This window comes from Pocillopora verrucosa, chromosome 5 (assembly GCF_036669915.1).
Source record: "Pocillopora verrucosa isolate sample1 chromosome 5, ASM3666991v2, whole genome shotgun sequence".
Lineage (NCBI taxonomy): Eukaryota > Metazoa > Cnidaria > Anthozoa > Scleractinia > Pocilloporidae > Pocillopora > Pocillopora verrucosa.
Genome location: NC_089316.1, coordinates 9576193 through 9643381, shown reverse-complemented (window position 1 = coordinate 9643381; position 67189 = coordinate 9576193). Strand labels below are relative to the sequence as shown.

General features: G+C 37.9%; 2 protein-coding genes and 1 long non-coding RNA gene across 6 annotated transcripts; 1 reads left to right on the top strand and 2 right to left on the bottom strand.

Moving 5' to 3' along the window:
* Positions 1-6929: 6929 nt before the first annotated feature.
* LOC136280954 (uncharacterized) lies at positions 6930-34707 on the bottom strand. The gene is made up of 15 exons (XM_066166931.1): positions 34569-34707; positions 29890-29950; positions 29475-29564; positions 29120-29373; positions 20912-21011; positions 19015-19479; positions 17293-17750; positions 16381-17089; positions 15738-15849; positions 14543-14792; positions 13268-14056; positions 11583-12816; positions 10387-10643; positions 9274-9535; positions 6930-8488 (listed from the first exon to the last, which is right to left on the bottom strand). The coding sequence occupies exons 2-15, from the start codon at positions 29948-29950 to the stop codon at positions 8484-8486; spliced, it is 5046 nt and encodes a 1681-aa protein (XP_066023028.1). The 5' UTR covers positions 34569-34707; the 3' UTR covers positions 6930-8483.
* Positions 34708-41397: 6690 nt separating this feature from the next.
* On the bottom strand, positions 41398-62260 carry LOC131772107 (uncharacterized). Of its 4 annotated transcripts, none has more exons than XR_010717495.1 (16): positions 62143-62260; positions 58198-58258; positions 57782-57862; positions 57402-57682; positions 56744-56843; positions 54640-55104; positions 53046-53503; positions 52134-52842; positions 51492-51603; positions 50291-50540; positions 49017-49805; positions 47332-48565; positions 46136-46392; positions 45024-45285; positions 43017-44262; positions 41398-41410 (listed from the first exon to the last, which is right to left on the bottom strand). XR_010717495.1 is itself a non-coding variant. In XM_066166928.1 (15 exons), the coding sequence occupies exons 2-15, from the start codon at positions 58256-58258 to the stop codon at positions 44258-44260; spliced, it is 5064 nt and encodes a 1687-aa protein (XP_066023025.1). In that variant the 5' UTR covers positions 62143-62260; the 3' UTR covers positions 42636-44257. The 4 variants fall into 4 exon arrangements, 2 of the variants coding, with proteins under 2 accessions (XP_066023025.1, XP_066023026.1); XR_010717494.1 differs by lacking the exon at positions 41398-41410 and adding an exon at positions 42452-42512; XM_066166928.1 differs by lacking the exon at positions 41398-41410 and having other exon boundaries at positions 42636-44262.
* Positions 62261-63718: 1458 nt separating this feature from the next.
* On the top strand, positions 63719-64809 carry LOC136280955 (uncharacterized). Its single transcript, XR_010717496.1, has 3 exons — positions 63719-63831; positions 63964-64007; positions 64252-64809. It is a non-coding gene; the product is annotated as an uncharacterized lncRNA (long non-coding RNA).
* Positions 64810-67189: the final 2380 nt, after the last annotated feature.

Here is a 67189-nt window from a genome sequence, read left to right as displayed (position 1 = left end):
CCGATTTTATTATCACTCGTATGATTACAGACCGAATTGGACTACACTCAGTCCTATTACTATTACTTATTATGCACACAACGAATTTAGTCTGACTTGCGTAGCGCGCGAGATTTCAACTGCTCTCCCACTATGAAAGATAAATCTGAGAGCGGTGAAGTCGTGATTCGATAGTCCGTCGAGCGAGAAAGTGAAATTTTCCCCCTTCAACTTTCTCGCTGCTGTTTTCTCCACTCAAATATTCTTTACGCTGTCTGCTTGAAAAATCATGATCGGACAGAGTAGACAGGGACTGCTCGTAGTTTATGACTGCATGGCGAACGCCTCGCTTTCTTAGCTAAATGTATGCTCTCATCGTTAGCGAAGTACGTATCTGGATAAATAGTTAAATATATCTTTGACCAGTTTAAAACAAGATAAAAGCAAACAGAGGCGACATCATAGTTGTAAGCTACCTCCTTCTAAGCTTTAATATTGTTCGCCTTTATGCACGGTCGAACCTACCCGTCCTCCACACTATCGTCATTTGCACCGAATTTGTCTTTCCTTCAGTCTTTCCGAGCTCATAAATTTTCCTCTCGTATGCTAATCGGAAACTTCGACAAATCCCTCATGTGTTCTGAAGCTGTTACGCCGTTGTTCAAAAATGGCCATGTATGGTCATTTTTCGCTTGTATAACAAAGCCTATTTTTATCAATGTTGAGCCACTTTTCTTGATTCTGCGTCACTCGCGAACAAAACAGTTTGTTACAAAAAGGATACTTGACAGACGTTATTGCAGATGGTGGTTGTAAGACCTGCAACTTAGGTAACAAACAACAAGAAAATAAATTTCGTCTTTATTTCAGGGGGCTGGCGGGTGGAAAGAGGAAACTCTTAGAGCTCGGAGCAAATCTTCGAAGCACGGACAAGAGCCAACACTAGGGACCTGTTTAAAGGTTCTCTGATACTAAAGAACTTTCCCCTTCAAGACAACTTCACAAAACGTTAATATGAAATTGTGAGTTAAACAAAAACACAAAAAAAAGCAGAAAACATGCAGACTCCATTTCATACATCTTTTTATTGGGTCTATTGCAAATAACATATAAACTTTCTTAGTATTCGTTCCATTAGTCATTCAGCTATAGAGCCAACAGCCCTCTGTCCGGGTTTAATTTTAGGCCCAGACTTCGCCTCGCTTTGTTTTTTTCAGAGCTAAGTACCAGGCAGGAATTAATGTGGATTGGTAAGAATTGTACTTCATCCCGAAAATCTCTTTGAAGACGCAAAACTTAAGTTTTAGATGAAACGTACATTCTTAAGGACGTAGGTCATTCATTTATATAAGCTTTGTCACGATAAATTGCTATCGAGTTTTCGTGGTTTGACAAGAATTTTGATATAAAACATTAAACTTTATTTTCGAAATTTCAATAAATATTTTGCCGAAAAAGAAACAATAAAGTATAAAGACGGCCCCCCTCTCCCCCCATATTCGAAATATTTACTAACTATTGGCCACGTTTGCCACTAAATACGTTATGATACTGAATAATCCTAACTTACCTCTTACCCCATTGGGAATAATCAGTAGTAATTGCTGTTACAGTGGAGCGCCCCAGTCCTCTAATCCTGTTTTCAATGTGCATAAAGGTTTTACCCTGATTACTTGGGATATAGTTATTAAAGCCACATCAATTGAGCTTTTAGATGATGAAAAATGTTCCTCGTTAAAATGCATGTATTGCATTTTTTTTGGTGCAGTTATTGTTATATATATTATAGTATTTATCACCGAGAGGAAATAAATTCTCGAGATATCCACTTACACTTAAGTAGCGTTCATAACCATAGGATCGTATCGTAACTAAGGGAATAAAGTTTATATCGAAAATTTTAGGAAGAAATAGTTAAAGAGCGTCTTTTTAGACAAGTGTTAAACCTGGAATCAAATAAACACCACATCCCGTGGAATATATGTCAACATCGCTACAGTTTCCTTTCTAGCGCCACTTACAGTAAAATGTCTATCCAATTGTGTCTGATTAGAATCTCAGAAATTATAGATTAAAGTAATTAGAGACCCCCCCCTCTCTCCCTGACTATAAGTATTTTTTTCCACATTCTTTTTTTCTATTTAAAATATTAAAGTTCTATGTTAACTTAAAACTATGTATATGATTGCTTGATTGGCTATTGGCTTCTGAAGTTGTCTCGCCGCAGAAATTAAGGTGACCTTGCCAGGCAAAACAACTTTTGCCATTATAAGATCTCGGCTGACCTACCAGAGACCAGATTGCTAAACCTTCCCGTCGGTCTGCAATTTTGTTTTATAACTTGCCTAGCTCTTCTGACAGAGACTGGTATGTTAAAGAGGACGGCGGCTGAGCACTTTTCCTTATTCGACGTTTGAAACTAAGCATCCAGACTAGGTCCAGGTCATTCAATATCATTTCACTTTTATGCACATATAGGTGTTTGCAAACGTGAATTGAGCTCGTATTTGAAGCATTTGACCTAATGGCTTGTGATAAACTAGGGAAATTAAGTGAATGAAACAAAAACGAAATTTTTGCTCTGACGAAAAGCCAACGCCCGAAACGTTAGCTTCAAAGCTTTCTACGGTGGCCAGTTTACATTATCAACTCAGTTGATAAAACCTAATTATCTTGTTATACTCTCCCACCGACGCAGCACCACAGTTTCTTTAGAAAGTAACCTCCTATTTATCTTTCTTAGTTTCATTTGAGTTTTATTCAGGACTTTGACAGCCGACAGCTTAATACAAGATGACCGGTAAGTAGAGGCCCGACTTTACCAGCGGCTATCACTTAATAAGCCTGTAATCGAGCTCACCGACCCCGACGAGCCTAAATTCAGTTCGAAATACGGTGATTATTTTAGAAATTGATCTAAATGAATAATAGCACCAGAACAGCTGAAAATGAATGCCACTGTTGTTGATCGCTTTTGAAAGTCGACCTATTTATTGAGTCTGGTACAAGAATACTACGTTCATCCCCTAAATCACTCCTTACTATTCCTACCTTGAACTCTGTGACATACCGTCAACTTACGTTTTCTTTCCATGCACCTCCATTATGGAATAATCTCCTAAATTCTCCTAGAAGTGTTGTTTCGGCTTCGTCTTTCAAAGCTGCCTTACAAACATTTTTATGTTGGAATTTTGTTCTCAAACTATGAGAATTGTTTCATATGTTTTATGTCTCTAGTGTTTTAGCTATTTTGAGTTGAATATTTATTTTGTAGTTGTGAGCGCATTGAGACTTGCAATGCGCACACTATAACATTGTTAGTATTATTATTAGCATCGTTGAAAGTAACGTGAACTTGTCAATTTGGCAGCCCGTACGTTGAGCCGATGAATCCCTCTTCGTGCCTTAAGAACTTATGTTTCTGTAATTGCAACAAAATGCTATTTTATCAAAATGTTTGAAGTTCAAATTAGTTAAGGTTTGAGTTGATATTTCTGAAATTACTGCATTACTGAACTTTGAGCTGAGAATCTGTCCTAAGAGTAGCGTATTACTTCGTTTTCTAATTAAACGGATCAGACCGAGCAACACGGTTTCGATTATTTTGAACCTGCTTTTTGAAGTCGGAAAACTCATTTAAATTACAAATATTTTCAAATTTAAAATTCATATTTGCGCTTAGTCTTGCACGTGGAAAGAGCTTTCGAACCACAAGAAATCTTTAGCGTCTTCTTTAGCTTCAATGGAATCAAGAAACACGTCATTTCATCTCCATTACCTAGGATATTATCTGTTCTGTCCAGATCTGCAAGTGTGTCTTATGCTGGATCAAGTGATTCAGATACCATGCCGTTGATTTGTGATCTTCATTTTGTCAAGACATTTATTCAGGTTTGTAATCTAGAGAAAGTTACATTTGGACAGAAATGAAGTGTGCATCTTTCTCGCTGTGGTCCTTGTAAAGTTAATTTACAGGGTCAAATGTATAAAGGAAGAGCGTTATGCACATAGCACAGTGCAGTGCAAACCCTCAGTGGCAGCCGCCACGACAGTTCTTCTTCAGCGTGACCTTAATGGAAATGCGAGAAATTCGCACTTTATTGTAGGTGTAGCTATCACTTATTTGCTTATATCTCTTTTCATTCCTGTACATATTTTTTTTAATGAATGAGTTGTCAGGGATCACCACTGCGCAAGCATGGCAAGGTGCTAGAATTAGATATATAGCGAAAGTTTGTTTCGAGGTCCGAAAAAAAGACCTTAGAGAGAGAGAGGACGCTTTTCGCCGCTGTTTTATCAGAAGTGGGTCAAGATAATTTTGATAAGAAGGGAGTATAAGTTTTTGTTGGGATAACCACGAAATATATTATAAAATATACCGATAAACTTCTCTCCTTACGCAAGGGTTATTGGTCTCGAAATGTCACAAGATTAGCTCTAAATCATTAGGAAATAACATTCTTGCAACTTGAAATGTTTGCCCGGTCAACTCATTCATTAGCTTTCATAAATAAAGAGTGTTCACCAAAAGTGTGTTTTAAGCACACTCTGTCTTTCGTTTACCCTCTAAGCTCGTCAGAGAAGGTGAAGGTAATTGTGGAAACGTTATATCGTAGACTCTGGTTTCTGGTTACCAGAGGATTGGATCGGAAGGCAGTACTTGCTTTTATTTATGTTGTAAAGAAACCTAGCAACATGCCTATTAGTCACCTGCTATGTGCCGAAAAGAGTTGCTATACTCCTTCTAACTTAATTTAAACAACAGAAACCAGACTTAACTCTAGCAGCTGTCAAGAAAATCCTGGATGAAGAGACAGGCTTTAATTTAGAATCTTTTGCTTCTACCCTTGCCATGTTGAATGTAAAGCGGGCACTGCATTACACTGGTAGGCTTTACGACGAATTTGTTTTTTTTGAGAGGTGTCTTTTTATTTCCATTCAACGTTAAAATTCTCCCTCTTTCTTCCTCTCTCTCTCTCTCTCCATCTCTCTCTCTCTACATGCGTTGATTTCTGCTAATGTAAGGCACACTTGAAGTAGTTATTCATGGTTCTTGTTGTATTTCCCTTTTTCCCTCTCGCAGTGTCAAGCATAGGATGGAAATCAAGGAATGCAAGAGAGGGAAGAACAAAGAATATGCGATAAGGTTGCTTTTCTAGTTTTGTAACAGATGAACTCATTAAAGTTTGTAAATCTCGTCAACGCCGAAAACTAACCAAAGTTTAAAAATAAAGAAACCTGCTGATGAATCACACCAGTTTCTCTACGATCTCTTTTCTCTTTGGTCACCGTCTAATTAAGAAAATTATGAGTGATTTAATGCAAGTCACCTTAATTGCTACTTTTTTATGTCCGTGTCAAAATACCTTATCACTGTTGGCAATATTTTGACCATCTTCCTGTCTTTCCAAATTTTAGGAAGTACTATCTGACAAGGAAATTAATTTGAAACTCTAAAATAGCTCATTTGAAACACTGGTATCATCAAACGCAGAAGATCTCCGTAATAAATAAACAAGTATAAATAAATGAATAATTGTTTGTTATTCTCTTAGGAAGAGAGCGTGACAAAAAGAACGCAAAGGTAATAAAAGAATGTAACTCACTGACGAAGGAAAAATTAATGAGGGAAAACTATGATTGAAGGTATGCAAAATGGGTTAAAAGCAAGATGAAAACTACGTGCACGCTGAGTTACTTGTTATTGACTGAGTGACCAGCCACACCGTGCGTCGAGCCGCAGTTGTCCTAAGACGTACAACTGAAAAAAAGTAAAACAAAAAGTAGGTAAGCTACATTTGAACGGTTGTGGAGAAGATGTTCATTCGTCTTGTCTCGAGCGTTGGACAAAAGTAAAAAGTTAACAGTCCCCAGAAGGAATCGAATGTGAAACCTTTTGATTTCGCGCTCCGATGCCTTACCACTGGGCCACAGAGACCCCACGCTGAGTTACGCCATTATAAGGACCTTGGTTGACACGCGTCTAGCATAAAGCAAAGATAAACAATGTCGAAAGCTTCATATGACAATAAGAATGAGACGAGACGGAAAAACATTTTTAAATCATTTTGCCTTGCTCAAAATTTATCATCTTTCTTATTTGAAATGTTATTAGAAGTTGTTAGTGAACTCCAGAAAGAGCGATATGCCGCCATAACTTATGGCAAGTTCAAGAAAACTGCAATGCCCCAGTTGCCTTGTCTAAGACGGCGAATTTTGTTACATTAACCTATGTAACATGCGTCATTTTAATTTCTGAGGTTTGTTTCACAGTGGTGGCCGAAGATTGCCACCATATGTATGTCGCGATGGAACTTGGAACACGTGAGAACACATCATGATCGCAATCGCTCCGACATCATGATTTATAAAAGTTTTTGACAGAGACGAAAACTGCATTGCAGGAGTGTCAGCCATGTTTGAAAGTCTGTTACTGTAAATAAGCTTATGACAATCTTACTGCGTGAAAACCTTACAAAAAGTCGGTAAGTCCATTTCTTAGATAAGACGAAGAGATTTTCAAAAATCCAGTAGAGCTCCAGAATTTTTAGCCCCGAAAGAAATATTACCTAACACTGACGAGTATAGGTTGAATAACTGCTCAAAAGTAAAGGACACTCTCATGTAACATTTCCACAGAAGTTTATGATTCAAACATTGCTCATCAAGATGATAAACGTTTTAACACAAGCACATTCCAAGTCGGATACTTATTACCCGGAAAGGAGTTAAGGACACCGCTTCATCAAATAGTTTAGACAAGCTCCAAGGAAAATTTGATTCATCTTCGAAGATATAACCAAACACTCCGGTTTTAGTTTTACTTCAGTTTCAGCCAGTTTGAACTGAGTACTCCCGACAATTTCCTTCTATAGGCGTGTCATGGTCGAGAAAGGAAAATACAATGTTGGAGAAAATAGATGACAAAAGGCAAATCTTTCTATGTCCGAATCTTTTTATTTTACTGTATTTCATGGTCTATTTATATTTTTTAACATACAGTAGAGAACACAACTGTGATACTCTACAAATACTCGATTTTAGTGCTTGCTTTTACACATGTATATGAAGACAAAGGTCGATTGAATTTTTATTTGATAAGGGATGAGTTAACGATCGGAAATTTTCATTCAAATCCTCTAATGCATCTAACTAAAAGCCTATGTTGGATACTTAGCAGCTTTCTACATGGTCTCGAACTCGGTTGTCAAACATCTCCGATTTCAAGAAAAGGGATTTTGCAGGGAAGATCTGATATGGGTGGCAGATCCTTGCTAAACTGACAATGTATAGCACCTAAATGGTAACCACTGGTCCACAAAGCTACTGGAATCGCATTTAAAAATGCCTCTAAATGGCAAACGACATCAGCAAATTTGAAAAGGAATCGCTTTGTAAGAAAACAGATTTAGTAAATAATAACAAGCCGTTAACAGGGTATTATGGCAGTAGACTTAAACATCATACTCATGATAGCATTGTCTCCCATAATTCTTTCAAGGTGAGGAGTTCGAAAGTTTGCCCATGGCGCTGGGGTTATTTTCCAAGGCTGATAGCAAAAGTGATCGACAACACCATGGTACTACGTCCCACGACTTCCGTAATTCGTACTTTAATCTTGTTAATTTAAGTTCTACATTCTAGTTTAACTTAAACTCTAATTTAAAAGGGGAGCCTCACCTATAAGCCTTCATGGCTTCTTGAGACTTCCTCGCTTTTTTCCTTTTCCTATTTTATATTTCCCATGTATTATCTATGCAAATTAGCTTTGTTCTCCTTTTAATATGTAATAAAGGTAAATTTTAAATTAAAAAATTAATAAATTCCGTGAATCACTCCAAGCACTACGATGTAGAGCAAACTATCAAGTAAAGCTTGTAAAATTCAATACACAACGGCGGTACCATCGCACAATGGCACCGACAAGACATAAGAATATCCTGGATGAGATATGTTCCATAATTGCAGAACAGAAATACGCAATTCATGGTTTTTGGAGTAATTATCAATTGGCCGGCGTAAACCAAACACCTAAGTTATTACAACAGCCAATAATAACGAAGTTTTGCATCGTTATTAGCTAAGAGGTTTCAAAGGAAATACAAGCAAACTACGAAAATTGGGGGCAAACGACCAGTCACGATTCTTTCTCGTTTGCCATCTGATTTGTTTCGTACATTGAGCGAGTTTCTAGACCAATCACAGACCGAAATAAAGAAAACCAAAGCAGTAAGGGATTACTTTTTACACTCAGTTAAGAATTACTCTATATCAAAATTTCAATCAAACCACGAAAACTCGATAGCAATTCAGTGACTTAAGCTCATCCAAACCAAAAAACCTGCGACCTCTAAAATGCTATGTTTTATCTAAACTTTTCTTTTCAGCTAAAAATTAAGTTTCGTAAGAGAAGTTCTAAAATTTCGCAGTTTTTTCTGGTTGCGTTCTGTTTCTTCGTTGAGGTCTTCCTGGTTTGTAGCCAAAGCTGCCGAAACACTTTTTTTTTAGCCTGTAAATGCAACAAGAAAACAAACCAAAATTAGTGAACAAAAAGTTCACATTTCCCAGAGTATGGTTCTCCGCAAAGTGATTAGAATTCGGGCGCGGATCAAAACAAACTCAGCCGACCTGAAAAGCAAGGTCCTGGATATAACCCGGCCAAAATGGTAGGAAGCAAGTGTTCTCACTACAGCACCATCCCTGGTCCTTGGGTAAATTGAGCAGCTGTAATACCTCTGACTTAAGCTTGTATGCTTTTCAATGTTCTCTTAACAAGCGACTTTTGTTCAAATACAAATAGCATATCTTAATATAACTTAACAACCAGATAAATGTATACATAACTCGCTTTACAGACACTTTCTTCAGTTACCATCTTTCCAAAAAGACTGTAAAAGATCAATCCATTTAAAACTGATATAATTTCTAAAACCCACCGCGGAATATAAAAGAAGAAAAGAAAATATGAAGGTATAATTTGTAACTTATTTTATGATTACGCACGACTCGTGAAACGATAGCAATGGTACATTTCAAGTCACTAAAGACACTGGTGTGTTTTTCCAGCAGGGAAGTGGAAAGCTTAGTTCGTTCTCAGAGTTGTCTCTGAGAAAGATCAACTAACAAACCATCGTAATGAATCGAGAAGAGTTAACACTTCAAGGGTAAACCTTCGACCCAGTTAGTGCCGCTTTACATAGGAAACATAAGGTTTTCAAATTTCACTACGAATGTTAAGTGATCTTCATCATTTTCAAATTGAAAAGCGCGTGACGTGTGCTTTTCCCTTCTTACCTTGTATGGGTTGAAGACTGACATAGTGTACCTCATGAATATGTCCCAGTACTAGTGGCTTGCTTTCTTCAACAGGATGATGTGGCCTGATGACTACATCATTATGTAGACTGCTGAAGACATGAATGCACGTTTTAAAGCAATTCGCAGCGGCACAGAGAATGAGGTGATCACCCCAAGCGCCATCTTGTTCCATATATGTCAGGTAATCAGCCCATGTTTCATGGCCATGGACAAAGTGAATCAGATCTGTTCCATCCGGCTGCAAGAAGAGACAGCAATTAAAACTTGAATTCCAAATACCTTTTGAACAGGGCCGAGCACAATTCAAGGAAAAATCCAGAAAAAAATAAACTTCTTTACAGTGGAAAGGTTAGTGAAAACATTAAAACGCGGTGGGCAAACAGTAAAAGCTAAAACAAACATCACGTAAGTGTCACACTACACAGGAATCTAAATGGGCAGCGGCAGTTGCGTCTCCACATGATCATGAACCCATTTTGAGACAGGAAGACTCGCTATGAACCTATTGCAGTTAAATGTTTAGCCGTTCATAGGTACCATCACACTTCTAAGAAACGAGAATTTAAACAAATGCGACCATACGGGTAAAATGTCAACTACCGGTAAGTCCTTAAATGAAGAAAACCAAAACATTCAGAGTAAGAAAAATATAGTTTAGAATGATAAGGTCTTCAAAAAACATGATCGTCCTATTCAGAGCCGAGCTAAACTGACGGTGTTCATTGATTCTGAATTGATTCTGAAAGGAATATTTTTCTAAGGGTGTGACTTACATAACTAAGCACAACACTCTACTAGAGACTCCATTTGAATTAGATAAGAATGTGGGCAGAGACTACGTTGCCTACCGCTTAAGGCACTGAAATCCACGATAAGAGCTTTCGACACAATCCTACCTTGGGTGACTGTATTATCGAGCTCTAGGAGAACACACTGCACTGTCAAAGCGCTTCTCTGTGTTGTGAAAGGGACCAGTGTCCCAGTAAGGACGAGTAATACTTCATGTAACGGAGAGAGAAATAAGCACTGTGGCCAAAACTACTGATCAACCGTTAGTTCAATCTATTAATGAAAATTACTGCATCTCACCAGTTTTGGGTTTTCCCTGAGGTATTGAATTAAAGATTGTCTCAACTGGCCATGTTGGATTTTGATTCCTTTGACGGTTTCTAGTTGCTCTGACAAGGCATAGAACATGCAGTTTCCTGACCCTTGATTGCCAGAAATTCTAAAGCCCTTATCTGATACAATCGTGGTTAACTCCTCTGTCAAGGTAGTGTGGTTGTTGACCGAGCTTGCGCAGAGTTGCATTCGCTGAAGATTCTGGATGGTTCGCTCAAGCAGCCCTAGAAGCAAAATAATTTTAGGTGTAATTCCTTGAATCATACAATGTAGATAGAAGCGAAGATCTCAACTATCGGATAGAAAAAAATCCATCACATTTAAGACCGAAGTTTCAGTCTACCGTGATTATTTTTAAACTTGCTGGGAACTCATCCTGTATCGCCATTGCAAGCTGCTTGAAATTTGTATGTGATCCACTCGGCCCCGATCTCACTGCTAGTAAAGTAATATGTGCCCAAGTCAGGGCTGAGAGGGACACTTATTAAATTGAGTACTCTGATTTAATTTTTATAGAGGGCGCTACCCTCAAATGAACGAGATATTTCCTTATTAGGAGGATCATGTATGGGAAAATATTTCATGAGGACTTAAATTGATCTAAAATCTTCACTGATAGGAACAGGCTCTTCTTTCAGGTTGAACTACCACTTTCTTCGAGATTCAAGAACCAGAAACAGTATTGGAATAAAAAGTCGCGGTTAATATCCTAGACTTGCCAGTTAACGTTCTACATAGCTACTTTTTTTTCTTTTTTCATAAAAAAATAATTATGTTGCAACGAAAGCAATAATTGCTTGTGAATAACCGGAGCAGATGACTTTTAACCTGAGATTTTTGCACAATATGACATATGCCCCGCTAAAACATTAACATTTTGGAATACACTCGTATCAAGAACGATAATTAAACTTAGGATGAATAAAAGTGGTTTTGGACATTTCTTTTTCTTTTTCCTATCTCTCTCTTATCAGCACGTACAGATCGTTTCCTTTTTGGTGAACATTGGTGATATACACAAACTTATAAAATTCTCTTTCATACCATGTTTTAGAAACCTCTTTTCGAGGTACAAAATGTATTCACATCGAGGACAGAATAAGTTTGGGATACCACAAGAAAAGACAAGCCTAAGGAAAGAAACATAAAAATCATCAACATACCTGCGCCATGAACTTTGACCCACATCTTATCAACAAGAAGGTCACACTGTTTCTCCCAGCTGAACTGCCCTTCATATGATGTCCTCAGTCGTTCAATATCTTTAAGACGCTGTGATCTCTCCTTCTTACGGACAACAGCAATTGCCTCAGCCCACACCTTGGGGTCCTCAGAATCGACCACAAATGATTTGCCGGCTGGCACAGTGCGCAGTGCGTCTCCGAAACCCGAGTTTCCACTAACAAGAATGGGAAGACCAGCTGACAAGGCTTCCAACGCAGTTAAGCCGAACCCCTCCGTCCGGGATGGCATGATACAGAGATTTACTTCACAAAAACAATCTTTCAATTTCTGCTTACTTTGCAAAAACGTTCTCACTGTCAGCTGACGTTTGGAAATACCATTCTGCAGCAAAGTTTCCGTAACTGCCTCCTGTTTTCCATCAGGTGCACCCACAAAGATCAGATGGTAGGAGTTGTCTTTCAGTTCAGCTACTGCTTTAGCAGCGATATCATACCCTTTCAGACCGAAGTCCTCAGGGTCACCACGACCAAAGGTTAACACCCTAAACTTTTCAGAGTCAACTGAGGCATGATTTAGAGTTGAAAACTCCTTGAATGTGCCAGGAGTGAGCGACATGATATCTTGCTGCTTCTCACATGATTGAAGATAGGCAGAGTAGGCCTCAGTCAACTTGGGTCCTACTGCTACCACTAGATTTGCCAATTTACACAAATCTACTTCGGCTGTAGTCTTCTCTTCTCCTCTGGCAATGGCTCTGGGATAGTTTTTGAACATTCCGAGCTCTTCAGGCGCAGTATGCACTACTTGTACCCACTGGCAATTATGGTACTCCCTAATGATTTGGGCTTGCTTACCTAACTTTGCTCCATGACCCAGGACCACGTCAATTATCAGGTTTTTCGGAGGGAAGCTCAACCAGTCAAGAGGGTCGTAGCCTGGACGTCTCTCTGCTTCTTTGATGACAATCTTGTGACTTTCTGCATCTCTCTTTTCTTCTTCAGAACAAGCAAATTGCGGGACTAAGAGCGTGACTTCTATCTCACTACGTTTGGCCACAAGGATGGCAAGGTGTCTGTTGATGGTGGACAAACCCCCCCTTGACGAATTCCACTCACTGGCCAGTAGAGTAACTTTCAAAGTTTTGTCGCACTTTGCTGGGTGACCACGCACTGATGCAACTTGTGAGGTTCTTATTTCTGACGGAGCCAAGCCCTTTTGGATAATGACATAAAAACATTATTATAAAGGAAAAGCATATCATTTTCCAAGTAAGGTATATAAAACAGTTTTCACCAAAAAACTTACTTCTGTTAGAGAAAAATATCCTTTTTTCCCATCAAGAAATTATAAACCAGACGGAAGGAAACGAACTGGTTGAACGCGTTCATATGTGTCTTGAATCAACCAAAAAGGTAATTACGCAATTGCAAAACATACAATCTCATACAGTATATCCATTGCTGAATTGCTTTAGGAGCTTGATGAAGCAAGATCCTTCTATGACACCATTAGATCTCAATCTGTTCCAAGATTTTCTAAATTGGGTATTCCGATTCATACGACTGCCATCGCACAATGTGATATCATTGCAGCTATCATAAGCTCTTCTTAATTGGTTTCCGTTACTACCTACGAACGAAGACATACAAAGAATGCTTTATACCTGGTTCAACAACCATTTCTCTTGTCCAGGAACTGTAAGTACTTCATTAGACATGCTTTCCATACAGATCAAATCCTGTCCTTGCCTTAATTCAAGCAGGTGTAAGCAGTCTTCTTCTCCACAGGACACTTGGTTGTGGTTTACGCACTTGCGACCGCTCTGCTGACAGTAGGGGCATTCAACACAAAATTCATGCTGCATCCTGCTCAGGTATGGGAACTCCTGCGACATCTTTTCTAAAGTGCTCTCCATAAATAATAGCACACTTCTAGCAACTTCTACCAAAGTTGAACTAGAAACTGCAACTACGTTCTTCTTAATTCTTTGTCTCAAGAGGATTTTTATGAACTTCTTTTTGCAAATCATAATCATGTCATGTATGACGTGTTCTTCAAGAATGAACCATGCACCATTCTGGTAGAGTTTTGGAGGCTGCGACGATCCATTTGCACCACACCAAGCAACCGATTTTGAAACAAGGCGAGTAAAAAGACCATGCGGAACAAAGCCTTCTTGGAAATGAAGATACAAAGGGCAAGGATCCGTAGATGATGGTTCCATTTTACAAAGCTCTTCAGGCGAGGACCTCAGTTGACATGGCACAAAGTAATAAACGTCAGCCGGGGATGGTGAGTATTTGGCAATCAAACCAAACTGCTCCATCATGTCCAAGATGTCTTCCTTGATAACGCCTTGCTGAATAAGAGGGGAAAAAACGTGATCAACAAGCTCCATCTTAAGGACACCACTTGTCTCGAGTTCCAGCCAGTACTTGGAATGCACAGGATCCTGAAACCACAAATTCCCTATTTGAAATAAGTTCAATCTACCAATTTTTCTTTAAAAATGACCCATTTAATTTGCAGCGAATCAAAAACATCTCTCCTTTCCTCATTACTAAGGGTACAATGAGTGGTAAAATGTAGTTGGCAAGCCTCCCGAAATGAGTCAACATAATAAGAAAAATCTTGTTATTCATCTCTAATTAGTTTATCTAATTTCCCCCTTACCTCCTCACCTCCAAACAATGTCGTAATAAATTAGTGACCATTTTGTCAATATAAGGCAATATTAAAATGAGGGAGAGTGGGAGACACATGAAAGCTATGGAGAAAACTCAAAATGTTGTAAGGGGTGTAAACAACGTGAAAAAAAAAAACGAACAAAGAGTCAATTAAATTAACATTTTTTCGCCAAGCACAAGTTGGGGGAAGGTAACAAATCCTGCCTACGATCTTTAATCATCTCGATGCATAGAAGATTATCTTTTCCTACCGCTTTTTTGAATGCTGGGATGGTTATAAGCTTCTTGAATAGACTGATTAACCACTGTGCCTTCAGAATGACTGTACTGCGGTGTTTCACAATCAAACCTAAGTCGTGGTAGAAATTCAACATGGTGTGAAACTGTTCATCGTCTTCTATAAAACATAAATCCTTGGCATAGGTTTGAAGATGGACAGTATTTGAGTGGTATACATTCTCAGCTACCAAAGCTTCAATGAACTTTTCGAAGTTAAACCATCTAGAATTATAAAAAGTTTATAATTAGTCTAACTTACAGAAAGGTATACATCAGATAGCAAATTGCATGTAGCAAAGTTTGGAAATTTCTAAATGTAACTTTAGAATATGGCTTAATAGCCGGTTGAGCATCTTTTGAGGATATATTACATCCACAAGTAACATGTTGTTAAGCACTGAAAAATTCGTCGTCTTGAAAGCGCTTTACGCCTGTTTCCCTACTCGTCGAGTTTGCTACATGTTCGCTTCTAACATGCCCAATTCGCTGCCTCTGTTAATTCACAGTTTTAATTTATCTTTTAACCATAAACCACAAGCAATATCTGTAATTTATACTCCCAACTGCGTGATTGCCGTTTATAGGAGTCAGTTAAACTGATCATATGCAAATTTCCTTCTGGTGTGCTTTAAACCGCTACTTTGATTTTTTGGATTGTTGCGAGGTTACGTTTCACAAGTAAACCTGATTGTAGGGTGGAAAGAATCGGCAAAGTCAACAAAATTGTAAGCGTCTTTCATAGAAATGTTCCACAGTGAAAATATGTCATCAATAAATCTCTTCCAGACCAAAGGTTAGAGGGACTAGCCATTAACAGTCGCTTTTCTAGGTTTGCCATAAAATGGCAGAGAAAGCAACTGCTGTCTTAGTTCCCATGGCGATGCCATGTGTTTGTATGAAGAATCTTTCGTTGAACTTGAGAGAATTTTCTTCAAGTATGAGCCGCAAAAGTTTCCGTAAATCATCTGGGGGAATTGGTAAATTATGCTCATAACGTGAGCATAATTTACTGTGGTAGAATTAAGTAAGTAGCGAATTCGGCATGTAAGTAACGAACATTTAGCGAACTTGAACGTAGCGAACTCGACAAGTAACGAAACCAGCTATGAAAGCCACTCGTACGTTTCACATCTCTTTGTGCTTATATCATTACACATCATACTTTACCTCACTGGTATCTTCTCTCCCATATAAGGTTCCTTTCGAAGTACTTCCAGGATTCTCGCTCGAAGAGCATGAATTCCATCGGCATCAGTGCCATCGTTGTCTCCTTCTCGACCTTTCAATTATAAATTATGTAAAACAATTAGTGCTGTTGAGAGAAGCCAGGGAGGAACAGAGATTTCTCCTCGGTCGATACGAGTTTGATGGCAACTAAGACCATGATCCCCTATTTCGTATTCGGAAATGTCTATTTCTGCTGCAGCACTCTAAGTCACTTCTTCGCAATGTATTATAAATTTCACACTAATTTGGTCTGTTAAAACATTCGTTATGGTATTTACATATACAATCCAGGTTAACACAGGAAAAAAGGAAAAAAAAGAGAAAATACATACAAAAAAAATTTCAGGAATAACAGGAGCACCAACAAGGTGCCAACATCAAAAGTAGATAAGTACCAAGATAAAGACAAAAGGATGCTAGAAATTAGACGTTGGAAAAGCAACCGGTAAAATCTCCAGTGAATCCAATCAACTTTATGTAACGATGATTTTGTCTGTCCTCGATAGAAATAAAATTAAACCCAAACTCATTAACCGATAAACACGTCATTAATCATCATGTTGAACCCAAACACATAATTTACCTGTTTGACGATTTCTTTGAAATTTAAAGAAATTCCAGAATTTCCGTGCGAATGATTGGTCTCCTTGAGTGTTATCAATGTAGAAGAATGGTCGGATCACATGTTTTCCATATTCCTTACTAGAAATCTCACGAAGTATCTTGGATGAAACATCCTTCCTATCTTCATATGGCTTGTCAGCATGGGTGCCGACGATGAACACTGGAGGTCGGAGATAGGGGAGCTCGTTAGGCGTTTCAACCATTTCTTCTCCAGTTGATCTCACATTATGAACTGTCACGAGCCACGACAGCAAATTCTCTAGATTTGTCTCATTGTTGGGGTTCTCCAAAGGTACTTCATGAGTTCCCTGTCTGACACATGGCTGAGCTCGGGCATTCAGTGGCTTGCTAAGGTTGTGAACGACGATGTACACAGCTCTTGACGAAAGAAATACTGGGTGAGCAGCATAGTACAAATGTTGACCCGCAAAATCCCACACATCTGCGGTTATCGAGGATGCTTTCTCGATGTATGTACTATCAACATCCACACCTTCAACGATCATGTTCTTTAGGAGTTCATCAGCCTGTTTTTCAACGGCATTAGAAAGTACGGTGACGTTGATGACCTTTTTGGACTTTGTGCTTAGATTATCTCCTTCATGAACTTCGCTTAATGGCTTGGATCTATCGGAAAACTTAGTGGCCGAATCCTCGAACACGGAAACCTAACATTTTAAAATAAGATGAAATATCAATACTGTGGATACCAAACCGCGTTACAAATTGATGGCTGATACATCTTTATTTACACAGTGGATATCGATTTATCTCGTTATGTCAAAACAATGAAATGAGCATTAAATGTGTGAATTCGTTTGAGATCATTCAAAAAAATTCAGGTTTCAGGGTAAAAACATAGTAAACGGACCTCATCGGCGACAACATGTTTTGTGTGCAATTCCTCTCCTGACTCCACTCTGCGTTCTTCCTTAAGCTGTGCCCCTACTGATTTCATTTCTGAGTCTTCCTTCTCATCACCAACAATCATGTGATACCTTTCTGTCGCTAACAGTTTTGCCATACCCGTTGTATATTCCAAAAAATCAGACAAACTTGACTTGTTCGCACAACTTGGAGTCCAGTTCTTAATTTGCTCCACTTCAATTTCGAACTTTGATGGCTCAATTTCAATCCCGTCCGTGCTCCGTTCCCGGTAGTCAAATGGCAGACCTAAGAGAGTCTTCTTTAAACTTGTTTTTCCGGCACGATCCTGGCCAACCAATATTATGCGACCACGATAAACATTCACAAATCCATCTCTAAGGGCCTCTTCATAAACTAGTCTTGCGGAATGTCCTTGCGCCAAAATAGCGGTAGGAGCTACAGCTGCAAGTGAGGGAAAAGGAAAATTTACTATTGCACAAACTAAATATTGTAGAACAGTAGAGTGAGAAACAAAGAACATTTCTACGATACATTACGACCTTGTGGAGGGTGATACATTTAAAACGAGGAACACATTACTAAAATTAACTCCCACGAAAGTCATATCAACCTGCGGAAGATTAAATGTTTTCGGTAGAAGGGAGAATTGATTTTTTCAAAATTTCAGGTAAATCTATCACATAAAACTTCCTCAAAATGTTCTTGTCATAAAATTAGCACGGGATGTTCCATTTTTCTCGCATAGTCAGCCTTCAAGCCAGGTTCTTTTGTATTCTTTTGTATCATTTTTGGCTTGAGATGCTGCGATAAATGTTTTTAAAGTTGTACAGTACACGAAGACCGCATTCAACAACAAAACCAGCCTGCTTCCGATTGTCACGCCTTCTTCAAGTGCACACCCCAAGACTCCAGAACCATGAGGATTGGCTGGCAGATTTGTATTAACCACTCCCACAAACTCTCTTGAAATAGCAAAGTAATTATCAGACTAAGCTTACAACGATACAAATTAGCATCAGTCGGTGATCATAGTTAGTACAAGAGTAAGTGAAGGTTACATTTTTAAGTGTACGGTCGACCTCGCCCTACGGACACCTTGCTTTTACGAACACCCCGCTTAAATAAACTCCCGTTATTACGGAATCTCGCTATTACGGAAATGCGGACACTTTAATGCCCCCTTGCGCGACATTTCACCCGTTTTTTCTCTCACTGTAGCGAATACTTCGTCCAAAATCCTGACTCATAATATAAAACAAAACAAAAGAAAACAAAGAAACCATTCTTCAATTGGGTGCGAACATTAGAATTTCCTGTTTGCGGCCGATCTTTTTTCCGGTTCGCGAGACCACGTAAGAAACTTTATTTTTGCTTAGTTACATATCATTTCATATGTTTCAAGACAATTTTTTTTCCTCTCGTAACCCGCTTTTACGGACTCTCGCTCTTACGGATGCGAAATCCCCCCTCCAAAGGTGTGCGCAATAACGGGAGTCGACTATATACGCCAATTTGGAACTCTTAGCGACGACGGAAGGACAGGCTTTACCTACTTGAAGCTCTAATATTTACAAAAAAATTCCTTCAGAAACTCTAAATTGAGATAAAAATCACCACAGCGCGAGAGCCACACAATCCTTACTCCAAGACAACATTGTGCTCGAGTATGCAAAAGATTTTTTGCTATATATTCATGTAACACTACCTGCAATGTCTACGTAGATCGATCTTTTCGTCGTATCCACATGCTCAATAAGACTTCTGATCTCCTCTAGTGTGAGCGGATTTCCTTCTACAAACAGTTTCTTAAGTTTAGGCAGTTTTCTAACCACATCAAATCTCTTCAGTTGGTTATTTCTCAAGTCCAGCTCTTGTAGTCGTTTCAAGTATTTCATACTTTTAGGCAGAGAGGACAGTCTGTTGTCATTCACACACAGGCACGTCAGGGTTATCAATTGTAGAAAAATATCAGGTATCTCTGCCAAATTGTTGTGGCTCAAATTCAGCGATTGGATATGTGCCAGTGAAAGGTTCTGTAGGCTAACTAAAAGCATCGCCGCGAGGAAATCCAACGGATTGCTGCCCAAATTTCTCTTACTCAGATCCATAGTTTCTGCTACGTAAGGCAACGTTTCGTTGACATCGGATAGGGTTGCAATTAAATGTTCCTCTACAAAATAGAATGATTACAAAAACTAAGCACCACATGATAACTTCCTGTCAGTTTTGACCTTCTACATCCTTAATGATGCCTAAACCTATCGCACTAAGAGTATATCTAACGAACCATCTCTGGAAACCTTAATTAATAGGAAAGAGGTGCTATAGTTTCACATTAAGAGAACTAAACACAGCTTAGTCAAATTTATATAACTAGTATCGATGACAGGAGCAACCTAGTTTTTCACTATGAACAAAACCTCGTAGTTCCTTTTTCTTCTAGCAAACATAAAAACATTTTTCTGTCATTCACAACTTTTTTTTCCCAGGGGGGAAAAATTACTGCTTGTTATCCAAGAACGTGTTTCATAGAAGCAGTTGCTGCTACAACAGACACAGAATTGTAACCAATATGTTCCCCTTGAATTCATCTCTTTAGACAGAAACCCATGCTTTTTTGTCTCAAGAGTACTAAAACCAACAACAGGTCTGCCAAATTATTGACGAATACTTGACTACAAAAAAATAAGATTTCTGTCAAGGCCTATCCACTGAAAGTGTTCTCATTTCCACTAATGAGTGCTAATTGGATAGAAGAGTTCCACAATGGTCACTCTGCAGGAATAGTGTTAATAGAGTTTCTGAAGCTTTCAGCAATGCTTTTCATTCAATGTCATAGCACAAGCTCCAAGGTATCAGCAAGTCTGCCTTCATACAAGAGTGGAGTATGTGGTATTTTACAAAGCATTCTTTATTAAATTATATTATGATAAGTGGTTGCATATTTTCTTCCGCCTGTGTCGCCTTTGGCCGACGCATACTAGGGAATTCTCTTTCAACTCAGGTTCTCTTAATCCCCACGGCCAGTTGAATGAAAAGCGCTCTTTGATACCGTGAGGATTAAGATTACCGATTTGAAAGATGTTTTACCAATGTTTAACTTTTTGCAAAAACTTATACATTAGGGGGACACTTTCACAACATAGAAAGAAACAACAGCGATGTATCCAAACCAGTCGCTAGGCGCTTTAATCCCATCTAAGCAGCATATGCGGGCAGTTTGCGGCCTTTTCCTACATCGAAAGCCGCAAAACTCTAGAACAAAACTTTATCTTTCTAATCGGCACTCTCAATCCCCACGATATCAACGAGTGCTTATCATTCGACTGATGATCTTGTTCTCTCGTCACCATATTCCTACCCATAGTGTAGCTCCATTTCCTGCATGTAAACACACACAAAACCGACAATTCCTTTAGTCACTCCAGACGAAGGGCTAATGCTCGAAACGCCAGCTTTTAAACTCTTTACGGAGGCCAACTTATGTTATCAACTCAGTTGATAATACTAAATTACCCTGTTATACTCCCCCACCGACGCAGCACCTCAGTTTCCTTAGAAACTTACCCCCTTTACGTCAATGAATAGTCATTTCTACTTACCTACTTCGGATACAAGGTCTGACACATTTCCGACTGTTAGTGCTGACACTTCCATAAAAATCTTAACAAGACGGTTTCCAACTGCATAATCCTGTGCTTCCTGGAAGAACAAATTATAAAGTCGAAATATCCCACCACTAAATAATAGTTGTGTGTGAGCTGTATTTCTGGAAGAATTCCGGGTTAATTTTGGGAATGTAAGGAAAAGAAAATGTAATTTCTGACGGTTGAGTGACTAGGAACGAATTAGTCAGAAATTACTTTTCTGATGGCACGATTGAGAGGTTTTCGTATTCTCAGGGGAGAGTTTTGAGTATTTAATGTTTTAGCGGGGAATATTAATCATTCTAGCTCAGTCAGTCTTTCTGTTTGCTGTTGTCAATTTAGTTAAATTTTTTCTATGGAGTTATGGGTTTGTTTGTACCTCTTCCCCGAGGTTCCGTGCCACTGCATTAGATGGAGAATACGTTTCCACATATTTTTTGGCCACATCTAAAGAGTGGTTTTTTTAGTGGTTTTTCGTATCTGGCGTGGTACAGTTAATTTTTCAAGCTTTTCAAGTTAGACTTGCTAGCATATTCTATGTTGTAATAAGTATATGTTACGACATATTGTTGTTGTCGGATGACTGACTGACCATTCCTCAATAAACTATTTCACATTGAATGTTTCGTGATAGTGTAGTCAGAATTATAGTCTTGAGAAGCACTGATGTCATTAGTAGTGACTGTCCTTTTGACAACCCGAGCGTCAGTCATCATCAGGATCCAAGGAGAAGTTGTGGTGATATGTAATTCTGTCTCCTGAAAATTGATTCGTTACTTTTGCTGTGATGTCATTGACTGTGACACTCGGGTAACATGATTCCTTCGTCATTCATCCATAGTTCCCATTGCATGCCTACATTTTGACGTCAACATCCGGGAAATCTACCTTGTGCTTTGTCGTAAAAGAACTAGACGTCTTTAGTGCTGGCATATTTTGCTGACCAAAATTGTTGTCGTTGGTCACTCTAAACTCGGAACTGTCGGTAGGTTCTATCTTATTTCATTTGCGCTGTAATTTCGCTCGCTAAGGTGTTATTTCTGTTCGTAGGAAACCGACCTTACTGTCAAAATTGGATGTTTATTCTGTTCGATTATAGGAACATTTGGATTATCATTGGAACGCCTATAAATAAATGGTTTAAGTTTTCGCTTTTGAGTGTATTCTTATGTGGTTCTGCGAACTGCGTAATATCATCACTTTTGACCAGTAGGTATATTAACTCATTCTTTTCTGTCTTAAAAACAAAAAAAAAGGTAAGCAAGGATAGTTCACTCTAATAGCGGAGCTCGCAGCGTACGCAGCGTAGCCCCATAATTGTACGAAATAGTAGTAACCCATCAAACCGAACAAATTTGGACTTACGATCGTACGACCGCACGACCGTCAGTACAAGGTGCCACTTTTAGCATGCGCGGCCAACTACATTGCGGGCACTATCTTAGCCATAACGTAATGGAAGGGCGAAGGAGAAGGTAATGCGCAGGCGTGATTGCGTGCGTAACTAGGACACCCTGTAAGTATGCGCCAGGAGACACCGGCAGATGACAATGAAGTGCGCATACTCGAGTGCCGTGCTTTAGTGCAGCGTACTGCGGGCACACGGTTATGCATTACAAGAGGGCGTCAATACTCATAAGTGTTTATAAACAATAAATTCGTATCGGCGCCATCATTTAGTGAAGTTTTGTTGACACATTATCAGTTTACAATTCGTGAACTATCTCTGTAACCTGCTTGGGTATTTTCTTTTGAATTAAAAGAGTCACATCCTCGAGATTTCATCAGTAATTAAGAACGATAAATCTGTATATGTGGCAGAAGTGAAACACATTTTAAACTTCCCGTACGAGTTTAGGAAACTGTACTTAATTGACTCTCGATAAATTGGCTAGGCATACCTCGTTAATTATTTTATCATTTTGTAGCCCCAAAAGCCCGGATTATGACTCTGGAAGTACTGAACTTGTACAAGGCACCTTTCAAGGAGGAAGGTTTGAATAAAACTGCTTTTACGACCGTAAATTGCACCCGGTTTACATAATTTATGTAGATAATTGCTTGAAAAAATACCTATTGTAATGTAGTTTGGGGAAGTAACTTATGCTCATAACTAACAAAGTTCTTTAAGTGTAGATAGCAATGTAATTATTATTACACATGTGGAAGTTGTGTACCAAGGAACAGCTGATGAATGTTTGATGATTTTGGCACATCTGTGAACATGAGACATTTTGCATCACAATAAAAACTTTTCATGGAATACAAGAGTTCTTTGAGGTTAGAAAGCAAACCTGTGATATGAGTACATTGGATTAATTGGCAATTTGCATTTAACATAATTGACTGCTGCTTTATGAGAAATCCATATTTATGCAGAGATTTACTAAAACTTAGTTTGAATACTAAATTTCATGATCTTTAAGATATAAACATATACATGTATGTATACTTCTTGGTAAATTTTGTATAGCATACCTTTTATTGAGCCAAAGTTTTAAGCCTCTAAAATTACTTCTTTTCTTAAAACCTTCTTATTCAAGGTATTGAGAATTTCTTGGAATTTATGTGGACCTCAGGGTATTTAAATTGCCTCAAATTCAATTCCCAGAAATTCCCAAGAATTCCACCCTTCTTAAATTATAGGTAGTTAATGTGTAGCTGAGAATTCCTAGGAATTCCAAGGAATTTCTAGTCCTCACAAAACTGGAGTCTTCCTTTCCCAGAAATTCCCAGTAATTCCAAGCTTTTCAAATCAGAGCTTATTTGCATAGTTGGGAATTTTTGAGAACTCCTAGGAATTCCTAGGAATTCCCTGAAAATTTGGAATTCAGTTCGCAAGTGTTATTTGCATAATTGGGAATTTTTGAGAATTCCTAGGAATTCAGCTCGCATTGTATATTAATGATTCAAACATTCTTATGCTTTAAAATGTGGCAATATGATGAGCATCTACTGTTATGAAAGACTTACAATGGAAAAACCTGTTGCTGGTAGCTTAAGGCTTTAATGTTTAAATTTTCATGGGAAATGCTTTTCTTTGAAAGCAAGGATACAGAAGATTTCAAAGATGATAGAAGTTAAAGCTGTTTGCAAGCAATGAAAAGCAAATTGACAATCATACTTTAATGCTTGACATGTTTCACTCTTGCATGTCAGTTGTGTGTACCTTCCATTGTAGAAGTGTCTTTAAAAATATATTTTGGTGTGGCTGTTGTTCTCTGTTGATCTTCATTGTCAAAAAAGCTACTAAAGGTACTGAACTTCAATTTTTATGTACACAAAACACCCTCCAAGGTGGAAGAGTAGAAGACCTCAGAATGAGAGTGTGGACGTGATTCTTCTCAGATGTCAGCTGGTAAAAGGTAGATACCAAAATTATACTCCATAAGAAAAAGTACACTTCAAAAAAATCACACTTAACCCTTTAACTCCCATTAGTGACAAAGACAGAATTTCTCCTTACAATATCAAAACAATGTCAACCATATAATTGATGAGAATAAAGAAAAATATCAATTTGGGGATAATTAGTTTATCCAATACTAAATTCTCTGAACTAACATTATAAGAGTTGTGTGGTTGGCAGTGAGGATAATTACAAATTTGATCTGGGAGTTAAAGGGTTAAGTGGTGGCATGATTGATATGTGATATTTAGAATGACAGAAACAGGAAAAATACATTGAGCTTTTTCCTATGAAATTAGATGTCCATAAGAAAAAGTACACATTGTCAAAAAAATCACACTGAAGTGGTGGTCTGGTTGATTTGTGATATTTAGAATAACAGAAAAAAGAAAAACGCATTGACCTTTTTCCTATTCCCCAGTAAGTTAGTTAGATTTTGGATTCTACATTCAAACTGGGTGAGATTAAATGAATTCATATCATGCTTCATTATAGTTTGTTTACATGGAAAGATGATTATTATTATAGCTTCAGAGATGTTTTGGTTGCCATCCCCATAACATAGGATGTTTTAAGAACTTTTTTCCTTTCTCTTCGATACTATTTACTATTTCTGGAGCACAATTAAAAGGAAGCAGGCTATAAAAAAATTATAATTTTTCACTTTGGTAATTATTTGAATATATGAGTAACATTTGAAGTTTTCACGCATAACACGATGATCAAGCTGAAGATAGCCTCAAAAAGAAGTGAACTCCACTGTAACAATTAGGTGACCAATTTGGAAACTTGAGTACTAAGTAAATACACCTGAGCTTGCAATTCTGATTACTAAAATTTGTTGAGGTAATTAAAATGTCATTCCCCATGCAGGAACCTTCCACGTGACCTGAACAGTCATATGTTATGAGAAAAGTTTAGAAAAATACATTTGAGTTAGTAGAACTATTGTAAGTACAGCAGCACCTTGTAACAAAAATTAATGATCTGCTGTAATCATGAACATTTGGGAGAACTTATGGTGGTAATTGACCCTTTTTTTGCTAGGATGCAAAGGGTCTGATGATTGCAATGTATATCTTTTAGCTTTCAAACTCTCAATTTTGAATTAATTGTAACTGTTTACCATATCTATTTCTCTGAACCTTGAACCCCTCAAACGTTGAAGGATGTGAGTCCATTACCTGACTTCCTTTGTTTGCAATTGTTTGATTATATAATTTTTCTGTGTAAGTTACCTCATTGTAACATGTAATATTATTCTTTAGATTGCATTAAATACTCTTGCTCAAGCTTTCATTAATGGATGGTGTTTCTTACCAATGCTCATAACCATCTAAACATTGATATAAGGAATTGGTGACAAGATATGTGAGTTTTAAAGGGTTGGAATCTGGAAAAGCATGGATCCCCCTTTAATTAGGAATAAAATTAAGGGGGACCCTCCTATTTTGATTCATGCTTTTTCCTTAACCTGCCTCCTTCCCTGGAATGTTTAGTGAACATTACATTAATAGGCATCTACCGAATGCACAAAGCAAGAATATAAATGCCTCAGCTTAAAAGCCAAAAACTTAAAAAAAGTGAGTTGTGCACACCATATCTTACTTTTTATCCTTTGGATAGTTATTCAAATAACATAGTCATTATTAGTCTCGTTCACTCTCACTTTCCACTGAGCTTGTGAAAAGATGATAACCTAAGTATTTCTTTAAATGAATAAAGTTCTTTGTGCATTATCAGTACAAACCTAATCTAATTTGTACATGAGGGTGATTGTTCCAGGTAGGCTAGCTTAGTTCTGAAATTTCTACGATTTTACCTCACGAACCTACATGTAGACTGAATAAACAGAAACTTGAAAATTATTTGTTGTCTTTTTGAGGTGTGCATCAAAATTTCAAAGTAATCGCAGACTTGAACTGGGATTATGACTACTTCAAATGAATTTATTACGTGCCGCACAAGTACAGGCAGGTGTTGTAAAAAAGTTTGCTTAACTTTTTCATTAGTACACATTTCATTTTCTGAGAATCTTGTTTATTTGGCTAATGCTGAATTCTAATTTTTTAACCCTATTTTATTTTCTTGTGAATATTCTTAGATGTCCTAGTACTTTCAGTATTTCAGCTGGGTGGAGGCCTTGCTTGTGGATGATCTTGATTTTTTTGGTAGAATAGTTTGAAACTTTTGCCACGATGACAACCAAAAGTAGAGTACGTAAATGATCCCAAACGCATCAACACAATTGATACACTGAGTGTTGCCGTGGTTGCAAACAACATAGGTCACGCGGAGACTCAAATCATAGCGGGAAATTCCATGGTAATTTTAAATAGAGCAGTACCAAAACACAAATTCAACCAAATCTTTTTGAGAAAAATGAACAATAGCAACGAATTTTCGCCTCGAATATTCGCCACATAGAACGAATTTTCACTCAAAAACCTTGAGTCGCATTAAAGCCATCAAGGAATATGTCGCCGAAAGTTCGAGCCGTTCACAACAATACATGCCTCGAAAATTCGCGGAAATGTCGTCGACGTTTCATTTCGGTCAAGAATTCGTCCAAAAACTAGGAATTTCTTCAAATTTCGTCGACAGGTGTTTGCATCACTTTTGCACAATACTGTATCTGTTAATATTCATCTACTTGAAATAATTACACGAAATCTTATAGATATATGGCACATTATTTTTTCCTCTGATCCTCTTAACACTTTCTTATTTGTAGGGATTGGTATTGGCTGTAAAATTAAAGTCAAATGATAGCTTTGTGCACAGCCTATGCATCAAATTTGTGTAATAAAATATTGTATCTTTAAAACTAGTTTATCAGAACAAGAATGAGTTACCAGGCACATCTATAGCTTTCACAGTCATAGTTTCCAGGTTAGAATTAAGTCACTGCCGATTAAAATCCTCAGTTCCTTTGCCCTGACAGCCCAACCTCATCAAAACATTGGCAACAGGAGCAATTAACTAATTAATGATACTGACAAGAGAGCCTATTCCCAAATACACCCTCCACAATCCTGTCAGCTCATTATGAACATGGCATTTAAAACATTGTGTATCTGCCACAACGTTTTCATTTCCCCGACTAATTATTTTGTAATGGTGTTTACAAGTTGTGGTAAATGGTTGGGTTGAAATATAATATAAAGACTTGCCAGTAGATAGTCAAATGGAAACTTTTTTCATATCAATAAAATTTCTTGTTGCGTCTCATGTTAACATGTTGCAACAACTCCACCTTCCAGCAAATTTAATTATTTGCAAACATGAGAAAATATCATCTAAATTTTTTTTCAACCTATTTAATAAAGCTAACTTTGAAACTAAAAAGGAAACTTGATTGATGTTTGGAATTGATTTCTGTGACGTTAAAAATGAAATCCAGGTATTATCTCAAGTTTTCTTAAAGACACCCATATTAAATGCAGTTGCAGCAGAGGTTACCGAATTAAATTACAGAAAGAAATCTAAAAAAGACGTCGTGTATTTCCAGCCAGAGGAAAATCATAAAATTAGAGTAGCCAAAGGCGTAAAAGTTTAAGAAAATTACAGGTTCAACCATGAGTTAAAAATTACTTTTCTTTTAATTTTCTATGTTAAACAGGGGAGGTTGAAACGTTAGGGAAAAACTGTGAGGCAAGCAGTCATACCTGGCAACTTCAAGAGAAGATATAAGAGAAGCCCATATGATTCTGGCGTATTGTTTTATTAACTCACTGTGCTCACGGGTATACACTTCAATCGTCCACTGATGTCTCAACGCAAAGTAGTTTACCGTCATTCTTTTAAACTTTGGCTCCTTTTCCCAAACCGAAATTAAAAGTCACGCTCAATAGAATACAATTTCAACCGATGCTGACATCATACACTTCATCTGAAGAGGAAAACATTTCCTATCTTCGAAAATTTTCTCTAAACATCAAGAAAAACAACAAAGGTCTTGAGCTGTTTGAAGATACCGCTGACTGCACGCGTGTTGATCACTTTGCAGGTTGTGAGAACATCGTCCCCATATCGTCCCCAGGTTCCAGACCTCGGCCTTCGCCCCCACCCAGAACTGGTCTCTAACAGAGCCCCTTCAAGAAAGTCTTCAGCCAATGCTGGAGAGTTGTACGATACCTTTTATTCAGTATAATAGAGGGCTGAAAATAGACTATCAAGAGCTCCGCTTTTAGGCTTGGCTTAATCTATACATTAGGTCCATTTGTTAATAAACATTGAAAAAAAGTTATTTGCGTGGTGCCGATGCCAGATTGTTGACATCTATCTGGCGGACATGGTGTTGTTGACTTGTTGTTGACTGTGTTGTTGGTTGAATCAGGGGAAGTCTGCCTTTTAGCGAGCTGTATGCCAAATGCTAGATATAGTTGCTATACGCGGTTTTGGTAACAAAAAAGATTTTAAAAGAAACGTAGGAAGTTCCAATGTTTTGACGTCAATACGACACGATAAATGTAGAGGCACAACTTGTAATTGAGCACCTACTAGAAACGCATTCTTCTCCCAAGGATGCAACCCGACCCTTAAAATCACAAAATGTTTTATGCCAAGGACATAATAAGTAATCATATAAAAGTCATGTAAAGAGTTTTTATACACCACTTCACCTTACCATTCTTTTTAAAACATTTGCATCATACTCTACAAAAACCATGAAAAAAAACCTGTCCAACATGATTTCATGTTTTAGTACATGTAGTACAATGCCATCACATAAACATGGCCACATTACTTACCTCAAAAGACACCTCCCTTCTATCTTCAAGATCTGCTTTATTCCCCACAAGAGCACCAAAGACAAATGGAAGGGGCCATCCAGCGAGCCTGTCAACCAACTCCTTTGCCTCCTCAAATGAACGTCTCTGTGTTATGTCATACACAACAATAAGAGCATATTCTGGTCCATTAAAAAAAGGTCGTAAGATATCTGAAATGTCCTTCATTTCCATCTTGCGAAAATCCACTCTTCGTCTTGTAAAAAAGAAATACGCTAAAAGGACAAATGAACATGGATTAAAACTTAGATGACTGCATGAATTTTTCAAAAATTAATTTAATTGCGTCCATGCTCATTGTTAAACGTTTTCTTACATTTCCGAGTAGAAGAATGGTGGAAACGATAAAGATCCCTTATTCTCCTCTCGAGAGTTTCGTCTCTTTCCATATAGAGTCCTATTTTTCCTAAACCGAGGCAAAAAAACAAAGAATTGATAACTTGAACACAAATCATAATGACTACTGTATTTTCGACTTATTTTTTAAGATATGATGAAGAGTGCAAAGGTCAGCAACAAAAATTACAAACTTGAGCTTAAAAAGCTTTCAACTTTTAAAAGAAGACATCAATCAACTATTGGCCTTTAATAGTTATTTTCCGTGACACAACCATGAAGGTATCTTGTAATTTCAACAATCAAAATATTACATGTACATAGGAAACAAAAACTAAAAATTTAAGTCATACTAATAAATTGACCATGATTAGATCAATCTCGTTTGCACTCACCTAAAAGTATTGAGCAAACTTGCAGTTCTGGATTTTCTATACTCCTGATCTGAACTTTCATCTGTGAACATCAAGAATGATGCAAAGCCTTTCTTAATAGTGACGTTGTGCTTTGTTTAATAGAAACTTAAGGAGTACTCCTCCTCCCTGGGAAAGTTAGCATTTACTAGCTAACTAATCAAGTTGCTTAAGCAGGGTGCTTTAATTATCATAAAAAATATGAAAACAAAAAACAATCAAAAAATTTGCCATAAAATTACATTATAAAGAGTTGATCTCCACTGTATCTTATAAATACATCTTTAGTTAAACAGACTCAGGTTAATAAAATCATTACTGCTAGTGGCAATTATGAAGTAAAAATAATTTGGGTTTTTTCCTTCAAATTTTTTTCTAACAAAGAATTATAGAAAGTAGTCCGAACAAATGGATCTATAACAATAAATTATATGTTCCAAACCATCTTGACCTGGAATTTGAAATTTCAAACTACTAACAAAATATATTCATTAACTAGGTTCCACAAAAAGTTACTTGTAGGAAAAGCCTCACCCATAGCCTCCTTCAAAGAAAGTTTAAGTTGGTGCCTTCTTCCCCTAAATTATTTTCCAGCAAGCAAATAAAGTTTTTTTCCTTCACCTGATTGAGTGCAATATTTTTCATAATACTTCTACATAGACAAGTGGTTTGAATAAAACAGTAGAAAGGGGATTTTGATTGACAGCAAGTAAAATGGTTTATTTTATATGATCTAGAGGTCACTACAGGAGGAATTAAGTTGTGTTGTCTCACCCTCCTGGGAAATTAATCCTTCCCTCTGCACCAATGAGAAAATAATTTCCACCCAAAAGGCCTTTTTATAAGAATTCTCAACATAAAGTAATAGAGAAAGCAGAATTATAAGAGCCAAACTTAGCATATATATATATATGATCAACATATCAGGCACATAATGGATCAATAAAAAGAAAACCAGTTTTAATATAAATTATTGCACAATTTAGTCTCCAATAACATTCACAATAGCTGTGAAGATAATTCTCTGTGTTAAGCTATCATAATTTAACACACTAGTTAAAGTAAAAAGCTTTGACTGATAATGGATTGTATCCTGCAGAGGATTCAGTTTATTTAAGGTATTTCTGAGCCATGCAGTGACTAGTGGTAATGTCCAAAGTGACAATTAACCAACAGTCAGATTTATGTGGGCAGTTATGAGTAACAAAGCAAGATGATCAATCAGAAGGCAGTTAGTTCAGCCAGCCAGTTTGCTCAACTGGTTGCTTTCAAGTGACTATGCTCTGTTTATTTGCAATTATTTAATCAAGGATCTTTTCATCTATTTGCTTAGTTCCATTATCTAGTATCTTTCATTTATTCACCACTTGTAAGGTCTAAAAAAGTGCTTTTGTAGCTCTGAAAAAAATTAATCGTCTATTCTCCAAAAGTTCTTTAGTAACCCTTGGTGACACCACAATGCACTACCTTTCCTGAGCCCTAATTACTTGGGGAGTGGCATGGAGAAGAATCCCTGGCTCCATGGAGCCATTCATGGAATCCAGTCAAATGTGCTGGCTCAGTTTCTAAGATCTAACCTCACCATTCTCTCCTCAGCTAAAATACAATGTCAAAAGCTATTCCTGATCCATGCTACTAAGTCTAGTTGCCAACCGTGCAATCTAAAGATGAAGTTAAGGGATGTAAGTTTCTAAAGAAACTCTCGTGCTGCGTCAGTGGGAAAGTATAACAGGGTAGTTTCGTATTATCAACCGAGTTGATAACATAAATTGACCACCGCAAAGAGTTTCAAAGCTAACGTTTTAAGTTTTAGCCCTTTTTTAGAATGAATTGAGGAATTGTGAGTTGTGTGTATTTGTATGCAGAAAATGGAGCCACACCATTGATGGGAGTATGGTGACATGAAAATAAGAATAAATAAGTTGAATGAAAACGCTCATTGATATCGTGGGAGTTAAGAGTGCTGATCTGAAAGATAAAGTATTTTTCTAGTTTTTTGCAGCTTTAAAGATTAAGTTGTCAGCAATACAGTATAGAGATCTAGTTGTCATTGATGGAATATAAAGATCTTGTTGCGCTGTCGTTGGTTTAAAGAGCGTGCTCTGTGAGGGTATAGAGCATAAAGTTGAACTAAAGCTGTCACACCACCTGCCAAATTGTGCTATTTTCGACCCTTTCCAGAACTAAGTTGAGTGGAAGGCCACATCATTCACTGCAGCCGAGGTTTAAAGCGCTGTTATCTCAAGCAATCTTCATGTTCTGGTGAGTTCGGCTGTAAATCATTCATAAACACACGCCTTGAAGAGTTTTTTTCTAATTGTCATGTGAAAAAGTTTGCATCTTTTTATGGGCCACATTTTAACAGGATTTCACTGAACATTTCACTCTCAGATTCTGTATTAGAGACTCAAAACTTCAGGCAAAAGTGTTAAACTCAACCTGCCTAAGTGTCGACTTTCTCCCTACCACGCAATGTAAAGATCTAGTTGTCAATAGTGCAATAATAATGCATAATGATAATGCAATCAATCCAACCGTGCAGATGCACCTAACACTCTGGCAAAATCATTGGAATGAAATTCTAATTGAGGACCATGTGATTAAGTGACAAACGATGCCTTCTATCAAAAAACAGAACAGTTAATCAACAACAATGCAGGCCTATGATGGAACAACATCTAATAGTCGGAATTCTAATGAGGATTGACATGCACCATTGACAGCATGTCAAAACACGCCAAAAGCAACAGACCAAGGAGCTCTAAATAGGAACACTTAAACTTTCAACTTAATTGCCTGACGAAGACTAACAGAAGAGCAGTTGAAATGTTGCGATCAATACACAACTATTAGCCTGACTCTTACATTGTAGGACAAACGATTAAATGTTCATTTATAGATTCTTAAACATGAGATATTTGAGGACTGGTTAAAACATGACAACTTTACGTCGATTTAAGTAGGTACCCTCTTTTTAGTGGGTCGTTAAGTATTCAGATATTCATGCTATTGTTCAGGTTCATTTGCGAGTCAGTAGGGTTCTCGTCGGATTTCACTCAGAAATAAAAGAACGCTATAGAAATCGGAACGCCCTTTGATGACACGTGTGACAATCTTCTTTTGTTTATCGTCCAAAAACGAACAATAGCCCCAATTCCTAAAAATTTCGCTTTTAAATTCTTAACCACAAAGCAAGGAACGCCGAATTTGAAAGGTGTTATACCTTATACCAATATAAACATAAGTTTAGTAAACTGCCTCGCGTATGCGAATGGCAAATGGTAAGAATTAAACTTAGTCGTCTGCCTTTCAGCTTTTATATCTGCTATATTAGGAACTGTCAGGCTCGAAGCTATCTATTTCCTTATCGGAATGTTCGCGAGTACGCGACTTGCAAACAATAAACGCACCGCGTTCAAAGGTCTCTCTAGAAGGCTCGCAAAATGCCCTTTTTCATTTTATGCAAATCAAAATTGAAAACACTTGACAAAAAAGCTTGAATGCATAAAATGTCTGCTGTCATTCTTTGGAATTCATGCTTCACACACGCCGATAAAAGATGGCTGTGCATAAATTAAAACGCTAATAACGAGAAGTAAAATGCGAACTTTGGCCTACAACCACGAAATATGCTTGTTCAAGGTCTCTTTTTAAAGCTCTAAAAATGCTCTGTTTTAATAAATAAAAATCAAACTTGAGAACATTGAGCGAAAAAACTTGAAGGCATAAGATGTTTTCAATCATCTTTGGAGTTCATTGACACGTCAAAACAAAAAGGATTCACTTGTTGACGCTGCCGCTCAAGGTCGCTTAATTGCCCTATTGTTTCATTTTTTTGAGTCTTCCTCCAAAAGATCTCACCTTTTTCCAGAACGAATGAATTCGAACTTAGTCATTACGCTTTCAGCGGTTCTACGTGGCCCCAGAAGTGAATACCCAAAGGATTAAATCGAGCCTTCTATGCACAAAATCCAGCGGTAACACCCATCTCTGAATGACTCACTTAAATTAACTTGAAGTTGTAATGTTATAAAATTTAAGGTTTTTCAGCGGAATTTTATGACATGGTACCTTTGCCAAATGAAAAATAAACCTTACCATAAAATCACAACATTCTCTTTAAAGAGGAAAATATAAATTTCTGTATAGCACCGTACTATTCTGAAATAAAGCCGTAGTGTCGACGGCTTTATTGTTTACGTCATTGTTTTCTTTATCCAAGAGCTGTATGCATAATGAAGTCGCCCTATAGAGTTGTGCGGAATTTAGAAGCTAACTGTTATGACTTGGTACCTTTGCCGATTGAATTACGGACCTATCAATCAAATTATAGCATTTCCTCTTGGAGAGAAAATTTCAGCCCATTAATTCCAAATTGCTGTAAATTAATTACTCGAGATAAAATTATCACTCGCTTTCTCTCTCCTTATGACAGAGAACATAAAAGCAACTCAAAATCAAATATCTAAATACTCTGACAAATTTCAAATGTGCTTCAACTACGATTCATTGTCGTATTTGGAGGATATTTACTCCAGGTAAAATCAGAAAGCTTAATAGTCGAGTTCTTCCCTGATCTGTAACTATGACATTGATTGCATCTTAATTAACTTGGCAACTCTACCGTACATTACGCTTAGTAAACATCAAACACCTCTTACCTCAGCAGGAGAAACTACAGACTATACAGGAGCAAGAGATAATAATAAAACAGCCATAACCTTCGCCTAAACAGCAGATGAACACTCCAATTAAGTTAAAAATCACTTCTGCCTTTCTTTGGCGCAACATGCACTGCTTGCCACCAAAGCTTTCATTCCTGCTATGTTAATGACAAACCCGATTCAGTTGAACCCATGCGTGATGTGCGTGACTTTGATTGAGAATAGTCACGCTGAGTTGAAGTAAGCGAGATTTCTAGGACAATAGCACACTATTCCAAGACGAATTGACTGACAGATCGAAAAGGACGAATAATCCATTAATAAGGACCACAATCATGAATACAGATCTCAAGATTCATCACACTGTTTAAGTCCACCTCGCTTACGGTAATTAATTTTGAAGCTGTATGAGTGGACCTTAATCTAAAGGATTTCTAATGTTGAATAAACAACTAAAAGTTTATCTCGGTTTAAGGACTAGTTTGATTTTTCTTTTTTTTTTTACAACTGTTTTCCTCGGCCCTACTCTTTTTACTTCTCTGTCTTTTTTGTTCCGCGTCACCCTTGAACGAAATAGGTTCTTACAAAGATGATAGTTGACAGATGGAATTGAAGATGGTGTTTGTAAGACTTGTAACTTAGGTAACAAACAACAACTCAAGAAATGGTCTATTGTTCTGGCTCAGCTTGTCACATTAAGTATTAAACAATAGTCCTTTTGTTCTTTGTAGTGCTGAGGGACTTTGGCCGAAGCGGCGCGAAAAAGTTCGTAACTAAGCGGAAAAAAAAATTTTTTTTGCCAAATCGCATAATTTTTTATCGGACGGTCGTCCGATTTTGTTATCACTCGTATGATTACAGACCGAATTGGACTGCACTCAGTCCTATTACTATTACTTATTATTCACACAACGAATTTAGTCTGACTTGCGTAGCGCGCGAGATTTGAACTGCTCTCCCACTATGAAAGATAAATGTGAAGTCGTGATTCGATAGTCCGTCGAGCGTGAAAGTGAAATATTCCCCCTTCAACTTTCTCGCTGCTGTTTTCTCCTCTCAAATATTCTTTTCGCTGTCTGCTTGAAAAATCATGATCGGACAGAGTAGACAGGGACTGCTCGTAGTTTATGACTACATGGCGTACGCCTCGCTTTCTTAGCTAAATGAATGCTCTCATCGTCAGTGCCTAGCGAAGTACGTATCTGGATAAATAGTTAAATATGTCTTTGACCAGTTTAAAGCAAGATAAAAGCAAACAGAGGCGACATCATAGTTGTAAGCTACCACCTTCTGAGCTTTAATATTGTTCACCTTTATGCAACCGTCGAACTTACCCGTCCTCTGCACCATCGTTATTTGCACCGAATTTGTCTTTCCTTCAGTCTTTCCGAGCTCTTAAATTTTTCTCTCGTATGCTGATCGGAAACTTCGACAAATCCCTCATGTGTTCTGAAGCTGTTGCGCCGTTGTTCAAAAATGGCCATATATGGTCACTTTTCGCTTGTCTAACAAAGCCTATTTTTATCAATGTTGAGCCACTTTTCTTGATTCTGCGTCACTCGCGAACAAAACAGGTTGTTACAAAAAGGATACTTGACAGACGTAATTGCAGATGGTGGTTGTAAGACTTGCAACTTAGGTAACAAACAACAAGAAAATAAATTTCGTCTGGCGGGTGGAAAGAGGAAACTCTTAGAACTCGGAGCAAATCTTCGAAGCACGGACAAGAGCCAACATTAGGGACCTGTTTAAACGTTCTCCGATACTAAAGAACTTTCCCCCTCAAGACAACTTCACAAAACGTTAATATGAAGTTGTGAGTTAAACAAAAACACAAAAAAAAGCAGAAAACATGCAGACTCCATTTCATACATCTTTTTATTGGGTCCATTACAAATTACATATAAACTTTCTAAGTATTCGTTTCATTAGTCATTCAGCTATAGAGCCAACAGCCCTCTGTCCGGGTTTAGTTTTAGGCCCAGACTTCGCCTCGCCTTGTTTTTTCAGAGCTAAGTACCAGGCAGGAATCAATGTGAATTGGTAAGAATTGTACTTTTTCCCGAAAATCTCTTTGAAGACGCAAAACGTAAGTTTTAGATGAAACGTACATTCTTAAGGACGTAGGTTATTCATTTGTATAAGCTTTGTCACGATAAATTGCTATCGAGTTTTCGTGGTTTGACAAGAATTTTGATATAAAACATTAAACCTTATTTTCGAAATTTCAATAAATATTTTGCCGAAAAAGAAACAACAAAGTATAAAGACGCCCCCCTCTCCCCCCATATTTGAAATATTTACTAACTATTGGCCACGTTTGCCACTAAATACGTTATGATACTGAATGATCCTAATTTTATCTCTTACTCCATTGGAAATAATCAGTAGTAATTGCTGTTACAGTGGAGCGCCCCAGTCCTCTAATCCTTTTTTCAATGTGCATAAAGGTTTTACCCTGATTACTTGGGATATAGTTATTAAAGCCACATCAATTGAGTTTTTAGATGATGAAAAATGTTCCTCGTCAAAATGCATGTATTGCATTTTTTTTGGTGCAGTTATTGTTATATTTATTATAGTATTTATCACCGAGAGGAAATAAATTCTCGAGATATCCACTTACACTTAAGTAGCGTTCATAACCATAGGATCGTATCGTAACTAAGGGAATAAAGTTTATATCGAAAATTTTAGGAAGAAATAGTTAAAGAGCGTCTTTTTAGACAAGTGTTAAACCTGGAATCAAATAAACACCACATCCCGTGGAATATATGTCAACATCGCTACAGTTTCCTTTCTAGCACCACTTACAGTAAAATGTCTATCCAATTGTGTCTGATTAGAATCTCAGAAATTATAGATTAAAGTAATTAGAGACCCCCCCCCCCCCCTCTCTCCCTGACTATAAATATTTTTTTCCACATTCTTTTTTTCTATTTAAAATATTAAAGTTCTATGTTAACATAAAACTATGTATATGATTGCTTGATTGGCTATTGGCTTCTGAAGTTGTCTCGCCGCAGAAATTAAGGCGACCTTGCCAGGCAAAACAACTTTGCCATTATAAGATCTCGGCTGACCTACCAGAGACCAGATTGCTAAACCTTCCCGTCGGTTTACAATGTTGTTTTATAACTTGCCTAGCTCTTCTGACAGAGACTGGTATGTTAAAGAGGACGGCGGCTGAGCACTTTTCCTTGTTCGACGTTTGAAACTAAGCATCCAGACTAGGTCCAGGTCATTCAATATTAATTAATTTTTATGCACATATAGGTGTTTGCAAACGTGAATTGAGCTCGTATTTGAAGCATTTGACCTAATGGCTTGTGATAAACTAGGGAAATTAAGTGAATGAAACAAAAGCGAAATTTTTGCTCTGACGAAAAGCCAACTCCCGAAACGTTAGCTTCAAAGCTTTCTACGGTGGCCAGTTTACATTATCAACTCAGTTGATAAAACCTAATTATCTTGTTATACTCTCCCACCGACGCAGCACCACAGTTTCTTTAGAAAGTAACCCCCTATTTATCTTTCTTAGTTTCATTTGAGTTTTATTCAGGACTTTGACAGCCGACGGCTTAATACAAGGTGACCGATAAGAAGAGGAATGAATAAAGGGGTAAGTTTCTAAAGAAACTGTGGTGCTGCGTCGGTGGGAGAGTATAGCAGGTAATTTAGTGTTAACAACTGGGTTGAAAACGTAAATTAGCCACCGTAAAGGGTAAAAAAGCGGACGTTTCGAGCGTTAGCCCTTCGTCAGAGCGATTCAAATATCGCTATCGCTCTGACGAAGGGCTAACGCTCGAAACGTCAGCCTTTTTACCCTTTACGGTGGCTAATTTACGTTTTCAACCCAGTTGTTAACACTAAATTACCCGGTAAGAAGAGGCTCGACTTTACCAGCGGCTATCACTTAATAAGCCTGTAATTAAGCACGCCGACCCCGACGACCCTAAATTCAGTTCGAAATACGGTGATTATTTTAGAAATTGATCTAAACGAATAATAGCACCAGAACAGCTGAAAATGAATGTCACTGTTGTTGATCGCTCTTGAAAGTCGATCTATCTATTGAATCTGGTACAAGAATACTACGTTCATCCCCTAAATCAGTCCTTACTATTCCTACCGTGAACTCTGTGACATACCGTCAACTTACGTTTTCTTTCCATGCACCTCCATTATGGAATAATCTCCTAAATTCTCCTAGAAGTGTTGTTTCGGTTTCGTCTTTCAAAGCTGCCTTACAAACATTTTTATGTCGGAATTTTGTTCTCTAAACTATGAGAACTGTTTCATATGTTCTACGTCTCTGGTGTTTTAGCTAGTTTGAGTTGAAGATTGATTTTGTAGTTGTGAGCGCATTGAGACTTGCAATGCGCACACTATAACATTGTTAGTATTATTATTAGCATCATTGAAAGAAACGTGAACTTGTCAATTTGGCAGCCCGTACGTTGAGCCGATGAATCCCTCTTCGTGCCTTAAGAACTTATGTTTCTGTAATGGCAACAAAATGCTTTTTTATCAAAATGTTTGAAGTTCAAATTAGTCAAGGTTTGAGTTGATATTTCTGAAATTACTGCATTACTGAACTTTGAGCTGAAAATCTGTCCTAAGGGTAGCGTATTACTTCGTTTTATAATTAAACGGATCAGACCGAGCAACACGGTGTCGATTACTTTAAACCTGCCTTTTGAAGTCGGAAAACTCATTTAAAGTACAAATATTTTCAAATTTAAAATTCATATTTGCGCATAGTCTTGCACGTGGAAAGAGCATTCAAACCACAAGAAATCTTAAGCGTCTTCTTTAGCTTCAATGGAATCAAGAAACACGTCATTTCACCTCCATTACCTAGGATATTATCTGTTCTGTCCAGATCGGCACGTGTGTCTTATGCTGGATCAAGTGATTCAGATACCATGCCGTTGATTTGTGATCTTCATTTTGTCAAGACATTTATTCAGGTTTTTAATCTAGAGAAAGTTACATTTGGACAGAAATGAAGTGTGCATCTTTCTCGCTGTGGTCCTTGTAAAGTTAATTTACAGGGTCAAATGTATAAAGGAAGAGCGTTATGCACATAGCACAGTGCAGTGCAAACCCTCAGTGGCAGCCGCCACGACAGTTCTTCTTCAGCGTGACCTTAATGGAAATGCGAGAAATTCGCACTTTATTGTAGGTGTAGTTATCACTTATTTGCTTATATCTCTTTTCATTCCTGTACATATTTTTTCAATGAATGAGTTGTCAGGGATCACCACTGCGCAAGCATGGCAAGGTGCTAGAATTAGATATCTAGCGAAAGTTTGTTTTGAGGTCCGAAAAAAAGACCTTAGAGAGAGAGAGGACGCTTTGCGCCGCTGTTTTATCAGAAGTGGGTTAAGATAATTTTGATAAGAAGGGAGTATAAGTTTTTGTTGGAACAACCACGAAATATATTATAAAATATACCGATAAACTTCTCTCCTTACGCAAGGGTCATTGGTCTCGAAATGTCACAAGATTAGCTCTAAATCATTAGGAAATAACATTCTTGCAACTTGAAATGTTTGCCCGGTCAACTCATTCATTAGCTTTCATAAATAAAGAGTGTTCACCAAAAGTGTGTTTTAAGCACACTCTGTCTTTCGTTTACCCTCTAAGCTCGTCAGAGAAGGTGAAGGTAATCGTAGAAACGTTATATCGTAGACTCTGGTTTCTGGTTACCAGAGGATTGGATCGGAAGGCAGTACTTGCTTTTATTTATGTTGTAAAGAAACCTAGCAACATGCTTATTAGTCACCTGCTATGTGCCGAATAGAGTTGCTATACTCCTTCTAACTTAATTTAAACAACAGAAACCAGACTTAACTCTAGCACCTGTCAAGAAAATCCTGGATGAAGAGACAGGCTTTAATTTAGAATCTTTTGCTTCTACCCTTGCCATGTTGAATGTAAAGCGGGCACTGCATTACACTGGTAGGCTTTACGACGAATTTGTTTTTTTTGAGAGCTGTCTTTTTATTTCCATTCAACGTTAAAATTCTCCCTCTTTCTTCCTCTCTCTCTCTCTCCATCTCTCTCTCTACATGCGTTGATTTCTGCTAATGTAAGGCACACTTGAAGTAGTTATTCATGGTTCTTGTTGTATTTCCCTTTCTCCCTCTCGCAGTGTCAAGCATAGGATGGAAATCAAGGAATGCAAGAGAGGGAAGAACAAACAATATGCGATAAGGTTGGTTTTCTAGTTTTGTAACAGATGAACTCATTCAAGTTTGTAAATCTCGTCAACGCCGAAAACTAACCAAAGTTGAAAAATAAAGAAACCTGCTGATGAAATCACACCAGTTTCTCTACGATCTCTTTTCTCTTTGGTCACCGTCTAATTAAGAAAATTATGAGTGATTTAATGCAAGTCACCTTAATTGCTACTTTTTTAAGTCCGTGTCAAAATACCTTATCACTGTTGGCAATATTTTGACCATCTTCCTGTCTTTCCAAATTTTAGGAAGTACTATCTGACAAGGAAATTAATTTGAAACTCTAAAATAGCTCATTTGAAACACTGGTATCATCAAACGCAGAAGATCTACGTTATAAATAAACAAGTATAAATAAATGAATAATTGTTTGTTATTCTCTTAGGAAGAGAGCGTGACAAAAAGAACGCAAAGGTAATAAAAGAATGTAACTCACTGACGAAGGAAAAATTTATGAGGGAAAACTATGATTGAAGGTATGCAAAATGGGTTAAAAGCAAGATGAAAACTACGTGCACGCTGAGTTACTTGTTATTGACTGAGTGACCAGCCACACCGTGCTTCGAGCCGCAGTTGTCCTAAGACGTACAACTGAAAAAAAGTAAAACAAAAAGTAGGTAAGCTTCATTTGAACGGTTGTGGAGAAGATGTTCATTCGTCTTGTCTCGAGCGTTGGATAAAAGTAAAAAATTAACAGTCCCCAGAAGGAATCGAATGTGAAACCTTTTGATTTCGCGCTCCGATGCCTTACCACTGGGCCACAGAGACCCCACGATGAGTTGTACCATTATAAGGACCTTGGTTGACACGCGTCTAGCATAAAGCAAAGATAAACAATGTCGAAAGCTTCATATGACAATAAGAATGAGACGAGACGGAAAAACATTTTTAAATCATTTTGCCTTGCTCAAAATTTATCATCTTTCTTATTTGAAATGTTATTAGAAGTTGTTAGTGAACTCCAGAAAGAGCGATATGCCGCCATAACCTATAGCAAGTTCAAGAAAACTGCAATGCCCCAGTTGCCTTGTCTAAGACGGCGAATTTTGTTACATTAACCTATGTAACATGCGTCATTTTAATTTCTGAGGTTTGTTTCACAGTGGTGGTCGAAGATTGCCACCATATATATGTCGCGATGGAACTTGCGCGTGAGAACACATCATGATCGCAATCGCTCTGACATCATGATTTATATAAGTTTTTGACAGAGACGAAAACTGCATTGCAGGAGTGTCAACCATGTTTGAAAGTTTTGTTACTGTAAATAAGCTTATGACAATCTTAAAACGTGAAAACCTTATAAAAAGTCGGTAAGTCCATTTCTTAGATAAGACGAAGAGATGTTCAAAAATCAAGTACAGCTCCAGAATTTTAGCCCCGAAAGAAATATTACCTAACACTGACGAGTATAGGTTGAATTACTGCTCAAAAGTAAAGGACACTCTCATGTAACATTTCCACAGAAGTTTATGATTCAAATAATGCTCATCAAGATGATAAACGTTTTAACACAAGCACGTTCCAAGTCGGATACTTATTACCTGGAAAGGAATTAAGGGCACCGCTTCATCAAATAGTTGAGGCAAGCTCCAAGGAACATTTGATTGATTGAAGATATAACCAAACACTCCCGTTTTAGTTTTACTTCAGTTTCAGCCAGTTTGAACTGAGTATTCCCGACAATTTCCTTCTATAGGCGTTTCATGGTCGAGCAAGGAAAATACAATGTTGGAGAAAACAGACGACAAAAGGTAAATCTTTCTATGTCTGAATCTTTTTATTTTACTGTATTTCATGGTCTATTTATCTTTTTTAAAATATAGTACTGAACACAACTGTGATACTCTTCAAATACTTGATTTTAGTGCTTGCTTTCACACGTGTATATGAAAACAAAGCTCGATTGAATTTTTATTTGATGAGGGATGAGTTAACGATCGGAAATTTTCATTCAAATCCTCTAATGCATCTAACTAGAAGCCTATGTTGGATACTTAGCAGCTTTCTACGTGGTCTCGAACTCGGTTGTCACACATCTCCGATTTCAAGAAAAGGGATTTTGCAGGGAAGATCCGATATGGGTGGCAGATCCCTGCTAAACTGATAATGTATAGCATCTAAATGGTTACCACTGAACCACAAAGCTACTGGAATCGCATTTAAAAATGCCTCTAAGAAATGTCTCTTCCCCTACCTTCGCCAAACAGCCATAATTGGTATGTTCCAATAACGTGTTTCAATCGCAAGAGAAAAAACCACTCAATCACCAGTGGAACTGAGGTATAATTGGCAAACTTCATTAACAAATTTGCAAAGGAATCGCTATGCAAGAAAACAGATTTAGTAAATAATAACAAGCCGTTAACAGTGTATTATGGCAGTAGACTTAAACATCATACTCATAATTGCATTGTCTACCATAATTCTTTCAAGGTGAGGAGTTCGAAAGCTTCCCCATGGCGCTGGGGTTATTTTCCAATGCTGATAGCAAAAGTGATCGACAACCACCATGGTACTGCGTTCCACGACTTCCGTTATTCGTACTCTACACTTGTTAAATTAAGTTCTACATTCTAGTTTAACTTAAACTCTAATTAAAAAAGGGAGCCTCACCTATAAGCCTTCATGGCTTCTTGAGACTTCCTCGCTTTTTTCCTTTTCCTATTTTATATTTCCCATGTATTATCTATGCAAATTAGCTTTGTTCGCCTTTTAATATTAAATAAAGGCAAATTTTAAGAAAAAAAATTAATAAATTCCGTGAATCACTCCAAGCACTACAATGTAGAGCAAACTGTCAAGTAAAGCTTGTAAAATTCAATACACAACGGCGGCACCAACGTACAATGGCACCGACAAGACAAGAATATCCTGGATGAGAGATGTTCCATAATTGCAGAACAGAAATACGCAATCCATGGTTTTTGGAGTAATTTTTCAATTGGCCGGCGTAAACCATAAACCAAAGTTATTACAACAGCCAATAGTAACGAAGTTTTGCATCGTTATTAGCCAATGAGGTTTCAAAGGAAATACAAGCAAACTACAAAAATTGGGGGCAAACGACCAGTCACGATTCTTTCTCGTTTGCCATCTGATTTGTTTCGTACATTGAGCGAGTTTCTAGACCAATCACAGACCGAAATAAAGAAAACCAAAGCAGTAGGGGATTACTTTTTACACTCAGTTAAGAATTGCTCTATATCAAAATTTCAATCAAACCACGAAAACTCGATAGCAATTCAGTGACTTAAGCTCATCTAAACCAAAAAACATGCGACCTCTAAAATGCTATGTTTTATCTAAACCTTTCTTTCAGCTAAAAATAAGGTTTCGTGAAAGAAGTTCTAAAATTTCGCAGTTTTTTCTGGTTGCGTTCTGTTTCTTCGTTGAGGTCTTCCTGGTTTGTAGCCAAAGCTGCCGAAACACTTTTTTTTAGCCTGTAAATGCAACAAGAAAACAAACCAAAATTAGTGAACAAAAAGTTCACATTTCCCAGAGTATGGTTCTCCGTAAAGTGATTGGAATTCGGGCGCGGATCAACAACAAACTCAGCCGACATGAAAAGCAAGGTCCTGGATATAACCCGGCCAAAATAGTGGGAAGCAAGTGTTCTCACAACAGTACCATCCCTGGTCCTCGGGTAAATTGAGCAGCTGTAATACCACTGACTTAAACTTGTATGCTTTACAACGTTCTCCTAACAAGCGACTTTTGTTCAAATACAAATAGCATATCTTAATATAACTTAACAACCAGATAAATGTATACATAACTCGCTTTACAGACATTTTCTTCAGTTACCATCTATCCAAAAAAACTGTAAAAGATCACTCCATTTAAAACTGATATAATTTGTAAAACCCATCGCAGAATATAAAAGAAGAAAACAAAATATAAAGGTATAGCTTGTAACTTATGAAACGATAGCAATGGTACATTTCAAGTCACTAAAGACACTGGTGTGTTTTTCCAGCAGGGAAGTGGAAAGCTTAGTTCATTCTCAGAGTTATCTCTGAGAAAGATCAAGTAACAAACCATCGTAGTGAATCGAGAAGAGTAAACAGTTCGAGGATAAACCTTCGACCCAGTTAGTGCTTTACATAGGAAACATAAGGTTTTCAAATTTCATCACGGATGTTAAGTGATCTTCATCATTTTCAAATTGAAAAGCGCGTGAAGTGTGCTTTCCCCTTCTTACCTTGTATGGGTTGAAGACTGACATAGTGTACCTCATGAATATGTCCCAGTACTAGTGGCTTGCTTTCTTCAACAGGATGATGTGGCCTGATGACTACATCATTATGTAGACTGCTGAAGACATGAATGCACGTTTTAAAGCAATTCGCAGCGGCACAGAGAATGAGGTGATCACCCCAAGCGCCATCTTGTTTCATATATGTCAGGTAATCAGCCCATGTTTCATGGCCATGGACAAAGTGAATCAGATCTGTTCCATCCGGCTGTAAGAAGAGACAGCAATTAAAACTTGAATTCCAAATACCTTTTGAACAGGGCCGAGCACAATTCAAAGAAAAATCCACAAAAAAAATAAACTTCTTTACAGTGGGAAGGTTAGTGAAAACATTAAAACGCGGTGGGCAAACAGCAAAAGCTAAAACAAACATCATGTGAGTGTCCCACCACAAGAGTCTAAATGGAAAGCAGCTGTTGCGTCTCAATATGATCGCTGACCCATTCGGTTACATACAGACTCGCCATGAACCTGTTGCAATTAAACATTAAGCCGTTCATAGGTACCATCACACTTCTGAGGAACGAGAATTTAACCAAACGCCACTATGCGAGTAAAATGTAAACTACCGGTAAGTCCTTAAATGGAGAAAACCAAAACATTCAGAGTAAGAAAAATATAGTTTAGAACGATAAGGTCTCCAAAACACACGATCTTCCTATTCAGAGCCGAGCTAAACTGACGGTGTTCATTGATTCTGAATTGATTCTGAAAGGAATATTTTTCTAAGCGTGTGACTTACATAACTAAGCACAACACTCCACTAGAGACTCCATTTGAACTAGATAAGAATGTGGGCAGAGACTACGCTGCCTACCGCTTAAGGCACTGAAATCCACGATAAGAGCTTTCGACACAATCCTACCTTGGGTGACTGTATTATCGAGCTCTAGGAGAACACACTGCACTGAAAAAGCGCTTCTCTGTGTTGTGAAAGGGACCAGTGTCCCAGTAAGGACGAGTAATACTTCATGTCACGGAGAGAGAAATAAGCACAGTGGCCAAAACTACTGATCAACCGTTAGTTCAATCTATTAATGAGAATTACTGCATCTCACCAGTTTTGGGTTTTCCCTGAGGTATTGAATTAAAGATTGTCTCAACTGGCCATGTTGGATTTTGATTCCTTTGACGGTTTCAAGTTGTTCTGACAAGGCATAGAACATGCAGTTTCCTGACCCTTGATTGCCAGAAATTCTAAAGCCCTTATCTGATACAATCGTGGCTAACTCCTCTGTCAAGGTAGTGTGGTTGTTGACCGAGCTTGCGCAGAGTTGCATTCGCTGAAGATTCTGAATGGTTCGCTCAAGCAGCCCTAGAAGCAAAATAATTTTAGGTGTAATTCCTTGAATCATACAATTTAGATGGAAGCGAAGATCTCAACTATCGGATAGAAAAAAATCCATCAGATTTAAGACCGAAGTTTCAGTCTCCCGTGATTATTTTTAAACTTGCTGGAAACTCATCCTGTATCGCCATTGCAAGCTGCTTGAAATTTGTATGTGATCCACTCGGCCCCGATCTCACTGCTGTTAAAGTAATATGTGCCCAAGTCAGGGCTGAGAGGGACACTTATTAAATTGAGTACTCTGATTTAATTTTTATAGAGGGCGCTACCCTCAAATGAACGAGATATTTCCTTATTAGGAGGATCATGTATGGGAAAATATTTCATGAGGACTTAAATTGATCTAAAATCTTCACTGATAGGAACAGGCTCTTCTTTCAGGTTAAACTACCACTTTCTTCGAGATTCGAGAACGAGAAACAGTATTGGAATAAAAAGTCGCGGTTAATATCCTAGACTTGCCAGTTAACGTTCTACATAGCTACTTTTTTTTCTTTTTTCATAACAAAATAATTATGTTGCAACGAAAGCAATAATTGCTTGTGAATAACCGGAGCAGATGACTTTTAACCTGAGATTTTTGCACAATATGACATATGCCCCGCTAAAACATTAACATTTTGGAATACACTCGTATCAAGAACGATAATTAAACTTAGGATGAATAAAAGTGGTTTTGGACATTTCTTTTTCTTTTTCCTATCTCTCTCTTATCAGCACGTACAGATCGTTTCCTTTTTGGCGAACATTGGTGATATACACAAACTTATAAAATTGTCTTTCATACTATGTTTTAGAAACCTCTTTTCGAGGTACAAAATTTATTCACATCAAGGACAGAATAAATTTGGGATACCACAAGAAAAGACAAGTCTAAGGAAAGAAACATAAAAATCATCAACATACCTGCGCCATGAACTTTGACCCACATCTTATCAACAAGAAGGTCACACTGTTTCTCCCAGCTGAACTGCCCTTCATATGATGTCCTCAGTCGTTCAATCTCTTTAAGACGCTGTGATCTCTCCTTCTTACGGACAACAGCAATTGCCTCAGCCCACACCTTGGGGTCCTCAGAATCGACCACAAATGATTTGCCGGCTGGCACAGTGCGCAGTGCGTCTCCGAAACCCGAGTTTCCACTTACAAGAATGGGAAGACCAGCTGACAAGGCTTCCAACGCAGTTAAGCCGAACCCCTCCGTCCGGGATGGCATGATACAGAGATTAACTTCACAAAAACAATCTTTCAATTTCTGCTTACTTTGCAAAAACATTCTCACTGTCAGCTGACGTTTGGAAATACCATTCTGCAGCAAAGTTTCCGTAACTGCCTCCTGTTTTCCATCAGGTGCACCCACAAAGATCAGATGGTAGGAGTTGTCTTTCAGTTCAGCTACTGCTTTAGCAGCGATATCATACCCTTTCAGACCGAAGTCCTCAGGGTCACCACGACCAAAGGTCAACACCCTAAACTTTTCAGAGTCAACTGAGGCATGATTTAGAGTTGCAAACTCCTTGAATGTGCCAGGAGTGAGCGACATGATATCTTGCTGCTTCTCACATGATTGAAGATAGGCAGAGTAGGCCTCAGTCAACTTTGGTCCTACTGCTACAACTAGATTTGCCAATTTACACAAATCTACTTCGGCTGTAGTCTTCTCTTCTCCTTTGGCAATGGCTCTCGGATAGTTTTTGAACATTCCGAGCTCTTCAGGCGCAGTATGCACTACTTGTACCCACTGGCAATTATAGTACTCCCTAATGATTTGGGCTTGCTTACCTAACTTTGCTCCATGACCCAGGACCACGTCAATTATCAGGTTTTTCGGAGGGAAGCTCAACCAGTCAAGAGGGTCGTAGCCTGGACGTCTCTCTGCTTCTTTGATGACAATCTTGTGACTTTCTGCATCTCTCTTTTCTTCTTCAGAACAAGCAAATTGTGGGACTAAGAGAGTGACTTCTATCTCACTACGTTTGGCCATAAGGATGGCAAGGTGTCTGTTGGTGGTGGACAAACCCCCCCTTGACGAATTCCACTCACTGGCCAGTAGAGTAACTTTCAAAGTTTTGTCGCACTTTGCTGGGTGACCACGCACTGATGCAACTTGTGAGGTTCTTATTTCTGACGGAGCCAAGCCCTTTTGGATAATGACATAAAAACATTATTATAAAGGAAAAGCATATCATTTTCCAAGTAAGGTATATAAAACAGTTTTCACAAAAAAACTTTCTTCTGTTAGAGAAAAATATTCTTTTTTCCCATCAAGAAATTATAAACCAGACGGAAGGAAACGAACTGGTTGAACGCGTTCATATGTGTCTTGAATCAACCAAAAAGGTAATTACGCAATTGCAAAACATACAATCTCATACAGTATATCCATTGCTGAATTGCTTTAGGAGCTTGATGAAGCAAGATCCTTCTATGACACCATTAGATCTCAATCTGTTCCAAGATTTTCTAAACTGGGTATTCCGATTCATACGACTGCCATCGCACAATGTGATATCATTGCAGCTATCATAAGCTCTTCTTAATTGGTTTCCGTTACTACCTACGAACGAAGACATACAAAGAATGCTTTATACCTGGTTCAACAACCATTTCTCTTGTCCAGGAACTGTAAGTACTTCATTAGACATGCTTTCCATACAGATCAAATCCTGTCCTTGCCTTAATTCAAGCAGGTGTAAGCAGTCTTCTTCTCCACAGGACACTTGGTTGTGGTTTACGCACTTGCGACCGCTCTGCTGACAGTAGGGGCATTCAACACAAAATTCATGCTGCATCCTGCTCAGGTATGGGAACTCCTGCGACATCTTTTCTAAAGTGCTCTCCATAAATAATAGCACACTTCTAGCAACTTCTACCAAAGTTGAACTAGAAACTGCAACTACGTTCTTCTTAATTCTTTGTCTCAAGAGGATTTTTATGAACTTCTTTTTGCAAATCATAATCATGTCATGTATGACGCGTTCTTCAAGAATGAACCATGCACCATTCTGGTAGAGTTTTGGAGGCTGTGACGATCCATTTGCACCACACCAAGCAACCGATTTTGAAACAAGGCGAGTAAAAAAACCATGCGGAACAAAGCCTTCTTGGAAATGAAGATACAAAGGACAAGGATCCGTAGATGATGGTTCCATTTTACAAAGCTCTTCAGGTGAGGACCTCAGTTGACATGGCACAAAGTAATAAACGTCAGCCGGGGATGGTGAGTATTTGGCAATCAAACAAAACTGCTCCATCATGTCCAAGATGTCTTCCTTGATAACGCCTTGCTGAATAAGAGGGGAAAAAACGTGATCCACAAGCTCCATCTTAAGGACACCACTTGTCTCGAGTTCCAGCCAGTACTTGGAATGCACAGGATCCTGAAACCACAAATTCCCTATTTGAAATAAGTTCAATCTACCAATTTTTCTTTAAAAATGACCCATTTAATTTGCAGCGAACCAAAAACATCTCTCCTTTCCTCATTACTAAGGGTACAATGAGTGGTAAAATGTAGTTGGCAAGCCTCCCGAAATGAGTCAACATAATAAGAAAAATCTTGTTATTCATCTCTAATTAGTTTATCTAATTTCCCCCTTACCTCCCCACCCCCAAACAATGTCGTAATAAATTAGTGACCATTTTGTCAATATAAGGCAATATTAAATTGAGGGAGAGTGGGAGACACATGAAAGCTATGGAGAAAACTCAAAATGTTGTAAGGGGTGTAAACAACGTGAAAAAACAAACGGACAAACAGTCAATTAAATTAACATTTTTTCGTCAAGCGCAAGTTGGGGGAAGGTAACAAATCCTGCCTACGATCTGTAATCATCTCGATGCATAGAAGATTATCTTTTCCTACCGCTTTTTTGAATGCTGGAATGGTTATAAGCTTCTTGAATAGACTGATCAACCACTGTGCCTTCAGAATGACTGTACTGCGGTGTTTCACAATCAAACCTAAGTCGTGATAGAAATTCAACATGGTGTGAAACTGTTCATCGTCTTCTATAAAACATACATCCTTGGCATAGGTTTGAAGATGGACAGTATTTGAGTGGTATACATTCTCAGCTACCAAAGCTTCAATGACCTTTTCGAAGTTAAACCATCTAGAATTATAAAAAATTTATAATTAGTCTAACTTACAGAAAGGTATACATCAGATAGCAAATTGCATGTAGCAAAGTTTGGAAATTTCTAAATGTAACTTTAGAATATGGCTTAATAGCCGGTTGAGCATCTTTTGAGGATATATTACATCCACAAGTAATGGTAGCATGTTGTTAAGCACTGAAAAATTCGTCGTCTTGAAAGCGCTTTACGCCTGTTTCCCTACTCTTCGAGTTTGCTACATGTTCGCTTCTAACATGTCCAATTCGCTGCCTCTGTTAATTCACAGTTTTAATTTCTCTTTTAACCATAAACCACAAGCAATATCTGTAATTTATACTCCCAACTGCGTGATTGCCGTTTATAGGAGTCAGTTAAACTGATCATATGCAAATTTCCTTCTGATGTGCTTTAAACCGCAACTTTGATTTTTTGGATTGTTGCGAGGTTACGCTTCACAAGTAAACCTGATTGTAGGGTGGAACGAATCGGCAAAGTCAACAAAATTGTAAGCGTCTTTCATAGAAATGTTCCACAGTGAAAACATGTCATCAATAAATCTCTTCCAGACCAAAGGTTGGAGGGACTAGCCATTAACAGTCGCTTTTCTAGGTTTGCCATAAAATGGCAGAGAAAGCAACTGCTGTCTTAGTTCCCATGGCGATGCCATGTGTTTGTATGAAGAAACTTTCGCTGAACTTGAGAGAATTTTCTTCAAGTATGAGCCGCAAAAGTTTCCGTAAATCATCTGGGGGAATTGGTAAATTATGCTCATAACGTGAGCATAATTTACTGTGGTAGAATGAAGTAAGTAGCGAATTCGGCATGTAAGTAACGAAAATTTAGCGAACTTGAACGTAGCGAACTCGACAAGTAACGAAACCAGCTATGAAAGCCACTCGTACGTTTCACATCGCTTTGTGCTTATATCATTACACATCATACTTTACCTCACTGGTATCTTCTCTCCCATATAAGGTTCCTGTCGAAGTACTTCCAGGATTCTCGCTCGAAGAGCATGAATTCCATCGGCATCAGTGCCATCATTGTCTCCTTCTCGACCTTTCAATTATAAATTATGTAAAACAATTAGCGCTGTTGAGAGAAGCCAGGGAGGAACAGAGATTTCTCCTCGTCGATACGAGCTTGATGGCAACTAAGACCATGATCCCCTATTTCGTATTCGGAAAGGTCTATTTCTGCTGCAGCACTCTAAGTCACTTCTTCGCAATGTATTATAAATTTCACACTTATTTGGTCTGTTAAAACATTCGTTATGGTATTTACATATACAATCCAGGTTAACACAAGAAAAAAGGGAAAAAAAGAGAAAATACATACAAAAAAATTTCAGGAATAACAGGAGCACCAACAAGGTGGCAACATCAAAAGTAGATAAGTACCAAGATAGGGACAAAAGGATGCTAAAAATTAGACGTGGAAAAGCAACCGGTAAAAAATCTCCAGTGAATCCAATCAACTTTATCTAACGATGATTTTGTCTGTCCGCGATAGAAATAAAATTAAACCCAACCTCATTAACCGATAAACACGTCATTAATCATCATGTTGAACCCAAACACATAATTTACCTGTTTGACGATTTCTTTGAACTTTAAAGAAATTCCAGAATTTCCGTGCGAATGATTGGTCTCCTTGAGTGTTATCAATGTAGAAGAATGGTCGGATCACATGTTTTCCATATTCCTTACTGGAAATCTCACGAAGTATCTTGGATGAAACATCCTTCTTATCTTCATATGGCTTGTCAGCATGGGTGCCGACGATGAACACTGGAGGTCGGAGATAGGGGAGCTCGTTAGGCGTTTCAACCATTTCTTCTCCAGTTGATCTCACATTATGAACTGTCACGAGCCACGACAGCAAATTCTCTAGATTTGTCTCATTGTTGGGGTTCTCCAAAGGTACTTCATGAGTTCCCTGTCTGACACATGGCTGAGCTCGGGCATTCAGTGGCTTGCTAAGGTTGTGAACTACGATGTACACAGCTCTTGACGAAAGAAATACTGGGTGAGCAGCATAGTACAAATGTTGACCCGCAAAATCCCACACATCTGCGGTTATCGAGGATCCTTTCTCGATGTATGTACTATCAACATCCACACCTTCAACGATCATGTTCTTTAGAAGTTCATCAGCCTGTTTTTCAACGGCATTAGAAAGTACGGTGGCGTTGATGGCCATTTTGGACTTTGTGCTTAGATTATCTCCTTCATGAACTTCGCTTAATGGCTTGGATCTATCTGAAAACTTAGTGGCCGAATCCTCGTACACGGAAACCTAACATTTTAAAATAAGATGAAATATCAATACTGTGGATACCAAACCGCGTTACAAATTGATGGCTGATGCATCTTTAGTTACACAGTGGATATCAATCTATCTCGTTATGTCAAAACAATGAAATGAGCATTAAATGTGTGAATTCGTTTGAGATCATTAAAAAAAATTCAGGTTTCAGGGTAAAAACATAGTAAACGGACCTCATCGGCGACAACATGTTTTGTGTGCAATTCCTCTCCTGACTCCACTCTGCCTTCTTCCTTAGGCAGTGCCCCTACTGATTTCATTTCCGAGTCTCCCTTCTTATCGCGAACAATGATGTGATACCTTTCTCTCGCTAACAATTCCGCTATACTTGTTGTATATTCCAAACATTCAGACAAACTTGACTTGTTCGCACAACTTGGAGTCCAGTTCATAATTTGCTCCACTTCAATTTCGAAATTTGATGGCTCTATTTCGATCCCGTCCGTGCTCTGTTCCTGGTAGTCAAATGGCTGACCTAAGAGAGTCTTCTTTAAACTTGTTTTACCGGCACGATCCTGGCCAACCAATATTATGCGACCACGATAAACATTCACAAATCCATCTCTGAGGGCCTCTTCATAAACTAGTCTTGCGGAATGTCTTTGCGCCAAAATATCGGGAGGAGCTACAGCTGCAAGTGAGGGAAAAGGAAAATTTAATATTGCACTAATTGCCTATTGTAGAACAGTAAAGTGAGAAACAAAGAACATTTCTACGATACATCACGACCTTGTGGAGGGTGATACATGTAATACAAGGAGCATATTACTAAAATTAACTTCCATGAAAGTCATATCAACTTCTGGAAGATTAAATGTTTCCGGTAGAAGAGAAAATGATCTTTTTCAAAAGTTCAGGTAAATCTGTCACATAAGACTTCCTCAACATTTTCTTGTCGTAAAATAGTGACGGGGTTTTTCATCTTTCCTGCACAGTGAGCCTTCAAGCCGGGTTCTTTTGTACCATTTTTAATTTTAAATGCTTGGAAAAAGGTTTGTAAGGTACACGAACACTGCACTCAACAACAAAACCAGCCTGCTTCCGACGGTTACGCTTTTTTCAAGTGCACACCCCGAGACTCTATAGCCAGAACGATTGGTTGGCAAATTTGAATTAAACATTCCCACAAAGGGATTATCAGACGAAGCTTGCAACGATTCATACTAGCATCAATCCTCATAATAAATAAAATAGTAAGTGAAGGTTGCATTTGTAAGTGTACAATCGACTCTCGTCCTACGAACACCTCGCTATTACGGACACCCTACCATTGCAGACAAGAGGCATCCCCCAGAGAAACGAACAAAGAATTGACTGAAATATACTCCCGCTATTACAGAGTCTCGCTATTATGGAAATGCAGACACTTTTTTCGGTTCGTGAGGCAATGTTAGAAACTTTATTTTTGCGTAGTTACATATTATCTCATAGTTTTCGAGACAAAACAATATTTTTCTCTCGTACCCCGCTATTACGGACTCTCAAACTTACGGACACGAAATCTGCCCCCCCCCCCCTCTCCCCCGAGGGGGTGTCCGCAATAACGGGAGTCGACTGTATACGTATATTTCAAATTGGATCTCTACGCGAAGATGGATAGCCAGGCTTCACCTACTTGAAGCTCTAATCTTTATAAAGAAATTACTTCAGAAACTCTCATTTGAGATAAAAATCACCACAGTGCTAGAAACACACAATACTTACTCCGAGATAACATTGTGCTCAAGTGTGCAAAAGATATATTGCCATATACTCATGTAACACTACCTGCAATGTCTACGGAGATCGATCTTGTCGTCGTATCCACATGCTTAATAAGACTTCTTATCTCTACTAGAGTGAGCGGATTTCCTTCAACCAATAGTTTTCTAAGGTCAGGCAGTTTTCTAACCACATCAAGTACCTTCAGTTGGTTATTTCTCAAGTCCAGCTCTTGAAGTCGTTTCAAGCATCCAATACTTTCAGGCAGAGAGGACAGTCTGTTGTTATTCACATATAAGCACGTCAGGTTGATCAATTGTAGAAAAATATCAGGTAGCTTTTCAAGACGGTTGTGGCTCAAATTCAGCGATAGGATATTTGTAAGTGAAAAGTTCTCTCGTCTACGCAGAAACTCCCCTATGCCATAAATCCACGGATACCAGTCCAAATTTCTCCTACTCAGATCCAAAGTTTTCTCTCCGAGAGCCAACGTTTCGCTGATAACGGATAAGGGCACAGTTAAACGTTTCGCTACAAAATAGAATGATCACAAAAAACTAAGAACCAACTGACAATTCCCTGACAATTCCCTGTCAGCTTTGCCCCTCTGCATTCTGAATAATGCCTACACCTATAACACAAAAAGTATTTCCTAACGAACCATCCCCGGAAACCTTAATTAACAGGAAAGAAGTGCAGGAGTTTCACATTAAGAGAACTAAACACAGCTTAGGAAAATTGATATAACTGGTATAGGTAACAGGAGCAACCTAGTTTTGACACTAGGAACAAAACCTTGCACTCCATTTTTCTTCTAGCAAACATAAAAACAATTATGCTATTGATAATTTTTTGTCTTTTTTCAACGGGGAGAAATTACTGCTAGTTATCCAAGCTCATGTTTCATAGAAGCAGCCACTGCCACAACAGACATACAATTGTAACAAACATATTCTCACAATTACCCTTTCAATTCAACTTTAGTCAGAAACCTATACTCAACTTTTTTTTTTTTATCTTAAGACGAACACTTGACTGCAAAAATAATGTGATTTCTGTCAAGGCCTATCCACTGAAAGTGTTCTCATCTCCATTAACGAGTGCTAATTGGAAAGAAGTGTTCCACAATGGTCATTCTGCAGGAATGGCGTTAATAGACTTTCTGAAGCTTTCTGCAATGCTTTACATTCAATGTAATGGCGCAAGCTCCAAGCTATCAGTAAGTCTGGCTTCATAAAAGAGTGGAGTATGTGATAATTTACAAAGTATTCTCTATTAAATTATATTATGATAAGTGGTTGCATATTTTCTTCCGTCTGTGTCGGCCTTTAGCCGACGCATATTAAGGAATCCCCTTTCAACCCAGGTTTTTTACAAAACCAGTTGGAGAGTATTGCAATGCGTGCAAAGCGTATCATTTGACAAAGACACCCTGTGAGAAAACACATCCACTTAAAAAAGCAGTATAATTGATAAGGCAGGTTGTTGGGAGATGGGGCGGTGAAATGGTTTGAACCCTAAACCACAGATAGAGAGGTTTTGGTTCAAAACCCCAAGCTGCATCATGCTGAAATAATCATGATTAGCTCTAGCACCTCATATACCAATGGACTCAAGTGCAGACTTTACCGTCAGTTTGTCAGACACATCAAAAAATAGGGTAATTTAGTATTATCAACTGAGTTGATAGCGTAAATTGGCCACCGTCAAGAGTTTAAAAGCTCACATTTCCAGCGTTAGCCCTTCGTCAGAGCGACTGGAGATTTTTCTAGAGTTTTGAGGCTTTCCGAACTGCCTAGATATAGGGAAGGGCCGCAAACTGCCATATGCTGCTCAGAATGGTTAGAGAGATTAAAGTGTCCAGCGACTGGTTAAGATGCGTCTTTGTTATTTCTTTCTACTTTGCGAAGGTGTTCTCCGAATCAGTCACTTAGTCGTCTTCCAATGTTTTACCAATGTGCAACTTTTCGCAAAAAGCTATACATTGGTGAAACATCTTTCAAATCGACAGTGTTAATCACTACGTCTGCTTTGAAACTCTTTAAGTTGGCCAATTTACGTTATCATCTCAGTTGATAATACTTAATTGCCCTGTTATACGATCCCACCGACACAGCACCACAGTTTCTTTTGAAACCTGCCCCTTTAGATCAATAAATAGTCTACCTACCTACTTTGGAGAAAAGGTCTTCCACATTTTCGCCTGTTAGTGCTGACACTTCCATAAAAATCTCGACAATATTGTTTACATCTGCATAAAGCTGAGCTTCCTGAAAGAACAAAATATAAAGTCGAAATCTCCCACCACAAAATAACAGTGTGTGTGAGTTGTATTCCTGGAATAATTCCGAGTTAATTTTGGGAATATAAGGAAAAGGAATACAGTACACCATTGATTACCAAAAAAATGGGTCTAATCATTTTTTTTTTAAGTTAAATTTTTACAATAAAGCCTGGTAAGAGAAGTCTTGAGAAGCACAGTTGTGATTAGTAGTGACTGTCCCTTTGACAACCTGAGCGTCAGTCATCATCAGAGTCCAAGGAGGAGTTTTGGTAAAATGATGTAATTCTGTCCCCTGAAAACTAATTCGTTACTTTTGCTGCGATGTCATTGACTGAGACAATCGGGTAACATGATTCCTTCATCATTCAACTGTATGTGAATAAACTCTTTGTTTTCTGTCTTAAGAACAAAAAAGGTAAACAAGAATAGTTCATTCTAATAGGTCGCTTTGTTACGTCAATGTTGTGGAAAGGTTACTTGCGAGGTGCCAACGTCAGATTGTTGACATATGCCTGGTGAGCATGGTGTTGTTGACATTACTTACCTTAAAAGACACCTCCCTTCTACTTTTAAGATCTGCTTTATTCCCCACAAGAGCTAAAAAGGCACCTGGCCTGGCCTCTTGAGTGAACGCATAAACCAACTTCATTGCGTCCTCAAATGAATGTCTCTCTGTTATGTCATACACAACAATAGAAACATCTATTGGGTGATAATTAGGATAAAAAGCGAAGGGCCCTCTCAAAGCAGCAGGATTCTCTATGTTAAGGTTCACCATCACGTCTCGATCCAGACTTACTCTTTTACGATACCAATAGATGCGCACTGAAAAGAACAAATGAACAAAGATTAAAACTTAGATCACTGAACTTTCAAAAAAATCATATGATTTGCTTTCATGCTCATTGTTAAACGTTTTCTTACCTGCCTCAGAATGGATGAAGTGACAATGATTCCCATTAACATATGTGTGCATCAAGTGCAGTTTACCCACTTTGCACCCTCCTGTTTTAAAACAGAGGTGAAAAACAAAAATTTATGGAACCTGAACACAAATTACAATGATCCATGTATTGTCGACATTTTTTTTTAATATGATGTAGAGTGTAATGGTCAGCAATAAAATTACATACTTGAACTTGAAAAGCTTTCAACTTTTGAAAGAAGACATCAATCAATCAGTAATAGTTATTTTCTGTGACACAACCATGAAAGTATCTTGTAACTTTAACAATCAAAATAATCAAAATATTACATGCATATAGGAAACAAAAAAAAATTAAAAAATGAAGTTATACTGATAAATTGACCAGTAATTAGATTAATTTGTTTGCACTCACCATAAACTCTCAAATAAAATGTCAGTTCTGGAATTATTAAATCAGTGAAGTTAGATTCCATCTGTAAACATCAAGAATGATACAAAGCCTTCATAATACAACAAGTGACTTTGTGACTCTAAATGTTGTTCAATGAAAACTTAAGGAATCCCCCTCTTTCTTCTTCTTGGGCAAGTAAACATTTACTAGTTCACTAATCAAGTTGCTTAAGCAGGGTGCTTTAATTATTATAATCATATGAAGACAAAAAAACCATCAAAACATTTGCCATAAAATAACAATATAAAGGAAAGATCTCCACTGTAACTTAATACATCTTTAGTTAAATAGACACAGGTAAGTAAAATCATTACTTCCAGTGGCAATTAAATAGTTTAAATAATTTGGGTTTTTTTCCTCAAAATTCTTTTTTAACAAAAGAATTATAGAAAAGAAGTCAGAACAAATGGATCTATAACAATCAAATATATGTTCCAAACCATCTTGACCCGGAATTTGAAATTACAAACTACTAACAAAATAAATTCCATTAACTAGGTTCCACAAAACGTTACTTGTATAAAAGCCTCACCCATAGCCTCCCTCAAAGAAAGTTTAAGGTGGTGCCTCCCTCCCCTTTATTATTTTCCAGCAAACAAATAAAGTTCTTTTCCTATACTTGATTGAGTGCATTATTTTTCATAATACTTCTATATAAACAAGTGGTTTGAATAAAACAGTAGAAAGGAATGTTGGATGACAGCAAGTAAAATGGTTTATTTTCTATGATCTAGAGGTCACTACAGGAGGAATTAAGTTCTGTTGTCTCACCCTCCTGGGAAATTAATCCTTCCCTCTGCACCAATGAAAAATTAATTTCCACTGAAAAAGCCTTTTTTATAAGAATTCTCAACATAAAGTAACAAAGAAAGCAGAATTATAAGAGCCAAACTTAGCATATATATATGATCAACATATCAGGCACATAATGGGTCAATAACAGAAAACCAGTTTTAATATAAAATTTTGCAAAATTTAGTCTCCAGTAACATTCACAATGGCTGTAAAGATAATTCTCTGTGTTAAGCTATCATCACTTAACACACTAGTTAAAGTAAAAACTTTGACTGATAATGGATTGTATCATGCAGAGGATTCAGTTTATTTAAGGTATTTCTGAGCCATTTAGTGACTAATGGTGATGTCCAAAGTGACAATTTACCAACAGTCAGATTATGTGGGTAGTTATTAGTAACAAAGCATGATGATCAATCAGAAGGCAGTTAGTTCAGCCAGCCAGTTTGCTCAACTGGTTGCTTTCAAGTGACTATGCTCTGTTTATTTGCAATTATTTAATCAAGGATCTTTTCATCTATTTGTTTAGTTCCATTACCTAATATCTTTCATTTACTTATCACCTAAAAGTGCTTTTGTAGCTCCGAAAAAAATTAATCATCTATTCTCCAAAAGTTCTTTAGTAACCCTCGGTGACACCACAATGCACTACCTTTCCTGAGCCCTAATTACTTGGGGAGTGGTATGGAGAAGAACCCCTGGCTCTATGGAGCCATTCACATGAGTCCAGCCAACTGTGCTGGCTCATCTTTTGAGATCTAATCTTATCATTCTCTCCTTAACTAAAATACAATGTCAAAAGTCATTCCTCATCCATGCCACTAAGTCTAGTTGCCAACCATGCAATCTAAAGATTGAGTTAAGGGATAAAAGTTTGTAAAGAAACTCTGGTGCTGCCTAAGTAGAAGAGTATAACTGAGTAATTTAATATTATAAACTGAGTTGATAACACAAATTGGTCACCATAGAGAGTTTCAAAGCTGATGTTTTGAGCATTACTGGTAGCCCTTTGTCAAAGTGAATGAAGGAATTTTGGGTTCACTGTGTTTTATGCAGAAAATGGAGCAACACTGTCAGTGGGAATATGGTGACGAGGAAACAAGAATAAATTGGTTGAACAAAAAGCACTTGTTGGTGCCATGAGGATTAAGAGCGCTGATTTGAATAGATTTTTGTTCTAGAGTTTTGCAACTTTAAAAATTGAGTTGCCAACCATACAATCTAAAGATCATGTATACTGTAGTTGCCAGCAGTGCAACTTTAAGATCTAGTTGCCATGCATTGTAATCTAAAGATGTATTTGCAACCATGCAATCTAAAGGTCTAGTTGTCAACCATGGAATTTGATATCTAGTTAAGATCAGGATTATGTAATTAGGTGAGAAAAGATGTCGACACAGCAACAAAGTGGACCTACAAGGGAACAATGTCTAAAAGTTGGACTAATAATGAGGGTTGAAATGCACCTATGACAGCATGTCAAAACACACAAATAACAACAAAACTAGGTGCTATAGATAGCAACTTAAACTTTCAACCTCACTGCCTAACAAAGACTAACAGTAAAGCAGTTGAAATGTCATAATCAATACACAATTATTAGCCAGACTCCTACATTACGAGACAAATGATTTAATGTTCATTTATGGATTCGTAATCATAGGAGATATTTGAAAACTTGTTAACTTATAAAATTTAAGATTTATTAGCGGAATTTTATTTACCAAATAAAAAATAAACCTTAAGATATAATAGCATTCTTTCTTACAGAGGAAAACAGATATTTCCGTATAGCCCCGTACTATCCTGAAACATAGCCGTATTCCCGAAGGCAACTTATTGTTTATGCCACTGTTTTCTTTATCCAAGAGCTGTATGCATAATAAAGTCGCCCTATGGAGCTGTGCAAAATTATGAGTTGACTGTTATGACTTGGTTCCTTTGCCGATTGAACTACAAACCTATTAATCGAACCATATCATAGCATTCCCTACAGAAGAGAAAACTTCACTCAATAAATCCCAAATTTCTGTAAATGAATTGCCCGAGATGAAATTATCACTCGCTTTCTCTCCTGATATCACAGAACATAAAAGCAATTCAACATCAAATAGCTAAATACCCTGAAAACTTTCAATTGTACTTCAACTACAATTTATTGTCGTACTTGGAGCATATTTCAAAGTGAAATCAAGATGCTTAGTAGACGAACTCTTCCCTGATATATAATTATGTATGACATTGATTACATCTTCAGTTAACTTTATAGCTCTTCCTTACACAAGGCTGTGCTCTAGGAAAATTTTCAGGGCGCCCTTCGGGCGCCTAACCATGACAAGTAGGTCGCCCAGGTCGCCAAATATGGTGCTGATAAACATCTTCCATGCCACGGACGAAGCTAATTAAATAAACACAAATTTGCATAGAGGATGGTTTCGTTTTATTAATCAAGCGCTCCACTATTGAAACTGTTGAAACACAAAAATTAAATATAAGCATCAACCACTTCAATAGAAAAATTAGATCTTCAACACATGCTTGTGCAAAAATCGTGCAGTTTCTCACGGGCAAGGAAAAAATAATTTTTTACATAACACACGCGACAACTTCTTCTTGTTGTCCTGCCGAATATTTTTTAGTTCTGCAAATGTCATCAAATTAGCAAGTAAAATTATAAAATGTTAGTTACAATCAGCTGCTCGCTTTATCGCGTCGTTCAATGGACAAGAAACCTGGGCCATGTACTATATTAATAAACTGGAAGAGAAACCACCGAAGCGAAACAAGACCCATGACCTAACTTAATATTTAACCTAAATGTACAGATCACACAGGCTATTGATTGCACTGCGCTTTCAGCGCTTTTGCTTTTCGGGCTAACGGGAGCCGGGGAGCACGATGGAGTTTCTTTTTGTTTCGTTCCGTTCCGTTTCTATACGTTTGCTGGTTTCGTTTCGGATTTTCACACAAGCCGAAATCTATGCGCCCGGACGGGCAACCGCTTTTCTTTTTCAGTCGCCCGAGACCAAATGTTAGTCGCCTAAGGCGACCGGGCGCCGCTAGCGCACAGCCTTGTTACATTACGCTCATTAAACATGAAACACCTCTTACCTCAGCAGGAGAAACTACAGACTACACAGGAGCGAGAGATAATAAAAAAACAGCCATAACCTTCGCCTAAACAGCAGATAACACTCAAAGTTGAGTCAAAATTCACTTCCGCCTTTCTTCGGCCCAAAGTGCATTGTTATCATTCTCAAAAGTACGTCATGTGCGACCGTACCGCTGACAAGTAGCCAAAATCACCCTGGGCTCGAGATTGTCCAATCCCGTTGAACCCATGCGTAATGTGCGTTCTTTTGACTTCAGAGTAGTCACGCTTAGTGAAAGCAAAGGAAAAATCTGAAGGACAATTGCACACTATTCCAAGACAAATTGACTGGAAGATCCAAAAGGACGAATAATCCAATATTTAGGACCACAATCATGAATACAGTCGCAAGATTCATCACACTGTTTCAGTGCGCCTCGCTTACGATAATTAATTTTGAACCTGTATGAGTGGACCTTAGACCCCTTAATCTGAAGGCTTTCCAGTGCTGAATAGACAAATAAAACTTTATCACGGTTCAAGGACTGGTTTGATTTTCCTTTGTTTTTTTCTTTAAAACTGTTTTCCTAGCCCCTTACTCTTTTTAATTTTTTTTTAATATAAAAAATAATAAATAACATATATGCTAACGTATAAAGAGTGGTATATTGCTAGCACCAATCAGATCGTTTAGGGTATGTATCTCGCGCCAATCAGATCGCCGCATTAGGGTATGTATCTCGCATCAATCAGAGCGTCGTTTTTGTTTTTTGGTTTAAGAAGTGTTCAAATTTCAACGAAGTAATGAGGGATTTGGAGAGAGCGGTTCGTAAAATGAAATTATCTTTTAGAATGAGAAATGTTGGCTTTTCTGTGTTTTTAACGTGTATTTTATCGCGCTTTATGCGAGGTGCGATACTACTGGACAGATGAAAGATATCAGATTACCTATGGTAAACGTGTTACTCATGCTGTGAAAATGTTGGATAGTTGTTCGAGAGAAAATGGAGTCCTGTGCATTGTAGCACGATCATGGTTATTGTAACGAAGGCTATATTGGTTGATTTGCGTGACGTTCAATACCCTTTTGTTTTGTTTTGTTTTGTTTTGTGTGACATACCCTCGAATTGTCGGCATTATGTTTCATTCGGCCACGAGACACGCGTTAGTCGCATAGCCAGATCCAAGGATTGTCGAAATACTAGAATAATAGAAAGGGGAAAGAGGTATGTCATCTTATTAATTTTTGTATTTATGAAACGAAACGTGTATAATCAAGGGTAGTTTTGTTTCGCTTAAGATACTTGTGTTGTTTTGATTTATCGATATACACGCCCCAGGTGTTCGAGTTTAGGACATTTCGATTAGCGTTTATTGTATGGTAATGGCCTATTTTAATTTATTGTATTTCGGTTTTTACGAGCTTTAACGTGTTAATAAACCAGTTGAGACTGATAGACGCTTGGAGGTTCCGTTAATATAAGACATTCCCCCGACGCGGCGTTGTTCAAGTTTGATTTGATTTATGTCAGCGTCCGCCCCTTTACAGTCATTAAGGACTTTAAGTAACGACAACGGGGACGGCGTCGGGGACCGCAGGCTCTCAGGGAAAATCCAAATAATTATCTGCGCATGACTGGGGAGAAAAAGTTTGACATTCTGAGTTCGGCCCCGAAGTGAAATGAGTCACTTTGACGTTGGCTAAAAACGTGAGTATTCTTTTTCGCCTTCTCTGCTATCTAAACGTTAAATATTCCCGTGAGACAATTAAAATAACTTTCATCGCTTTTTTCTTACATGAAGTGAGAATATTCTTTAATTTGATGATTTGTTTTAAACAGAAACGTCGAGACGCTGATCGAGACCGACACCATTTGACGAACATGTGAGTAAGAAATGTAATGTAAATAAGCTTGGCTCAAACTGATACCAATACCGAAAATTCGCCGCTGAGAATCACTCAAAAGTCAAACAGTTTGACAAAGAAGATATTCTTAACAGATTTAAAAGGACAGACAGCACTACAACTTATGTAGCCGTTTTGGTCTTTTTTATCTGCCAGCACAACTGATTTTGAAGAATTTTGTCGCGCCAGTCGAGAAACATCTATCGAGAATATTTTCTTTCAGTTTATTTTGTAGGATGCTATCATTCCACTGCAAAATTCTGTGACTGTGTGCCTGGTAGATGGAGTCGAGCATGTAGTTGTTTATCATGCATAACACTGGAACAGGCTTCCCGAAGCGAGCTATCATGTCTGAATATCGACAAGGATAACTATGTCTCTTTAGAAAAATACAAAGAGCCTCCAATCAGCTACAGATACTTCTTATATAGCACTCCACTACCTCAGGAATCCCCAATACTTCAGCCAGAAATGGTAAGTCGTTCTTGTAGAAGCGACACTCTGAAAGGCACTCGTCGTCTTCCAAATCATCGAAGTCAAAACCAGGATAAGAATTGTACAGAAGATCTACATTATCGGAGCTGTTTAAATCATACAGGAGTAGATGTTCCTCACCGTTTATCACACCATCATCGTGGCTAATCAAAAGTTGATTTCGAACTTCTTTCAAAGACATCATTAGCGGCGTTTTGTGATGGCTGCTTAACTGTTTAGAAATTCCCACCACGACGGTGTTCTCTCCCCAGTGTTATGCAGGTTTTGGAGTCCCCGTCGCCGTCCCTGATCTTGTTGCTTACGAGATTGAGTGGAAAATTTTTGAATCAAATATTGCTTGAGGTGTTGATGCACCAAACGTTTTGATTTGAGCAGTTCTTTCATGGCGAGTAGTGTTGCAAGATTCATGATTTGTTGAGTGTGCCGATTATATTTTTCTGGATTGGTTTGCTTAGTGCTATCTCCAGATGAATATCTGATTAAAAAATTAACTATGGACGATTTTGTGTATGTTTTCGATGCCTGAAGAAAGTGATCTTGTGGAGTCATTTGTGTTTGGCCGAGGACGAATTCGGATACCATCGTTAGCATGTTGGAATGAATGATTTACGGAGGTAAGTTAATATGATGTGATTTACTAACGTCGAAAATATATCAAGTCGAAGGAACGGTTTTGGTCACGGTCCCCATTTTTTTCCACAAAATAAACAAATACCACTTAAAAAGATGATAATACAGACCACGTGCAAAGCTGTCGAATATTGCGCGTGTTGAATATTCAATAGTGACATCTCGTTTACATCTACATCGACTTTTATTACGTTTGTAAAATCTGTACAGACATCACATCAACCAGCTCGCACGCAAAGTGAGAAGACTATATGAAGGCTTGAAATTATATTAAGGTCGATTCTGATAAAGAAACCGGCCAGGAATCGTGAGAGCTGATTGCGGATGTAAGTTGTAAGATAACATGTTATCACATACCAGACGAAAAAACTCTTTTGTCAGAGCTAAGTACCAGGCAGGATTCAGTGTGGATTGGTAAGAATTGTACTTCGTCCCAAAAATCTCTTTGAAGACGCTAAACGTAAGCCTTAGATGGAACATACATTTTTGAGGACGTAAGTTGTTCATTTGTATAAGCTTTGTTACGATAAATTGCTACCAAGTTTTCGTGGTTTGATAAGAATTTTGGTATGAAACATTAAACTTTATTTTCGAAATTTCAATAAATATTTTGCCGAAAAAGAAACAACAAAGTATATAGATGCCCCCCCTCCCTCCCCATATTTGAAATATTTACTAACTATTGGCCACGTTTGCCACTGAATACGCTATAGTACTGTAAATAATACTAATTTACCTCTTACGTTATGTTGAATAAGCAACTAAAAGTTTATCTCGGTTTAAGGACTAGTTTGATTTTTCTTTCTTTTTTACAACTGTTTTCCTCGCCCCTACTCTTTTTGCTTCTCTGTCTTCTTTGTTCCGCGTCACTCGTGAACGAAATAGGTTCTTACAAAGATGATAGTTGACAGATGGAATTGAAGATGGTGGTTGTAAGACTTGTAACTTAGGTAACAAACAACAACTCAAGAAATGGTCTATTGTTCCGGCTCAACTTGTCACATTAAGTATCAAACAATAGTCCTTTTGTTCTTTGTAGTGCTGAGGGACTTTGGCCGAAGCGACGCGAGAAAGTTTGTGACTAGTCGGAAAAAAAATTTTCTGCCAAATTGCAAAATTTTTTTCTCGGACAGTTTGTCATCATACTTGTAATAAACAAATCGGACTTCCACTGCACGGTCGTCCGATTTTATTATCACTCGTATGATTACAGACCGAATTGGACTACACTCAGTCCTATTACTATTACTTATTATGCACACAACGAATTTAGTCTGACTTGCGTAGCGCGCGAGATTTGAACTGCTCTCCCACTATGAAAGATAAATCTGAGAGCGGTGAAGTCGTGATTCGATAGTCCGTCGAGCGAGAAAGTGAAATTTTCCCCCTTCAACTTTCTCGCTGCTGTTTTCTCCACTCAAATATTCTTTTCGCTGTCTGCTTGAAAAATCATGATCGGACAGAGTAGACAGGGACTGCTCGTAGTTTATGACTGCATGGCGAACGCCTCGCTTTCTTAGCTAAATGTATGCTCTCATCGTTAGCGAAGTACGTATCTGGATAAATAGTTAAATATATCTTTGACCAGTTTATAACAAGATAAAAGCAAACAGAGGCGACATCATAGTTGTAAGCTACCTCCTTCTAAGCTTTAATATTGTTCGCCTTTATGCACGGTCGAACCTACCCGTCCTCCACACTATCGTCATTTGCACCGAATTTGTCTTTCCTTCAGTCTTTCCGAGCTCTTAAATTTTCCTCTCGTAGGCTAATCGGAAACTTCGACAAATCCCTCATGTGTTCTGAAGCTGTTACGCCGTTGTTCAAAAATGGCCATGTATGGTCATTTTTCGCTTGTATAACAAAGCCTATTTTTATCAATGTTGAGCCACTTTTCTTGATTCTGCGTCACTCGCGAACAAAACAGTTTGTTACAAAAAGGATACTTGACAGACGTTATTGCAGATGGTGGTTGTAAAACCTGCAACTTAGGTAACAAACAACAAGAAAATAAATTTCGTCTTTATTTAAGGGGG

Bases quoted from the DNA above. Each gene is read 5' to 3' on its own strand.
- LOC136280954 (XM_066166931.1), bottom strand. From the start codon at position 29,950: ATGAAAGTTCAGATCAGGAGTATAGAAAATCCAGAACTGCAAGTTTGC. The intron at 19,480-20,911 runs GTAAGTAGAAAT...TCTATTTTGTAG, and splicing joins AGACCTTGTATCCGAAGTAG to AGGAACATTTAATTGCAACC. The intron at 14,793-15,737 runs GTAAAGTATGAT...TTATAATTCTAG, and splicing joins GGAGAGAAGATACCAGTGAG to ATGGTTTAACTTCGAAAAGT.
- LOC131772107 (XM_066166928.1), bottom strand. From the start codon at position 58,258: ATGGAATCTAACTTCACTGATTTAATAATTCCAGAACTGACATTTTAT. The intron at 51,604-52,133 runs GTAAATTATGTG...TATAATTGAAAG, and splicing joins TCAAAGAAATCGTCAAACAG to GTCGAGAAGGAGACAATGAT. The intron at 50,541-51,491 runs GTAAAGTATGAT...TTATAATTCTAG, and splicing joins GGAGAGAAGATACCAGTGAG to ATGGTTTAACTTCGAAAAGG.